Source organism: Punica granatum, chromosome 2 (assembly GCF_007655135.1).
Source record: "Punica granatum isolate Tunisia-2019 chromosome 2, ASM765513v2, whole genome shotgun sequence".
NCBI classification, from domain to species: domain Eukaryota; kingdom Viridiplantae; phylum Streptophyta; class Magnoliopsida; order Myrtales; family Lythraceae; genus Punica; species Punica granatum.
In genome coordinates this window covers 6,714,237-6,776,092 of record NC_045128.1, presented here as the reverse complement: position 1 = coordinate 6,776,092, position 61,856 = coordinate 6,714,237, and the positions used below count along the sequence as shown (strand labels likewise).

Genomic DNA, 61,856 nt, shown 5'->3' with positions numbered 1-61,856 from the left:
TATTGTGTAGATTGCGCTAAATATGATTTTACACAATAATGTCCTTGGAATAGTAAGTTCAATAGGCATCAAGTGTGACTTGATGGTGAGATCCTATAATTACTGAACATTATTCCTAAATGTCCCTAATCAAAGTATTATCGTTAATTAGGATAACGATAATACGGTTAGACTAGTGTGGGTGTTGATTGATGACCAAGTCTCACAGGTCATAGATATGAAGATATCAAGTCACACCACATGTATACATTAAAAGTAATGTGTATTGGACTGACCCGCTATGAGATTGCTACATGGGTTGTTACGCGACTGTCATTAGCATATCTCAAAATGACTATAGTGTAATGATCCTTTGACTTGAGGTCACCATGGATTCCTACATGTAATGTCATATACTTTGATACTGTTAAATGCCACCGTAACAGGCTAGTTATAAAGACAGTTATTGGGTATACCACAGAGCATGGAGAGGAACGTGAGTGACTAAGATAGGATTTGTCCCTCCTACATAACGGGAGCGATATCTCACAGCCACTTGGTGGTTAAGTATAAAAGTGTATGCATACCCAAATGAGTCGATATAGCGATATCGAACTCATTTGTTCTGATAGACTTACCTGGTAAACCAAGAAAGAGATATATTAAGCCATACAAGGATGTCATCGACCATGCCTTGGGCTCAATAGAGATATAGAGGACAATGGGATTATATTACACGGTAACGTAAGTCACAAGGTTCGTCGAGAAATTGACTTTCAGATTACTTGAGTAACAGAGATGCATTGCTAGATACCGCTCACTGTTTGTGATATTGAAATAGAGATTTCGATATTACTATCAACGTAATTGGGAACCTACAGGGTCACACACTACGACTAAATTGACGAGATATTTTGAAATAATAAAATTGTCTAATAGAGATTAGATGATTTATGGTGCGACTGATTAATCGGATATTTAATGAGATTAAATTTGTCGATTAATAAGACTCGATTTATTAGATAAAATGGATCCAATTAATGCACGATCTATGTGAGGACACATGGCAATTTGGGATTCTTAATTCCCTTGTCCCACATCGGCTAGAATTGAATTTCTTCCTCCCCTGTTGCTTATAAAAAGGGGGGGGGGGGGCAGAATACATATAAATATATACATTGATACATGATATATATATATATACGATGTATGCATATGTGCGTGCATACAAGTATATATATATATATATATATAATTTGGGTTGAATTGTTGAACTCAAATTAGGTCCATTAGTCTAAAAATTTCGGGTGTCGCATCGGTGTTTCTTTCGAGTGTTGGTCGCTAGCACCGCCGATCTCGAAAACTCGTCGACAAAGTGGGTGTGGATACCGGTAGAGGCGTCACGCGTGGGACGCTCGGTCGACAATTTTAAATATTCCAGGTACGCTTTTATTTACTCTTATTCTTCTAGTAGGTCTTGGAATTAGTTTCACGGGTATGAAATTTTGAATTTATGTTCCTTTTTCGCTTCCGTTGGCCCCGTGAAACTAGCAATTGGTATCAGAGCCTAGCTAGTTAGAATCTGAGTAGATAATAGCATAAAATATGATTTTATGCTTGGTACTGGTGTGATTATGATTGATATTTGCGGTGCATGACTGTTAGACATGGACTATGTCCTAGTTGTGTTAGTATAATAGTTATACGTGTGGACTATTATGTGATGGTTACATAATAGTGTATGGTGAGATCGATTAAATGTTAATAAAATCCCTCAAAATATTAAGTCCATATCCTTCCACCGTGTAACGCTCGTCAATACCAAGATCAATGAGTGCGTAGACCTTGCCCTCGCAGGATGCCCTTATCTATCCTAGTAAGACGTTGTGTTTACCAGTGGGTCGGACTTAACTGAGCAAGCCTAATAGGATTAGGAGTTCAGAGGCATGTAGTTGGGCATCGATCTATAAGATAGATTTGAATAAGGAGTTTTTCACTCAACTAATCAAGAGTTGCATGTGATGCAATTGGGAAAGTGAGTTCCCTACCTAAATAGCCAGTTTTGGGTGAATCAACCCTCGCTGACTCAGAGCTTGGTGAGATATGGATCTTGAACTACTATGAGAATGATATTCTCTGAATCAATGTTCATGGTCATTGATTTGATATAAATAGTGGGAACAATATTTAATAAAGTCCTCATTAAATATTGTAGTGTCATAATACTTATTTTGCATATTTCTGTGGTAGTTACCATGGCGGGGAGCACTTCTAGCATTTTCTGTTTGCGATCCGTCCTTGATAAGGACAAACTGTCAGGGAATAATTTCCTTGGTTGGTATCGAAACTTGAGAATTGTTCTCACCCAAGAAAAGAAGCTATATGTCTTAGAGCAACCTCTTCTTGCACCACCACCTGACGATGCCCCCCAAGCTGAGAAAGATGCTTATAGTAAGCATCATGATGATGCCGTAAACGTCGGATGTCTCATGTTAGTCACCATGGACTCGGAGCTTCAGAAGCAACACGAGAACATGAAGGCGTACGATATGATCGTGCATCTCAGGCAGCTCTATCAAGAGTAGGCCCGACATGAGAGATTCGAGATCTCTAAAGCACTTTTTCAGGCAAGGTTGACTGAGGGTAGCCTGGTGGGTCTTCATGTACTCAAGATGATTGGGTACGTCGAGACTCTGGGAAGACTGGGATTTCCTCTGGGTCAAGAGTTGGCCGCAGATTTAGTCCTACAATCGCTGCCCAACAGTTATAGTCAGTTCATCATGAGCTATAATATGAATGACTACAATAAACCATTGCCTGAACTGCTTAACATGTTGAGAACAGCTGAGCATGATATCAGCAAGGGGACGTCCGTTCTAATGGTCCAAGGGACCAAAAGAAAGGGCAAGGGCAAGAGTAAAGGCAAGAGGGCTAAAGATGCATCCAAGTATGACTTGGGTGCGTTGAAACCTAAAGCCAAGGTGGCGAAGAATGATTACTGCTTCCATTGTGGCAACACTGGACATTGGAAGCGGAATTGTAAGGTATACCTAGAGGAGTTGAAGAAGAAGAAGGGAAGTGAGACTTCCACTTCAGGTATCCATGTTATAGAGATCAATGTATCTACTACTTCTACATCTTGGGTATTAGATACCGGGTGTGGTGCTCATATTTGTGGAAATATGTAGGACCTAAAGGACAGTAGATCGTTGGCAAAGGGCGAGATGGACCTACAAGTTGGAAATGGAGCAAGAGTTGCTACATTCACTATAGGGACTTATCACCTAGTTTTGCCTACTGGGCTAGTATTAGATCTTAACGACTGTTATTATGTACCTGCTATTAGTAGAAACATAATATATGTTTCTTGTTTGGATAAGAAGGGATTTTGTTTCACTATCAAGAACAAGTGTTGTTCTATGTACATGAATGATGTATATTATGGCAGTGCACATTTAAGTAATGGTCTGTATGTTCTTGATCTAGATACGCCTATTTATAATGTGGAAACCAAACGGCTCAAATCTAATGATTCGAACCTGACTTACCTCTGGCATTGTCGTTTAGGCCATATTAGCGAGAATCGCATCTCTAGACTTCATAAGGATGGATTACTGGACTCGTTTGATTTAGAATCGATCGAGACATGCGAACCTTGCTTAATGGGGAAAATGACTAAGGCCCCTTTTACCGGAAAAGGTGAGCGAGCTAGTGATCATCTGGCTCTCATACATACCGATGTATGTGGACCAGTGAACAAGCTTGCTAGAGGTGGGTATCTCTATTTCATTACATTTACTGATGATTTCAGTAGATTTGGATATGTGTATTTGATGAAATACAAATCTGAATCCTTTGAAAAGTTCAAAGAATTTAAGAATGAAGTGGAGAATCAGTTGGGTAAGAGCATTAAAGTTCTTCGATCAGATCGAGGAGGTGAATATTTGAGCTATGAGTTCGCTGACTATCTTAAACAGTGTGAGATTTTATCTCAACTGACTCTACCTGGAACACCACAGTGAAATGGTGTAGCTGAAAGGAGGAATCAAACTTTATTAGATATGGTTCGATCTTTGATGAGTCATGCAAACTTACATGACTCCTTCTGGGGATATGCTCTACAGACAGCTGCTCTCATATTAAACAATGCTCCGTTGAAATCAGTTGAAAGGACACAATATGAGATGTGGTATGGGAAGCGTCTCAAGATGTCTTTTTTAAAGATATGGGGTTGCGAAGCTTATGTGAAGAGGTTGTCTTCGGATAAGCTTGGCCCTAAATCGGACAAATGTTACTTTGTGGGGTATCCTAAGGAAACTCGAGGATACTATTTCTATAATCCCATCGAGGGCAAAGTGTTTGTTGCTCGAACTGCGGTATTCCTTGAGAAAGAGTTTCTCTCCAAAGGAACTAGTGGGAGGAAATTAGAACTTGGGGAAGTTCTACCACAAAATGACATTGACCAATCGACAGGTGAGGTTGCAGAGCAAGTACCACAAGGTGTTGTGGCACAATCTTCTGCACATGTAACACAGGAGTCTCGCAGGTCCAGTAGGATACGTCATGAGCCCGAGAGATATGGATTTCTTGTGACTCAAAACAATGACGTATTGCTCATAGATGATGATGAGCTTACAACCTATGCGGAAGCCGTAATAGGCCCTGACTCTGAGAAATGGCTGGTGGCCATGAGATCTGAGATGGAGTCCATGTACACTAACCAAGTATGGGCTTTGGTTGATCCACCTGAAGGGGCAAAACCCATTGGGTGTAAGTGGGTCTTCAAGAAGAAGACTGACATGGACGGTAATGTGATTACCTTTAAGGGCCGACTTGTGGCAAAAGGTTTCAGACAAGTTCATGGTATTGATTATGACGAAACCTTTTCCCCGGTGGCTATGCTTAAATCCATCAGGATCTTGCTTGCAATTGCAGCTTATTATGATTATGAAATCTGGCAAATGGATGTCAAAACTGCTTTCCTGAACGGAAGCTCCTCGAGGATGTGTTTATGACACAACCTGAGGGTTTTGTCGATCCACATTGTACCGGAAAGGTTTGTAAGCTACAACGGTCTATTTTTGGACTGAAGCAAGCTTCTAGAAGTTGGAATCTTCGTTTTGATGATGCAATCAAAGAGTTTGGTTTCATTAAGAATGAAGATGAACCCTGTGTTTACAAGAAAGTTAGTGGGAGCATAGTGATCTTCCTGGTGTTGTATGTAGACGACATACTTCTAATCGGGAATAACATTCCTTCCCTACAGTCTGTGAAAACTTGGTTGGGAAGGTGTTTCTCTATGAAGGACTTAGGCGAAACTACCTACGTACTAGGTATCAAGATCTATAGAGATAGATCCAAGAGATTGCTTGGCCTAAGTCAGAGTGCATACATAGATAAAGTGCTTCGGCGCTTTAGCATGCAGGATTCTAAGAAAGGGTCGCTGCCTATATTACATGGCATAAGCCTTTCGAAGGCTCAGAGTCCTTCTACTCGAGAGGAGAGGGACCGCATGAATAGGATCTCATATGCGTCAACTATTGGATCCATCATGTATGCTATGTTATGCACTCGATCAGATATCTCATATGCTTTGAGTATGACGAGTCGATACCAATCAGATCCAGGTGAGAGACACTGGATCGCAGTAAAGAACATCCTTAAGTACTTACGAATGACTAAGGAGATGTTTTTGGTATATGGAGGCGAAGAAGAGCTCGTTGTAAGAGGTTACACCGATGCTAGCTTCCAGACCGATAAGGACGACAGTAGATCGCAGTCAGGGTATGTGTTCTGCCTAAATGGAGGTGCTGTAAGTTGGAAGAGTTCCAAGCAGGAGACAGTAGTCGATTCTACCACAGAGGCCGAGTATATTACTGCCTCTAATGCCGCAAAAGAGGCCGTTTGGATCAAGAAGTTCGTGACAGAACTTGCTGCGGTTCCTAGCATCGCAAACCCAGTGGATCTCTATTGTGACAACAATGGAGCCATTGCGCAGGCTAAGGAACCTAGGTCTCACCAGCGATCCAAACATATACTCAGGCGCATCCATCTCATTCGCGAGATCATCGACATAGAAGATGTGAAGATATGCAGAATATCAACAGATGAGAATCTCGCAGATCCACTTACGAAACCTTTTGTGCAGCGCAAGCACGAGGCTCACACTAGATCTATTGGCATTAGACAGATGCCAGATTGGCTCTAGTGCAAGTGGGAGATTGTTGGGAATTGGTGTATACCCTCGAGACAATCTATCATCAGTTCTGTAATATGACATGTATTTCATTATATTACGAGGCATTTCTGTTATTGTGTAGATTGCGCTAAATATGATTTTACACAATAACGTCTTTGGAATAGTAGGTTCAATATGCATCAAGTGTGACTTGATTGTGAGATCCTATAATTACTGAACATTATTCCTAAATGTCCCTAGTCAAAGTATTATCGTTAATTAGGACAACGATAATACGGTTAGACTAGTGTGGGTGTTGATTGATGACCAAGTCTCACAGGTCATGGATATGAAGATATCAAGTCACACCACATGTATACATTAAGAGTAATGTGTATTGGACTGACCCGTTATGAGATTGCTACATGGGTTGTTACGTGACTGTCATTAGCATATCTCAAAGTGACTATAGTGTAATGATCCTTTGACTTGAGGTCACCATGGATTCCTACATGTAATGTCATATACTTTGATACTGTTAAATGCCACCGTAACAGGCTGGTTATAAAGACAGTTATTGGGTATACCACAGAGCATGGAGAGGAATGTAAGTGACCAAGATAGGATTTGTCCCTCCTACATAACGGGAGCGATATCTCACAGCCACTTGGTGGTTAAGTCTAAAAGTGTATGCATACCCAAATGAGTCGATATCAAATGAGTCGATATAGCGATATCGAACTCATTTGTTCTGATAGACTTACCTGGTAAACCAAGAAAGAGATATATTGAGCCATACAAGGATGTCATCGACCATGCCTTGGGCTCAATAGAGATATAGAGGACAATGAGATTATATTACACGGTAACGTAAGTCACAAGGTTCGTCGAGAAATTGACTTTTCGATTATTTGAGTAACAGCGATGCATTGCTAGATGCCGCTCACTGTTTGTGATATTGAAATAGAGATTTCGATATTACTGTCAACGTAATTGGGAACCTACAGGGTCACACACTACGACTAAATTGACGAGATATTTTGAAATAATAAAATTGTCTAATAGAGATTAGATGATTTATGGTGCGACCGATTAATCGGATATTTAATGAGATTAAATTTGTTGATTAATAAGACTCGATTTATTAGATAAAATGGATCCAATTAATGCACGATCTATGTGAGGACACATGGCAATTTGGGATTCTTAATTCCCTTGTCCCACATCGGCTAGAATTGAATTTCTTCCTCCCCCTGTTGCTTATAAAAAGGGGGGCAGAATACATATAAATATATACATTGATACATGATATATATATATATATATATATACACGGGTGTATGCATATGTGCGTGCATATAAGTATATATATATATAGATATATATATATAATTTGGGTTGAATTGTTGAACTCAAATTAGGCTATTAGTCTAAAAATTTCGGGTGTCGCATCGGTGTTTCTTTCGAGTGTTGGTCGCTAGTTCCGCCAATCTCGAAAACTCGTCGACAAAGTGGGTGTGGATACCGGTAGAGGCGTCACGCGTGGGACGCTCGGTCGACAATTTTAAATATTCCAGGTACGCTTTTATTTACTCTTATTTTTCTAGTAGGTCTTGAAATTAGTTTCACGGGTATAAAGTTTTGAATTTCTGTTCATTTTTCGCTTCCATTGGCCCCGTGAAACTAGCAAAAAATTGATACTTTTCGAGACTATCTACGTATAGAGTTAGTTATCATATTTATTAATGCGGTAGAAAACGAATAATTTTATGTTATTTGGGCGTTTTTGTAATTTTTAGGGAATAGTTTTTTCCTTCGTTATAATTTTGTTTCCTTCGTTATAATTTCGTTTAAGCCTATTTAAGCGTTGTAAGCCCTAGGACTAAACACAGTATTTGTTTTATGAATAAAATTTCGAAAGAATATTTTCTCTATTTTCCTAATTTCGGCATTGATTGAATCAAAAGAATTTGATGCATATTCCCTGGTATTCGTAGGATCAACAGGTTTTAGAAGATTGTTTTTTGACATTCGTGTGCGAATCAACATATCACAATCGTTTTTTAGTTTTGCTGCGTCAGTTGGTATCAGAGCCGCATTCGTTCTTGGATCAACGATGCTGCCCCGAAGAACGGTTAATCAAAGTCATGCTGTGGAGTATGACGAATTGGATCAGAGGATCGAAGACATATCATATGATGAAGCCAATCCAGTTTTCGATAAATATCCAGAGGAAGATCAAGAAGAAGTTACTGAATTTGTATTTGATAATCAAGGAAAACCAACGTTCGTTATCAACAAATCTGTATTAAAGAATATTAGAGGTGATAAACTTTTTCATTATTGTGCTCAGATTGATGATATTCTAGATCAAGAAATTTCCAATGTAAAGAAAGATGCATGGATGCTTACGACACCGATTTCAGAGGTTATTCAGCTGCCAAAGTTGGTCGAAGTGCACGTGACTCGATCAAGAAAGCAAAGATTCAGTGAAAGTGTTTATTGGCTAAGAGGTGTACGGAATTTTATGTACGAAGAATTAAGAGAAAGAGTTCGCAAAGAGAAGAAGGCATTCAAGTGGCAAGTGAGAAAACAGCAGAAGCGTATTAATCTCTCTATTCGTGAAGATTAATGTGATAGTTCGGATGATGACGATTCGAGGGCGAATTCTCTCCATTCATAGGAGAATGATGCGGCAGACAACGGGCAATTTTATGTTATTTGGACGTTTTTGTAATTTTTAGGGAATAGTTTATTTTAGAGAATAATTTATTTTACGGAATAGTTATTTCCTTCGTTATAATTTCGTTTAAGCCTATTTAAGCATTGTAAGCCCTTCGGCTAAACACAGTAGTTTTTGGATGAATAAAATTTCGAGAGAATATTCTCTATTTTCCAAATTCGGCTTTGATTGAATTAATGAATTTGATGCATATTCCTTGGTATTCGTAAAATCAACATGTTATAGAAGATTATTTTCTGGCATTCGTGTGCGAATCAATAGATTACAATTATTCTTTAGTTTCACTGCGTCATTTATTCTCACAATCCATATTTTCAATATTATGGGGGATCATGAAAATATTAAGAATCAAATTTTAGTATCTATATGCCCTAATAAATATTGTAATCATCAATGAAGTTTTTTTCCCCCCTAATCCGGGGTGTTCGAGCTTCGCCTGACTAATCCCCGGGATTCCGTGAACCCGCAGAGGCACATTGATTGGGTAATCACGCCAAAAGAGCTCCGGAAATTTCGAGGGGTTTCGAATGTGAGATCGAGTGGATACATGAGCTCCCCCTAACAACTAGGCCAAATCTTGTGGAGTTTCATCAATGAAGTTGCCAATAGTTAATTTGTACATTTTCAGAGGAAACGAGGTTAATGCATAGTGACACAAGATTATGGCTTAAAATTAAGAGATTTTGGGTTCAATTTTTATATATATGTCATTTTATTTCGTTTTATTTGTTTACCTTATATTAAACTCATTAGTCTCCTTTATTAAAAAAAAAATTCATTTTCAGACGCTGGGTTCCATCCACAAGTTCTGATTTTTTAGTTGCATCGTGAACAAAAGTCAAAAGGGGAGAATATAATTTGATTTTTAAAAAAAATATAGTATTCATTTTTCTTTTTTTGGAGACGGAATATATAGTTATCAGGCAAATGATAAGGACCTAGGTTTTACCACTAATGATAAGGTTTTATCATAAAAATAATAACACTCATATTCCAGCGGATGCGACGGACCACACATCTGCGTGTTACATCCGTGCACTAAAGAAAATGGTCACATCTGTGCCCTCATATAGGACATGTATGGACGTGATTGGCTCTAGTCTATACTTCAATTCAAAGCACGCGTTTGAATTTGTGGACTATATCGAACGTTATCTTTGTCTTTGATTTGTTGGGAGAGACTCTTTTTTGGGTGCAGGGAATCTGCCCACAGCTTTTGATTATTGTCATGACTCATTGTTGCTGCTGTGCAGTGTATTTCCCTCCACTTTTTGTTTTTGTTTTTGTTTTTGTTTTTTTTTTTTGAGATTATCCTATGTTCATAATCATCAACAATTTTGTACTGAAATTTTTGTAGCTCTAGGACATATTTCTCTAAGATGATGTCTACTACAAGAAGTCTGGCCGGACGGAAAATTCAGTCTCCAAGTAGAAAACGAAAGTAAGACAAAAAAATCCATCAAATTTCATAAAAAAAATTATATGGTGCAGAAATATGCGGGTATAGTGATATTGCATGCATCTATCGGGGGACTTGATGCTATTCTCTTACATACAGATGCATGTATTTCTGTTTGTGTCATATCTATTATATATATTTTTGTCAAATATTGCTGACATGACAAGTCAATATGGCTCAAAAAATTTTAAACCATATCGTATTTTCTAATATTTCACCTTATTATAAACTCATTAATTTTTTATTCTACTTTCAGAAATTAAATTCGATGCATGATGAACAAGAGAACCACCACTCCACTCTTTATTTATTTATTTTATGAATACTCCACTCTTTGTTGTTGGTAACCTCTGTCTCTACTTCAAGTATATTAATTTGCACCAACATAAAAAGAAAATGTAAGTTAATTAATTCTAAACCTCAGCGGATTAGTCTAGTGGTAAGGAGGAGCACAAGTATTCACCCGATTTCAAATTCAAATCCCCTTGAGGTCACCTGCTAAGGCTTGCCATATTTATCCGTTCCGTGTGTCGCATGGGGTGTATGGGACCCGAAGGATTAGTTGGGCGAAAACTAAACACCCCTGGTTATTAAAAAAAAACAGTTAATCAATCCCAAAATTTGAATTTATAGAAACGCGGGAATTCTAGCTTAGAAAAGAAAATTATAGAAATTGAAAAAAATGAAAGAGTAATTTGTCTTACTTAGTTTGGGCCGAATTACAATGTCCCTCAGGTTTTATTTTTAGTATCAATCAACTTTAAATCATATTTGGTAGGAAGGATGGAGTGGAATGGAATGGAAAGAGAAGGAATCAATGTCTCATTCCACTCCATTTCATTCTATAGTTGCGCTTGTAATTTTGTAAAACCTAAAATGATCATTCCATTAATCCACCGAAAAAAAATGATCGTTTCATTGGAATGACCATTTGAATTAAAAACTGGACGGAATGAGCATTTCTTCAAAAAAGTTAAGAAGTGTTCATTCTACCATTTCAACATATTTACGCAACAAAATGAAAAAGGTGAAGATGTATGTTTTACTTTTTAGAATAAATATCTTGTTAATTCGGCGTAAGGTTATGCATATTCCATCACCAGTTTCATATATTAACCGAAAAATTACCAGTTTCTTCCATATTTATAATATTTCATTCCATAAAACTCATTTCATTCCCCTGTACTAAAAGGGCCTTATGTTTTCGATTTTACCATATTCACCTAAAGTTACATATTTTTCCAAACACCCTCGACTTGCCCTCTTTGGCATTGTTCCCATTGAAGCATCATTTTTTGTCAATCACCCGTTCACGTTTCCAGGTTTGATCAATTACCTCACCTTACAGGATATATATGTCCCAGTTATATATTTCTATCAGCAACTTTATGCCAAAATATATACTGAGGAAGTTCTCAAATTACGATTGATACACTTGAATGGAAAGGAATGGAATGAATGTCTCATCCTTTCACTCTATTTGATCTTTATAATGAGTTGGAAAGAGTATTCTACTTTGATAGTCTTTTTTCTCCAATTTGATGGAATGATCATTCCTTCATAAAACTTAAATAATGCTCATTCCATCATTCCAATTAATTTTCATACAAATATCGTATATTTTCTTCAAACTCCTATATCTAAATAAATAGGGGTTTTTACTTAAAATGGCTCATGGTTTGTTCGTTTTGTCAAATATATCCTATGTTTTTTTTGTCAAATCTATCCCATGGTTTACTTTTTGCATCAAATCTATCACGGCGTTATCTTTTCCGTCGACATCTAACGGTCTTGCTGATGTGGCACGTGGAGAGATAATGGGCCACACTTACCACGTGGGCGCCACGTCAGCATGGTCGTTAGATGTCGACGGAAAAGATAACGCCGGGATAGATTTGATGCAAAAAGTAAACTATGGGATAGATTTGACCAAAAAAAGCATATGATAGATTTGACAAAATGGACAAACCATGGACCATTTTAGGTAAATACTCCAAATAAATACATATAGTGATATTTTAGCAAACAAGTTCATGTTCTTAATTGTACTTCTTCACATACTCAATTTCAATATGAAAAAAAGTTGAGTATGTCTCGTATTCAGTGGAGAACCCGAAGACCGGACGCGGTAATGAGATCGGAACAAAAAAGGAATGGGCGAGATCTCAAATTCTTCTGAGATTATATTTCCTATTTTGTCGGGATTTCGGTGTATTTCTTATATCTTTAAATGGGGAAATTATCTTTAGGGGATTTAGAGATAATTGTAGAATATTTGTAGAATATTTTAAAGGGTAATATTGTAGAACTAATTTAGGATATCTTTGAGATATTAGGAAGGTATTGTATCTATTTAAAGGGGAGAGGGTCTTATATCAAGACAACACATTGTGTGAGAATCACGGGTAATCTTCTTAGGAGTTCTCAGGTTTGCTCTCTTGAAGTCTCTAGGGTTCATAGAGTGAGAGAGTGGTGAGAGTCGAGAGGATTGTGAGGCTCTTTTCGGTTTGGCTCTTGTAAGGGGGGCTAGGAAACACGAGTGTGATCTCGAGGTTGTAATCTCCGATTTATCAATCTAGTGGAATCTATTGCTTTGTCCGTGGACGTTTCCCTCACTCAGAGGGCTTTACCACGTATATCCCGGTATTCTTTGTTCATACTTCTCGGTTAAATTTATCGAATTTAGCATCTTGTCGCAACAAGTTGATATCAGAGCGAGGTCTTGAAGAAGACAAAGATGTCGGGAGTTAAGTTCGAGGTGGAGAAGTTTGACTGATCAAACGACTTCGGGATATGAAAGATCAAGATGAAGGCTTTGCTAGTGCAACATGGCCTTGAGGGGTATTAGGAAGAGAGAAGAAGTTGCCCGCGGACTTATCACCGGCGGAGAGGAAGACGATGATGTCGAAGGCTCTAAGCGCTATCCAATTGAGCCTATTGCATAGAGTTCTACGAGAGGTATGTGACCAAGACTCAGCACCGAAAGTGTTGGAGAAATTGGAATCGTTATATCAGCAGAAGTCCCTGACGAGCATGTTGTACTTGAAGCAACGATTCTACCAGTTGAAGATGAGTTCGGGGACCTCCATAGATGATCACGTGGACCTCTTTAATCAGATCATGATGGATCTCGCAAACACAGAGGTCAAGATTGAAGATGAGGATCCGGCTCTATTGTTGTCATGTTCTCTTCCGAAAGCATATAAGAGTTTCGTGGATACCATGCTATATGATAGGACAAGCATCAACTTAGAAGATTTCAAGGCATCGTTGAACTCGAAGGAATTACAGAAGGAGGTGATGGAGCACCATTGAGGCAATGGTGAAGGCTTAGTAGCAAGGGGCAGATCGAGCAAGAATGGGTCTAGTGGCAGGAGCAAGTCAAGGGGTATAAAGCCAATTTACTGGAATTGCAATGAGGAAGGCCATCTCAAGAAGGATTGTCCAAGGCGAAGAGGCAAGCAAGGCGAGCTCTCAGGGAATGCGATAGTAGCGAAGGAAAGGTACGAGGATGGAGATATTCTGACAACAATGGGTGTCGGGAATGCATGTGCCAAAATTTTCACTAAATCTGACATGTCATGTATCGTGTGGATTCTTGATTTGGAATGCACTTTCTATGTTTGCCATGATAGAGGATTATTTTCTACTTATAGATCCATAGAAGGTGGGAAAGTTCGTATGGCTAATGGTGACATTTGTGATGTTGTCGGGATGGGTGAACGAGATCGAAACTAAAAAGGAAGGGGCAAGATCTCAAATTCTTCTGAGATTATATTTCCTATTTTGTAGGCATTTCGTTAGATTCTTGACACATCAATTAGGTCACTCAGTTTGCATAGACACATTATTTTAGTGCTTGAGTTTATAAATTTGCATCAAGTTTTGATCCCCTGTCACATCAGATAAGTCCTTTTTTTTTACTGAATATACATTAAGAGATTCTTTTTGAAACATCAATTAGGTTCTTCCGTTAAGACAGTGTTAAATTAGGACCATATTACATCATTTAGGTCCTTGATTTTCTTTTTTTCTTTTTCTTTTTTCATTTTTTTCATTTTAAGTAGAAATTAAAGGGGGGGAAAAAAAGTAGGGGACCTCCGATCGGAGGCTTCCCCGTCGAGCTGCCCTAGATGAGGTCGCCGGAGGGTCTTGGACCCACCGGTCGACCTCTCCTAGTGCGCAGGTCGCATGGGGAGCCCCCATCGGAGCTCCCCCCTCTTTGCTTTCTCTCTTTTTCAGTTCCCATTCTATTCCATTCCTTACTTCTCTCTTGTACGATTCTACCTAGAGCTACAGCAAAAGTCCCTTTTTTTCTCACTCTCTCTGTTTCCCTTTATTCCCGTTTCAACTACACCAACCGTCAAAACAAAAAGGAAATTCACACTACATACCTGAAATCGGTCAACAATCGAACCAGATGGCAAAGTCGAGCTCTTCCTCTCTCATTCCAATCTCTCTCTCTCTCTCTCTCTCTGTGCTTCAGACAAAATGGCCACGTAACCTCTTTCCTCCCTTTTCTTTTCGACAACCTAGCCACAACAGTATAAAATAAAGGAAAAGAAATATGAGGAAGGCGGTGGAAATGTAAGGAGGAAAAGGAAATATGTTATGGGGGACTTAAGCCTATGAAACATTTAATAAGCCCAATTCATATACATATATATTTCTAATATAATGCAAGAGCATATATATTTATGTATATATGTTTGTCTGAATGTGAAAAATAGGTGTTCACAATAAAGGAATCAGAAAATGGAAAATTCGAGTAGTCAGGTTGATGGTTAGGACTTGTCCGGGGTTGAAATGATCAGATTGCTTAACTATATCCCTTACATTCAAGTTAGATTTCATTTTTTCCCCCCAGAAATGAAGCAGTAAGGGAAGTAGAAGAGCAAAGATCAACTGGTGCTAAAGCGCTGAACCATCACACTCGAAAAAAGGTGAATAGACTCGGCATTAGCCTTAGCCTAGAAATGAAATAACTTGAAGGAGATTCAGTTTTAAAATTGGTATTCGTAAGCACTGGTGGTTCTGGCTCGGGATTTTGGATATCCGGGCCTGGATGATATCATCAAATGGCTCGTGAGGTCTGGCCATGGAACCAGGTCAGACTCACTGAAGCGGGGATCAGGAAGCTCTGCATGACCCCTAAGCAAATTTCTCTTCAGCAGCCCAACTGGCTAGAGCTCAAGGCTCCGATTAAGATTTGTGGTTAGGCGTTCCTTTGCCCGTCATTTGCTACTCTCCGTTTTGTCCGGTTTGATTTTTGCCGCAGTGTAGAATCATTTCCTCATAATCAATCAAACTGCCAGGCATATTTCTGTGTCTTCGAGATTTTCCTCATTCTGGAAACTCTATCATAATTTGGAAGGTCCCATGGGCCATGACGACCTCATTTGATGTCTCGGCATTTTGAACTTCTTGTTCGTGATTTCAGGTGATATTCATGGGCAGTACGCCTACTTGCTGAGGCTTTTTGAGTTGGGTGGCTTTCCTCCTAAGACCAACTACTTGTTCTTACGAAACCATATCGGATATGGGAAACAGAGTTTGGCGACTATATGCCTCTTGTTTGCCTACAAGATTAAGCACCCAGATAACTTCTTTCTTCTGCGAGGGGATCACGAGTGTGCTCCCATTAATCTGGTATGTGGGTTCTCTGATGAATGTAAATGGCGGTTCAATGCAACGCTTTGGGAAATCTTTATCAACTGTTTCAATTGCTTACCCATCGCGGCTCGTTTTGATGACAAGATACTCTGCATCCACGAAGGACTCTCTCCCTATCTCAGCAACTTAGACCAAATAAGAAATATTCCCACCCGGCTGCTGTGCCCGACACGGGCTTGCTCTGTGATTTGCTCTGGTCAGACCCGGACAGCAATATGGAGCGTTGGGGCAAGAATGATGGAGGAGTCTCCTACACCTTCGGTGCCAATACGGTTTCACAATTCTTAGTAAAGTGTGATCTGGAACTTGTTGGTCGTGCTCATCAGGTATACCTTGTGATCTTACCACTCTTTTGCTTGGTCATCTAAATTATCGACGATGCTCAGGCAATTTGTTTTTTCAGGTAATAGAAGACGGATTTGGATTCTTTGCAACTCGTGACCATATTTTCTGCACCTAACTACTGTGGCCAGTTCAAAAATGTCGGTGCAATCATGAATGTTGATGAGACCTTGCTGTTACTCCTTCCAGATTCTCAACCGAGTCATTAGCTGACACTCAGGGAATCTCTACAGTGATTTGAAATAGTGATGAAGTTGTCCAAGAGAATGGCAATGGCTAAACACATTGAACGCAATCACAGGCTCGGGTAAAATAAATTCAGACAGTGGACAGATGTGTGAAAACAACTGTAATTGCTCAAAGTGATTAATGATTTGGTATTATGTATCTAGTTAACTAGCAACAAATGGACAATTCCCCAGTAGTTCGAGCTAGTAGCATGTCGAAGGCAGCCTCGGTGCGAGAACAACCTCTAGTGGCGTTGCTTTTGGCATGGTTAGCCCCGGGCTTACTGTCATGTCTACCTTCAAATCCAATAATGTTCCCAGCTCAAACCCGTGAAGTAGTCTAGCAAGCGCCAGGTGCAAAACTTGCATTGCAAATGACACTCCCGGGCACATCCTCCTTCCTGAACCAAACGGGATATATTCGAAATCCCGGCCTTTGACATCCAAGCTCTCATGGGTCGTCATGAACCTTGCCAGATTTACGAGTGAAAGAACTCAGAGATCATGATTTGAGTGGTTCTCTCACGTGTAATTATAACTGGAAGGTTATCGTCTATTCAAAGTGAGCCTTAGACAAGAAAACCAGCATGAAAATTACTATATATAAGCTGTTGGAAAGCATCAGACAAACCTCTCAGGCCGAAACTCGGATGGATCTGACCAGATTCTCGGGTCACGGTGCATCTTCCACATGTTAACAAGGAGGCAGGTGCCTGCCGGAACATGGAAGCCGCCAATTGTGCAATCTTCCATGGCTTCCCGTGGTACGGAGAGTGGGACCGCCGGGTAGAGACGGAGCGTCTCCTTGACAACGGCATTCAGGTAGACTAGATTCGGGATGTCTGATTCATCCACTTGGCGGTTCCGTCCAACATGAAGTTCGAGCTCATCTTGGACCTTCTTTAAGGCCTCACGGTTGTTCAGGAGCAGGGAGATTGCCCATGTGAGAGTCACAACTGTGGTGTCGTTGGCCCCTAACATTAGACTCTGCCACAGGCAATTTAAGGATTAGGACTTCCCATTTTTCGGAAAGCTATAAAGGTCCTGTTCAAAGTCCAAGACAGTGCCATATCTCGAGGAACATCATAAGGTTAGGGCAATGGGGGCACCGGCCAACTGCCGTGGCGCTGTCCTCTTGCCAGGCGGATTCCACATGAATCATCAATCAGAAATATTAGTGTTTAAGACTTAATTTCACCTACCAAGCAATTAGCCTTGATGATAGTGTCAATCTCATGGGCGGGCAGTTTAGTTTCATCCAAGGAAGAGAGCAGGACATCCATGAAGTCTCGTCCAGTCTCGTCGATCTTGGCTGTGTCCCTCTTGCGTCGATGCCGATGTTCGTTGACCCAGTTCCCAAGCACCCAGTCTAGCTCCTTCGCCGTCTTCTTCATCTTACCTATCCAGACGCAGTAGTCATAAACTTAATGTTACGGCAAATTCGACTCACCATAAACTGAAAATACTCATCACGCACTTAACTGGTTGAACCGTTTATCATATCCAACCATCCAAGAGATGGAATGGCATCGGAGTACACGAACTGCCCCACCAGCTGAGAGAAGTCCGCCAAAGCCTTTTGGCCTCGTCGCAACTCCTCATCACCGCCTCCAGTGCTCCGGTACCTTTTACCTGCAATAGTCCATACTCCGATGTTCATTGTCAGGTCCTCGATCCTCTCCTTCATCTCCACCTGGACTGGGCAATGCCCGTTCTTCACCCACAGCTTGTACAAGTCCCTGAGGAAGAGATTGATTTCGGTCTCCCGGACAGGGCGGAGCTGCTCAAGCCGGTGGTTCGATAGGAGTTCAACTACTGCGAGCTTCCTCATGTCCCTCCAGTAAGGGCCATAAGGAGCGAAACCCAACATGGCGTGGTCATAGGCCATTAACTTGACAGCCAAGGATCGGGGACGCGTCGCAAAGACCCTGTCGTTTGTGGTGAAACAATCCTTGACCAATTCCCAGGAACTAATCACCAAGTTCTGGTGTGCCCCGAGTCGGATTGAGAAGGCAGGACCATAGCAATCCGCCATGGCTCCGAACACCCGGTGGAGGAGGGCATCTGATCCAAGTAGAGGGAGGTGACCCAGCAAAGGCCATGACCCTGACGGTTCCGGGAGTTTCTTTCCGCCGCCGTTGTATCTGATTCGGTTCTGTCGTCTGGTAATTTTCCTGGAGGTATGGATATAGATGACGATGATGATGGTCAGAAGAATGGCACAAAGAGCACTATTCGTCAAAGTGGGAAAGATAGCCATTGTTGTTGAAGCTCCTAAGGTAGGAAAATAAAAGAGCAGTTTTATAAAATATTGTATTTCGACTTTGAAGGACCACGGCAATTTTGGAGCTTTTCGTATGTACGTATCGTATGGTGGATCATCTGTGCCACTTGGCGTCCATATGCATCTGATTTATAAGATATTGTATTTCGACTTTGAAGGACCACTTTCGATATTGGAAAGATGGTTTGTAATTTTCTCACAATCCATATTTTCAATATTATGGGGAGTCATCAAGATATTAAGAATCAAATTTTAGTATCTATATGCCCTAATAAATATTGTAATCATCAATGAAGTTTTTTTTTCCCCTAATCCGGGGTGTTCGAGCTTCGCCTGACTAATTCCCGGGATTCCGTGAACCCGCAGAGGCACACTGATTGGGTAATCACGCCAAAAGCGCTCCGGAAATTTCGAGGGGTTTCGAATGTGAGATCGAGTGGATACATGAGCTCCCCCTAACAACTAGGCCAAATCTTGTGGAGTTTCATCAATGAAGTTGCCAATAGTTAATTTGTACATTTTCAGAGGAAACGAGGTTAATGCATAGTGACACAAGATTATGGCTTAAAATTAAGAGATTTTGAGTTCAATTTTTATATATATGTCATTTTATTTCGTTTTATTTGTTTACCTTATATTAAACTCATTAGTCTCCTTTATTAAAAAAAAATTCATTTTCAGACGCTGGGTTCCACAAGTTCTGATTTTTTAGTTGCATCGTGAACAAAAGTCAAAAGGGGAGAATATAATTTGATTTAAAAAAAAATTATAGTATTCATTTTTCGTTTTTTGGAGACGGAATATATAGTTATCAGGCAAATGATAAGGACCTAGGTTTTTCCACTAATGATAAGGTTTTATCATAAAAATAATAACCCTCATATTCCAGCGGATGCGACGGACCACACATCTGCTTGTTACATCCGTGCACTAAGGAAAATGGTCACATCTGTGCCCTCATATAGGATATGTATGGACGTGATTGGCTCTAGTCTATACTTTCAATTCAAAGCACGCGTTTGAATTTGTGGACTATATCGAACGTTATCTTTGTCTTTGATTTGTTGGGAGAGACTTTTTTGGGTGCAGGGAATCTGCCCATAGCTTTTGATTATTGTCATGACTCATTGTTGCTGCTGTGCAGTGTATTTCCCTCCACTTTTTGTTTTTGTTTTTGTTTTTTTTTTTTTGAGATTATCCTATGTTCATAATCATCAACAATTTTGTACTGAAATTTTTGTAGCTCTAGGACATATTTCTCTAAGATGATGTATACTACAAGAAGTCTGGCCGGACGGAAAATTCCGTCTCCAAGTAGGTAAAACCGTCCCTAGTCAGAAAATTGGACGGTTATGTAGGATGGATTTTGAATCCGTTAAAAAAAAATTTATCATCTGAAAAGTTCTTGGGTCGGATTGTGTTTAAACTTTAAACTCAATCCTGATCATGCCGACCGGTTTTTGTAAAAAAAAATCAACCGTACTGCTCGGTTAGATGCTTATTTATTGGAAACTACCAGCCGTTAGTTCCCACGACTATATAATAATTTGCCTGGAATTGTATAATCACAAATTGTGTGTCAATTTTGGTTTAAAAAGTATTAAGACTTTGTGCCTGCGCTATTTGCGGTGCTAGACTTACTTTTCGATTTTTTCAATATTTTAGATTCTTTAAAAATAATAACCTAACTATTAATAATGATATAATTAAAATGCTCAATAATTTAATAAAAAAATTTATGAATTAAGAAAAAAAAGAAAGAAGAAAGAAAGAAAGAAGTAAGTTGACGTGAAAAGGTGATGAGGGAGGACTGGAGGGTTGGGGTGGCAATTCGTGTCGTGTCGTGTTTATACGTGTCGTGTCTAAACGGGTTCGTGTCATCGAAGTCATAACCCGTACACGACACGATTATTAAACAAGTTAGGTTTTAGAAACCCATACACGACACGTTTATATCCGTGTCAACCCGTTTAGATACGTTTAAACCCATTTATTGAAACATGTCATAATAGGTACACGTATATACGACACGATTATAAACGTTATCAGTACACGTTAAACCAACTTGTTTATCCGATCAACTCAGTTACTCGGATACATTAACACGACATGTTTATCCAATTAACTCACTTATTCGAACACGTTAACACGACATGTGTTGGATTGGATGAAAGAAACAAAATGAAATTAGGTTAGGGGTTTAGGAAGTTAGGATTACATGAGGATATTTTGGTAAATCCAAATACATAAATGAGTTAACGGGTTACATGATTATAGTAACACGATAAAACATGTTTAAATAAACAGGTTTAATCGTGTATAATCGGATTACACGGGTTCAACCCGATAAGACACGCTTATTAATCGTGTTTAAACGAGTTGGACCCGTTTAGACCGATTATCAAAAATGTCCAACCCAAATCCATTTAACTCTGTGTCGTGTTATCGTGTCGTGCGAAATATTGCCAGTCCTACTGGAGGGTAGCGGGAAGAGAGAGGGGGGGCAGCAGGGTTGGATGGTTATTTGGTGTTTAATTAGCATTATAATTTCAATTTAATGGTCTGTCACGACCCGAAACTTATAGCAGAGTTTCCCCTCTATTCCTTAATATCCATTATCATATACACAACTCATATACGTATAATCTATTTCCCTAATTCTCAACACATTAAACCACCCCAACAAGCTCTATATAAACATATAATGACCTAACTAATTCAGATATATGCATAAAACTCTCAAAGATTTCTCAGTTGCAACCATCTTGTAACACAGACTGAACGAAAAGCTTTCATATATATATATATAGCATACTTCTACAACACATTCAACTTTTAAACTAACTCGGCATGCTCTATATGAATATATAATGAGTCTAACGGATTCTAATGTACATATATGCTCTCCATAGTGTGTTCAGCTACAACCATACCACTAAACCAACTAACAAAAGTTTCAGGTCGTAACAGGATTGTAACCTTTACGAACACTTACTACCTATACTATGGGTGGGCCTACTTGCCAAAATCCTTTGCGCTGATCCCCGTTATCCAAAGCCCTCCTGTGCGGCTAGTCTAGCTCCTGGCTCATCTGGAAAAATGTATGCAGGGGGTGAGCTGCAACTCAGTGAGTACTATATTCCAAGGTAGAATGAGCTAATATGTTACATCACAATTCACGACAATCAATCATACATATATATATATATATACATATTTCACCGTGATATAGCATCCAATACCAAGATCATCCTTTCACACAACTCATAGGGCAACCAAATCCAAACAACAGTAATATAGCCATAGGGTTGCATTTCCTCGCAACAGAGTTATGACGGTACCGTGACCCCGCACACCTCATTCATATCATCCTCAACTCCCAATATCCATGTCTCATGAGCGGGGGCCGCCCATTAACCTCTGGCGGTAAGAGTTGACCTTCATTTATATTCCGCCGGTCCAGCGGCCGATCATGCCCCTACTTATATTCCGCCGGGTCCAGCGGCCGATCAGGCCCCTATTTGTATTCCGCCGGGTCCAGTGGCCGATCAAGTCCCTATTTATATTCCGCCGGGTCCAGCGGCCGATCAAGCCCCTATTTATATTCCGCCGGGTTCGACGGCCGATCAGGCCCCTTTTATAATCCGCCAGGTCCAGCGATCCCATGGCTATAGTCCAACCATCACAAGCATACTAAGCATACACATCAACTATGTTCCGCAATCATTCAACCACCATCACTTCTATAACCATACATACATATATATATATATATATTATCATTTTACGATGGAAGAAAGTACTCACAAACACCCCTGAAATGACCACTTAATGAATCGAGCCTTTCGGAGGTATAATCTCAGTCTCCCTAGCCCCTATCCAGTTCAAGCACAAAGGTTAGATAATATACTAGATAAGGGTGAAAATATGCATCAATTCACCTCTTGTGCTATTTCCTGAATGTAGCTATAATATAAGATGTTTATAATTTACAAATGCTTCTTCCCTATCTCTTTTGATTTCTACCTAACTCTTTAAATAGAGAACAATGCAAAATGCTATACACATGTATCTCTCAAATTATATCAACTTAGGATTCATCACAATATATATCAAATGGATGACCAATTTGATCAGCCAAATTCAGGAAGAGTGCAAGGAATTCTAAGTACTTCTTTGGTTCCGAAATACAAATAAATAAGAGCTTATTCAATCAATCCATCACATGATATCATTATAATGCATGATAAATTTTCAATTCAGTTCCCTTCTCTAGTCCATGGTCAGCTCACAGAGTAAAATGTATGCATATATATACCTATGCACACACACTTGTCTACATCTATATATGTGTATATATACTTTCAGAAGGGCATAGCTATGTGCCTTAGAAACCCACCAATTTAACCCAGGGTTTTGCCCCCTGCCCCACAACCGAATTTTTCAACCCATATAAGTGACCATACTCATCCCAAAACAACATAAGACTAACTCCAAACATATATCCAACTCAACTTATATTATTTAGGAGAAGCTACCAATCTCAACAACTAAAATTCTCAATCTAACCTAACTGAAATGGATGCAAGAAGAGCCACAACTATATACAACATAGTGAATATGGATGTTTAAATCATAGATAATCAACTTAATAATCAATACTCCAAACTTAGTCTTCTTCTCCAAGGATTTTTCTCAACTCAGCTAACTCCTCTCTCTCTCTCTCTCTCTCTTCTGGTTCATTTTCGTTTTTCTTGGGCTAGGGATAGAGCAAGGAGAAGTGTGGTTTAAATAAGGAAGAAAAGCAGAAAAAGAAAGTGGTCAAAGATGGTCAAAGGCGGTGGAAATAAATTGGCTGCTGAAAAGGAGGCCACTTAGCCCATTCCACACTCATCTCTATCTGATTTCTCACCTTTTTCGTTTTTTTTATTATTATTATTATTTTTTCTTTCATATAGATAATGATCCAGCCACAAGTTGTGGTATATTAAATACATTTAAAGATCCAGCCAAAAAAAATAAGGGTATATTATATACATGTATGTTATGTAACCATGCATGTGCATATGGATATGTATATGAGCATATATGCATGTTTGGTGGACACTAGCCTCACAATCTCCCCCACTAATGAAAATTTCGTCCCCGAAATTATTTACCTGATATCGGGAAAAGGTATGGATAGTTGACTCTCATAGAATCCTCGGGTTCCCAAGTGGCTTCTTCTATCGAATGACTCTTCCACAACACCTTTACTAATGGAATTCTCTTGGTTCGAAGGACCTGCTCCTTTCTATCTAAAATCTCCACTGGCTCTTCCTCATATGTCAAGTCTTCATTTAGCTCCACCGGTTGATAACTCAGAACATGGGATGGGTCTGGTATATACTTACGCAACATTGACACATGAAACACGTTATGAATACGGGATAGTTCAGGAGGTAGAGCCAACCGGTATGCCACCTTCCCAATGCGCTCGAGAACCTCGTATGGCCCGATATATCTAGGACTAAGCTTCCCTTTCTTGCCAAATCTCATAATACCCTTCCACGGTGATACCTTTAAGAAAACTCGATCCCCTTGCTGAAACTCGAGGTCCTTTCTTCGTTTATCGGCATAATTCTTTTGTCGCCCTTGAGCGGTCTTTAATCTCTCTCTGATAATCTTGACCTTTTCAGCTGTTAGGTCGACTATTTCCGGTCCAGTTAATTGCCTCTCTCCAACTTCGTTCCAACACAATGGTGTTCGACAAGCCCGACCATAAAGCGACTCATATGGTGCCATTCCAATACTAGATTGATAGCTGTTATTATACGCGAATTCCATCAAAGGAAGGTAGTCATCCCAGCTGCCTTGAAATTCTATAACACACGCTCTTAACATATCCTCCAATGTTTGAATGGTCCTTTCGCTTTGCCCGTCTGATTCAGGATGAAAATCAGTGGTCAAATTCAACTTCGTGCCTAGAGCCGTAACAAAACTATTCCAGTACTTGGAAGTAAAATAGGAACCTCTGTCTGATACTATGGATGCCGGCACACCGTGCAACCTCACAATCTCCTTAATGAACAATTGTGCCAACTGATCTGCACCAAATGTCGTTTTAGCTGGTAGGAAGTGAGCGGATTTAGTCAGCCTATCAACTATCACCCATATAGAATCATGCCCCCTTCGGGTTCGTGGAAGTCCAGAGACAAAATCCATGGTGATCTTTTCCCATTTCCATTCAGGTACCGGAAGAGGTTGTAATAACCCGGATGGGTGTTGATGCTCTGCTTTAACCTGTTGACATACTAGACACTTGGCAACAAATTCAGCTATCTCCTTTTTCATGTTATACCACCAGTAGCTTCTCTTCAAATTATAATACATCTTAGTGCTTCCGGGGTGCATTGCATAAGGTGAGCTATGAGCCTGTGCAAGAATCTCTCTCTTCAACTCAGCATCATTAGGTACACAAATTCGACTCCCAAACATAAGTGTGTCATCCTCTTTCAAAAGAAATTCAAACTTCTTGCCTTCCTTTACTCTGCCTTCCTTAATCTTGTTTTTCATCTCTACTAAAAATGGATCTACTTGTTGCGCTTCCCGAATTCGATCAACTAGCACTGGTTTCATATCATAAATAGCCATCAATATTCCAGAACTGGTCGCCTCTAATTTAACTTCTAATGACCTCAACTCATTAATAAGTGTGTCATAAACACTCCACATACCTGCTAATCTTGCTGATGATTTCCGACTCAGTGCATCTGCCACCACATTTGCCTTTCCTGGATGATAGTTGATCGTGCAATCATAATCTTTGATTAGTTCCATCCATCTCCTCTGTCTCAAGTTGAGTTCTTTTTGAGTGAACAAATATTTCAAACTCTTGTGATCTGTATAAATCTCACACTTTGCTCCATATAAATAATGTCTCCAAAGTTTGAGGGCGAATACTACAGCTGCCAATTCAAGATCATGCGTCGGGTAATTCTTCTCATGATTCCTTAATTGCCGAGATGCATAAGCCACCACTCTGCCATTTTGCATTAATACGCAGCCTAAGCCTTGATGGGATGCATCACTATATATCACAAACCCCTCATCAGTGGACGGAATAACAAGCACTGGGGCAGTGGTCAACCTCTTCTTCAACTCCTGGAAACTTTGCTCACACTCATCTGTCCATTCAAACTTCACACTTTTCCGCGTTAACCGAGTCAGGGGAGCAGCAATAAGGGAGAATCCTTCCACAAATCTTCGATAATAACTAGCTAATCCTAGGAAACTCCTCACCTCTGTTACACTTGTAGGACGATTCCAATTCAAGATAGCTTCAATCTTCGTCGGATCCACTGATACGCCATCACTTGAAATCACATGCCCGAGGAATCCCACTCGGTCTAACCAAAACTCACATTTGCTAAACTTGGCATAAAGTTTTCTTTTTCTCAAAATCTGCAACACTACACGAAGATGTTCTTCATGCTCATTCCGGTTCCTCGAGTATACCAATATATCATCGATGAAAACCACCACAAACTGATCAAGATATAGCTGGAAGACTCTATTCATTAAATCCATAAAAGCTGCTGGAGCATTTGTTAACCCGAAAGGTATCACAAGGAATTCATAATGTCCATACCGAGTGCGAAAAGCAGTCTTGGGCACATCAGAGTCCTTGATCTTCAGCTGGTGGTATCCCGATCTAAGATCGATCTTCGAGAAGACGGTAGCACCTCGGAGCTGATCAAACAAGTCATCTATCCTAGGTAAAGGATATTTATTGCGCACCGTTACCCGATTCAGCTGTCGGTAATCTATACACAATCTAAGTGAGCCATCCTTCTTCTTCACAAACAAAACGGGAGCACCCCAAGGAGATACACTAGGCCTGATAAATCATTTTTCTAATAATTCTTGCAGCTGAATTTTCAATTCCTTGAGTTCTGACGGGGCCATACGATACGATGCACGGGAAATCAGCGCAGTACCGGGCTCTAGCTCGACAGTAAACTCAATCTCTCTATCAGGGGGAAGACCAGGTAAATCATCAGGAAAAACCTCTGGAAACTCGCAGACTACTGAAATTTCACTAAGTTTTGGTGAGTTGACCTCGGTAGCAACCACATGTGCCAAATATCCTTCACACCCCCTTTTCAAAAGTTTCGTCGCCTCGAGAAATGATATAACATTGAATGGAGTACCCAACTGATCTCCATGAAGCTTAAATTCAGGCTCATTTGGTATTCTAAAGATAACCTCCTTCTTGTAGCACTCCACCGAAGCATGATGAGAAGCAAGCCAATCCATCCCGAGGATAACATCAAAATCCCAAATGTTTAAGGGTATTAAATCTACTAGCATCTCCTTATCCCCTAAGTGTAGCCTACAACTGCGATACACCTCCCCAACTACCACACTTTCCCCAGTCGGTGTAGCTATGGACATACGACTATCTAATAACTCTCGTGGTCTATTAGAATGCATGGCATATGACAATGAGATATATGAATGAGTGGACCCTGGGTCTATAAGTACATGAGCAGGTTTATTAAAGAGATTTAACGTACCCGTCACTACAGTTGGAGTGGCATCAGCATCCCGCTTCGTTAAGGTGAATACTCTACCCTGCGTCATTGGTCTATTGGCCTGGCCTGCTGAGCTCACCATCGATCCACCCCCTCGGCCTTGAACACTCTTATTGCTACTCATCTGCCCACGGCCTCTTATCGCCGTTGGCCTATTGCCCACACTAGCACTACTAGACGCTGCTACTATAGGCTGCCTACAATTCCTCTGTACATGTCCCTTCATGCCACATCTAAAACATGTAACCCCTTCACTCCTTAATTGTGGGCAATTGTTTCTTAAGTGATCACGACGTCCACAATGAAAGCAACTCCCGGACTGCGCTTGACAAACTTCGGAATGAAATCGACCACAATTCTGACAATTTTGATGCCTCGGGAGATTAGTTCCACCATAACTTCCACCACTCTGACTCCTCATGCCCTTACCTTCATGAGACCATTGCGGAAGCTGCTGATAAGTTGATTTCCCTCTATTGAAGCCTTGAATGAAACCGCCTCTTTTTGGGGGTCGGAAGGAACCCTCTACAAGTGAGCTACTAGGCCGAGTTCTACTTTGCTCCCTCTGATGAAATTCCTCTCGTAAGTCCTCCTCAGCGATAATGGCTTTATTATACAGGTCTGCAAATAATGGGATCTCCAGAACGGAAACGCGCGACCTAATATTGAGGTTCAATCCATCCAAGAACCTACTGCATTTGGAAGCTTCATCACTTACCAATGTCGGGGCAAAACGCGACAACTTGGTGAATTTTACTTCATATTCAGCTACGCTGAGGTCCCCTTGCTTCAAATTCAAAAATTCCCTCTCCTTGGCGCGCCGAAACGAGGCTGGAAAGTACTTGTTATAAAATGCTTGCGTAAACTCAGCCCAAGTGATAACGTGCGAGGAGTTCGGGTCCAGTCGTCTTTGAGTAGCCTCCCACCAGTACTGAGCATCCCCTTCTAGCATGAATGTTGCAAGTGCCACACGTTGGTTGTCTGAAACCTCCATGATTGCAAAAATTCTTTCCATTCCAGCTATCTAATTCTCCGCTTCTATAGGATCAGCACTTCCCGAAAAACTAGATGGACCATATTTCCTAAACCTTTCATACGGCGTCAATTGTTGCTCCATGTGAGATGTAGATGCACTCGGCTGTGCTGCTTGCCTCTGGAAGAAGGCCGTTTGTTGCTCAATTAGCTGCGCTTGCTGCTCAACTAAACGAGTCATGGCTGCTAATGTCTGGTGGATTGGTGGATCTTGATCCCTAGGAGCTGCAGCAGCTTCTTGAGGAGCTTGAGACACTTGCTCCTCTGTCATCGGCTCAGGTGTACTCAGATCAGCTAAATTCTCAGCTGTACGGTATCTACGTCGACCCCGCCTTGCACGTTTGGGTCCCATTGCAAATATTCCTAAACAGAACACAAGTTAACCAAGCATTTAACAACACAATGATAAGGTATATCCCATCTTGGGGGCGCAACTAATCAAAAAGAACAGGGATCAGGCGCACTACGTCTACAGAATCCTATAACCTAGGCTCTGATACCAAAAATGTCACGACCCGAAACTTATAGCAGAGTTTCCCCTCTATTCCTTAATATCCATTATCATATACACAACTCATATACGTATAATCTATTTCCCTAATTCTCAACACATTAAACCACCCCAACAAGCTCTATATAAACATATAATGACCTAACTAATTCAGATATATGCATAAAACTCTCAAAGATTTCTCAGTTGCAACCATCTTGTAACACAGACTGAACGAAAAGCTTTCATATATATATATATATAGCATACTTCTACAACACATTCAACTTTTAAACTAACTCGGCATGCTCTACATGAATATATAATGAGTCTAACGGATTCTAATGTACATATATGCTCTCCATAGTGTGTTCAGCTACAACCATACCACTAAACCAACTAACAAAAGTTTCAGGTCGTAACAGGATTGTAACCTTTACGAACACTTACTACCTATACTATGGGTGGGCCTACTTGCCAAAATCCTTTGCGCTGATCCCCGTTATCCAAAGCCCTCCTGTGCGGCTAGTCTAGCTCCTGGCTCATCTGGAAAAATGTATGCAGGGGGTGAGCTGCAACTCAGTGAGTACTATATTCCAAGGTAGAATGAGCTAATATGTTACATCACAATTCACGACAATCAATCATACATATATATATATACATATTTCACCGTGATATAGCATCCAATACCAAGATCATCCTTTCACACAACTCATAGGGCAACCAAATCCAAACAACAGTAATATAGCCATAGGGTTGCATTTCCTCGCAACAGAGTTATGACGGTACCGTGACCCCGCACACCTCATTCATATCATCCTCAACTCCCAATATCCAGCGATCCCATGGCTATAGTCCAACCATCACAAGCATACTAAGCATACACATCAACTATGTTCCGCAATCATTCAGCCACCATCACTTCTATAACCATACATATATATATATATATATTTATTATCATTTTACGATGGAAGAAAGTACTCACAAACACCCCTGAAATGACCACTTAACGAATCGAGCCTTCCGGAGGTATAATCTCAGTCTCCCCAGTGCTAGTTCCACGGGGCGCAACGGAAGCGAAAAGGAACAGAAATTCAAAATTTCATACCCGTGAAACTAATTCCAAGACCTACTAGAAGAGTAAGAGTAAATAAAAGCGTACCTGGAATATTTAAAGTTGTCGACCGAGCGTCCCACACGTGACGCCTCTACTGGTATCCACACCGACTTTGTCGACGAGTTTTCGAGATCGGCGGTGCTAGCGACCAACACTCGAAAGAAACACCCCGATGCGACACCCGAAATTTATTAGACTAGTAGGATTAATTCAAATTGAACAATTCAACTTGAATTTCCTTACACTTATACACGTACACCCATATACATGTATATATATCTCTTATATCTAAACATGCATGCTGCCCCTTTTATAAGCAATATGGGGAAGACAAATTCAAAGCCCCACCGATGTGGGATTAAGGAGAATCAAGGCTCCAAGTGACATGTGTAAGTCTAGGTGACATCATTTAATTAGTCCATGTGTATAGCTAAGTGTTATCATACAATTGGCCCATGTTTCTTTCTATAATTGGCTCCAAGTGGTTCCATAAAAATAACCACTTAGCACACCATTAAATCTAATAAATCGGGTCTAATTAATCGGCAAATTTAATCTCATTAAATATCCGATTAATCGGTCGCACCATAAATCATCTAATCTTTATTAGACAATTTTGTTGTTTCAAAATATCTCGTCAAGTTAGTCGTAGTGTGTGACCCTGTAGGTTCCCAATTACGTTGATAGTAATATCGAAATCTCTATTTTAATATTACAAACAGTGAGCGGCATCTAGCAATGCATCACTGTTACTCAAGTAATCGGAAAGTCAATTTCTCGACGAACCTCGTGACCTATATTACCGTGTAATATAATCCATTGTCCCCTATATCTCTATTGAGCCCAAGGCATGGTCGATGACATCCTTGTATGGCTCAATATTTCTCTTTCTTGGTTTACCGGTTAAGTCTATCAGAGCAAATGAGCTCGATATCATTATATCGACTCATTTGGGTATGCATACACTTTTAGACTTAACCACCAAGTGGCCGTGAGATATCGCTCCCGTTTCGTAGGAGGGACAAATCCTATCTTGGTCACTCACATTCTTTTCCATGCTTTGTGGCATACCCAATAACTATCTTTATAACCAACCAGTTACGGTGGCGTTTGACAGTATCAAAATATACGACATTACACGTAGGAATCCATGGTGACCTCAAGTCAAAGGACCATTACACTATAGTCACTTTGAGATATGCTAATGACAGTCACGTAACAACCCATGTAGCAATCTCATGGCGGGTCAGTCCAATACACATTACTCTTAATGTATACATGTGGTGTGATTTGATATCTCCATATCCATGACCTATGAGATTTGGTCATCAATCAACACTCACACTAGTCTAACCGTATTACCGTTGTCCTAATTAACGATAATACTTTGACTATGGACATTTAGGAATAATGTTCAGTAATTATAGGATCTCACAATCAAGTCACACTTGATGCCTATTGAACCTACTATTCCAAGGACATTATTGTGTAAAATCATATTTAGCGCAATCTACACAATAACAGATATGCCTCGTAATATAATGAAATAGATATCATATTACAGAACTGATTATAGATTGCCTCTAGGGCATACACCAATTCCCAACAATCTCCCACTTGCACTAGAGCCAATCTGGCATCTGTCTAATGCCAATAGATCTAGTGTGAGCCTCGTGCTTGCGCTGCACAAGAGGCTTCGTAAGTGGATCTGCGAGATTCTCATCTGTTGGTATTCTGCATATCTTCACATCTCCTCTGTCGATGATCTCGCGAATGAGATGGAAGCGTCTGAGTATATGTTTGGATCGCTGGTGAGACCTGGGTTCCTTAGCTTGCGCAATGGCTCCATTGTTGTCACAATAGAGATCCACTGGGTCTACGATGCTAGGAACCACAGCAAGTTCTGTCACGAACTTCTTGATCCAAACGGCCTCTTTTGCAGCGTTAGAGGCAGCAATATACTCGGCCTCTGTGGTAGAATCGGCTACTGTCTCCTGTTTGGAACTCTTCCAACTCACAGCACCTCCATTCAGGCAGAACACATACCCTGACTGCGATCTACTGTCGTCCTTATCGGTCTGGAAACTAGCATCGGTGTAACCTCTTACAACGAGCTCTTCTTCGCCTCCATATACCAAAAACATCTCCTTAGTCCTTCGTAAGTACTTAAGGATGTTCTTTACTGCAATCCAGTGTCTTTCACCTGGATCTGATTGGTATCGACTCGCCATACTCAAAGCATACGACATACATGATGGATCCAATAGCTGACGCATATGGAATCCTATTCATGCGGTCCCTCTCCTCTCGAGTAGAAGGACACTGAGCCTTCGAAAGGCTTATGCCATGTAACATAGGCAACGACCCTTTCTTAGAATCCTGCATGCTAAATCGCCGAAGCACTTTATCTATGTATGCACTCTGACTTAGGCCAAGCAGTCTCTTGGATCTATCTCTATAGATCCTAATACCTAGCACGTAGGTAGCTTCGCCTAAGTCCTTCATAGAGAAACACCTTCCCAACCAAGTCTTCACAGACTGTAGGGAAGGAATGTCATTTCCAATCAGAAGTATGTCGTCTACATACAACACCAGGAAGATTACTACGCTCCCACTAACCTTCTTGTAAACACAGGGTTCATCTTCATTCTTGATGAAACCAAACTCTTTGATTGCATCATCAAAACGAAGATTCCAGCTCCTAGAAGCTTGCTTCAGTCCATAAATAGACCGTTGTAGCTTACAAACCTTTCCGGCACAATGTGGATCGACAAAACCCTCAGGTTGTGTCATAAACACATCCTCGAGGAGCTTCCCGTTCAGGAAAGCAGTTTTGACATCCATTTGCCAAATCTCATAATCATAATAAGCTGCAATTGCAAGCAAGATCCTGATGGATTTAAGCATATCTACCGGGGAAAAGGTTTCGTCATAGTCAACACCATGAACTTGTCTGAAACCTTTTGCCACAAGTCGGCCCTTAAAGGTAATCACATTACCGTCCATGTCAATCTTCTTCTTGAAGACCCACTTACACCCAATGGGTTTTGCCCCTTCAGGTGGATCAACCAAAGTCCATACTTGGTTAGTGTACATGGACTCCATCTCAGATCTCATGGCCTCCAGCCATTTCTCAGAGTCAGGGCCTATTACGGCTTCCGCATAGGTTGTAGGCTCATCATTATCTATGAGCAATACGTCATTGTCTTGAGTCACGAGAAATCCATATCTCTCGGGCTCATGACGTATCCTACTAGACCAACGAGGCTCCCGTGTCACCTGTGTAGAAGATTGTGCCACAACAACTTGTGGTACTTGTTCTGCAACATCGCCCGTCGATTGGTCAATGTCATTTTGTGGTAGAACTTCCCCAAGTTCTAATTTCCTCCCACTAGTTCCTTTGAAGAGAAACTCTTTCTCAAGGAATACCGCAGTTCGAGCGACAAACACTTTGCCCTCGATGGGATTATAGAAATAGTATCCTCGAGTTTCCTTAGGATACCCCACAAAGTAACATTTGTCCGATTTAGGGCCAAGCTTATCCGAAGACAATCTCTTCACATAAGCTTCGCAACCCCATATTTTTAGAAAAGACATCTTGGGACGCTTCCCATACCACATCTCATATGGTGTCCTTTCAACTGATTTCGACGGAACATTGTTTAATATGAGAGCAGCTGTCTGTAGAGCATATCCCCAGAAGGAGTCAGGTAAGTTTGCATGACTCATCAAAGATCGAACCATATCTAATAAAGTTCGATTCCTCCTCTCAGCTACACCATTCCATTGTGGTGTTCCAGGTGGAGTCAGTTGAGATAAAATCCCACACTGTTTAAGATAGTCAGCGAACTCATAGCTCAAATATTCACCTCCTCGATCTGATCGAAGAACTTTAATGCTCTTACCCAACTGATTCTCCACTTCATTCTTAAATTCTTTGAACTTTTCAAAGGATTCAGATTTGTGTTTCATCAAAAACACATATCCAAATCTACTGAAATCATCAGTAAATGTAATAAAGTAGAGATACCCACCTCTAGCAAGCTTGTTCACTGGTCCACATACATCGGTATGTATGAGAGCCAAAAGATCACTAGCTCGCTCACCTTTTCCGGTAAAAGGGGCCTTAGTCATTTTCCCCATTAAGCAAGGTTCGCATGTCTCGATCGATTCTAAATCAAACGAGTCCAGTAATCCATCCTTATGGAGTCTAGAGATGCGATTCTCGCTAATATGGCCTAAACGACAATGCCAGAGGTAAGTCGGGTTCGAATCATTAGATTTGAGCCGTTTGGTTTTCACATTATAAATAGGCGTATCTAGATCAAGAACATACAGACCATTACTTAAATGTGCACTGCCATAATATACATCATTCATGTACATAGAACAACACTTGTTCTTGATAGTGAAACAAAATCCCTTCTTGTCCAAACAAGAAACAGATATTATGTTTCTACTAATAGCAGGTACATAATAACAGTCGTTAAGATCTAATACAAGCCCAGTAGGCAAAACTAGGTGATAAGTCCCTACAGTTAATGTAGCAACTCTTGCTCCATTTCCAACTCGTAGGTCCACCTCGCCCTTTGTCAACGATCTACTGTCCTTTAGGTCCTGCATATTTCCACAAATATGAGCACCACATCCGGTATCTAATACCCAAGATGTAGAAGTAGTAGATACATTAATCTCTATAACATGGATACCTGAAGTGGAAGTCTCACTTCCCTTCTTCTTCTTCAACTCTTCTAGGTATATCTTACAATTCCGCTTCCAATGTCCAGTGTTGCCACAATGGAAGCAGTAATCATTCTTCGCCACCTTGGCTTTAGGCTTCAACGCACCCAAGTCAAAATTGGATGCACCTTTAGCCTTCTTGCCTTTACTCTTGCTCTTGCCCTTTCTTTTGGTCCCTTGGACCATTAGAACGGACGTCCCCTTGCTGATATCATGCTCAGTTGTTCTCAACATGCTAAGCAGTTCAGGCAATGGTTTATTGTAGTCATTCATATTATAGCTCATAATGAACTGACTATAACTGCTGGGCAGCGACTGTAGGACTAAATCTGTGGCCAACTCTTGACCAAGAGGAAATCCCAGTCTTCCCAGAGTCTCAACGTACCCAATCATCTTGAGTACATGAAGACCCACCGGGCTACCCTCAATCAACCTTGCCTGAAAAAGTGCTTTAGAGATCTCGAATCTCTCATGTCGGGCCTGCTCTTGATAGAGCTGCCTGAGATGCACGATCATATCGTACGCCTTCATGTTCTCGTGTTGCTTCTGAAGCTCCGAGTCCATGGTGACTAACATGAGACATCCAACGTTTACGGCATCATCATGATGCTTACTATAAGCATCTTTCTCAGCTTGGGGGGCATCGTCAGGCGGTGGCGCAAGAAGAGGTTGCTCTAAGACATATAGTTTCTTTTCTTGGGTGAGAACAATTCTCAAGTTTCGATACCAACCAAGGAAATTATTCCCTGACAGTTTGTCCTTATCAAGGACGGATCGCAAACAGAAAGTACTAGAAGTGCTCCCTGCCATGGTAACTACCATAGAAATATACAAAATAAGTATTATGACACAACAATATTTAATGAGGACTTTATAAATATTGCTCCCACTATTTATATCAAATCAATGACCCTCAACATTGATTCAGAGAATATCATTCTCATAGTAGCTCAAGATCCATATCTCACCAAGCTCTGAGTCAGCAAGGGCTGATTCACCCAGAACTGGCTATTTAGGTAGGGAACTCACTTTCCCAATTGCATCACATGCAACTCTTGATTAGTTGGGTGAATAACTCCTTATTCAAATCTATCTTATAGATCGATGCCCAACTACATGCCTCTGAACTCCTAATCCTATTAGGCTTGCTCAGTTAAGTCCGACCCACTGGTAAACACAACGTCTTACTAGGATAGATAAGGGCATCCTGCGAAGGCAAGGTCTACACACTCATCGATCTTGGTCTTGACGAGCGTTACACGGTGGAAGGATATGGACTTAATATTTTGAGGGATTTGATTAACATTTAATCGATCTCACTATACACTATTATGTAACTATTACATAATAGTCCACACGTATAACTATTATACTAACACAACTAGGACATAGTCCATGTCTAACAGTCATGCACCGCAAATATCAAACATAATCATACCAGTACCAAGCATAAAATCATATTTTATGCTATTATCTACTCAGATTCTAACTAGCTAGGCTCTGATACCAATTGCTAGTTCCACGGGGCGCAACGGAAGCGAAAAGGAACAGAAATTCAAAATTTCATACCCGTGAAACTAATTCCAAGACCTACTAGAAGAGTAAGAGTAAATAAAAGCGTACCTGGAATATTTAAAGTTGTCGACCGAGCGTCCCACACGTGACGCCTCTACTGGTATCCACACCGACTTTGTCGACGAGTTTTCGAGATCGGCGGTGCTAGCGACCAACACTCGAAAGAAACACCCCGATGCGACACCCGAAATTTATTAGACTAGTAGGATTAATTCAAATTGAACAATTCAACTTGAATTTCCTTACACTTATACACGTACACCCATATACATGTATATATATCTCTTATATCTAAACATGCATGCTGCCCCTTTTATAAGCAATATGGGGAAGACAAATTCAAAGCCCCACCGATGTGGGATTAAGGAGAATCAAGGCTCCAAGTGACATGTGTAAGTCTAGGTGACATCATTTAATTAGTCCATGTGTATAGCTAAGTGTTATCATACAATTGGCCCATGTTTCTTTCTATAATTGGCTCCAAGTGGTTCCATAAAAATAACCACTTAGCACACCATTAAATCTAATAAATCGGGTCTAATTAATCGGCAAATTTAATCTCATTAAATATCCGATTAATCGGTCGCACCATAAATCATCTAATCTTTATTAGACAATTTTGTTGTTTCAAAATATCTCGTCAAGTTAGTCGTAGTGTGTGACCCTGTAGGTTCCCAATTACGTTGATAGTAATATCGAAATCTCTATTTTAATATTACAAACAGTGAGCGGCATCTAGCAATGCATCACTGTTACTCAAGTAATCGGAAAGTCAATTTCTCGACGAACCTCGTGACCTATATTACCGTGTAATATAATCCATTGTCCCCTATATCTCTATTGAGCCCAAGGCATGGTCGATGACATCCTTGTATGGCTCAATATTTCTCTTTCTTGGTTTACCGGTTAAGTCTATCAGAGCAAATGAGCTCGATATCATTATATCGACTCATTTGGGTATGCATACACTTTTAGACTTAACCACCAAGTGGCCGTGAGATATCGCTCCCGTTTCGTAGGAGGGACAAATCCTATATTGGTCACTCACATTCTTTTCCATGCTTTGTGGCATACCCAATAACTATCTTTATAACCAACCAGTTACGGTGGCGTTTGACAGTATCAAAATATACGACATTACACGTAGGAATCCATGGTGACCTCAAGTCAAAGGACCATTACACTATAGTCACTTTGAGATATGCTAATGACAGTCACGTAACAACCCATGTAGCAATCTCATGGCGGGTCAGTCCAATACACATTACTCTTAATGTATACATGTGGTGTGATTTGATATCTCCATATCCATGACCTATGAGATTTGGTCATCAATCAACACTCACACTAGTCTAACCGTATTACCGTTGTCCTAATTAACGATAATACTTTGACTATGGACATTTAGGAATAATGTTCAGTAATTATAGGATCTCACAATCAAGTCACACTTGATGCCTATTGAACCTACTATTCCAAGGACATTATTGTGTAAAATCATATTTAGCGCAATCTACACAATAACAGATATGCCTCGTAATATAATGAAATAGATATCATATTACAGAACTGATTATAGATTGCCTCTAGGGCATACACCAATTCCCAACAATCTCCCACTTGCACTAGAGCCAATCTGGCATCTGTCTAATGCCAATAGATCTAGTGTGAGCCTCGTGCTTGCGCTGCACAAGAGGCTTCGTAAGTGGATCTGCGAGATTCTCATCTGTTGGTATTCTGCATATCTTCACATCTCCTCTGTCGATGATCTCGCGAATGAGATGGAAGCGTCTGAGTATATGTTTGGATCGCTGGTGAGACCTGGGTTCCTTAGCTTGCGCAATGGCTCCATTGTTGTCACAATAGAGATCCACTGGGTCTACGATGCTAGGAACCACAGCAAGTTCTGTCACGAACTTCTTGATCCAAACGGCCTCTTTTGCAGCGTTAGAGGCAGCAATATACTCGGCCTCTGTGGTAGAATCGGCTACTGTCTCCTGTTTGGAACTCTTCCAACTCACAGCACCTCCATTCAGGCAGAACACATACCCTGACTCTGGTTCATTTTCGTTTTTCTTGGGCTAGGGATAGAGCAAGGAGAAGTGTGGTTTAAATAAGGAAGAAAAGCAGAAAAAGAAAGTGGTCAAAGATGGTCAAAGGCGGTGGAAATAAATTGGCTGCTGAAAAGGAGGCCACTTAGCCCATTCCACACTCATCTCTATCTGATTTCTCACCTTTTTCGTTATTATTATTATTATTATTATTATTTTTTCTTTCATATAGATAATGATCCAGCCACAAGTTGTGGTATATTAAATACATTTAAAGATCCAGCCAAAAAAAATAAGGGTATATTATATACATGTATGTTATGTAACCATGCATGTGCATATGGATATGTATATGAGCATATATGCATGTTTGGTGGACACTAGCCTCACATGGTCTATAATAATCGAAGTTTATGCAATAAGGGTATTTTGAGGATTTGACTGTGAGACGAAAGTAGAACGTTTAACTTTATATAATAGTATAAACTAGATGTATTGCCTGCGCATTATGTGTAGGTTCCGAAGAAAATGATTCGTTACAACATCGGTTATATTTTGGTTTCAGATCTCCTTAAGGGGGATTACCTTACCCCTTTGTTTTCTCTTCCAGGATTCTCATCAGATCCAAAAAGGTCTTGCTCTTGATAAAAAAGAAATCAAATTTATTAAAATTATGAAAAAAAATTATGACATATTTTAGGAAAACGCTTGTTATGGTTGATTCATGGGGAAAGAGGCGGGACCGGGACATAGAGAAAAGCGGGTCAAGAAAAATGATTAAGTGGTGGTTGTTTTGTTAAATTGCGGATCATATCTTAATCAAAGGGTGATTATTAATTAAATATTTTATAGTAGTAAGGAACGAAAAATTAGAAAACGAAAGTAAGACAAAAAAATCCATCAAATTTCATAAAAAAATTTCTATGGTGCAGAAATATGCGGGTATAGTGATATTGCATACATCTATCGGGGGACTTGATGTTATTCTCTTACATACAGATGCATGTATTTCTGTTTGTGTCATATCTATTATATATATTTTTTTCAAATATTGCTGACATGACAAGTCAATATGGCTCAAAAAATTTTAAACCATATCGTATTTTCTAATATTTCACCTTATTATAAACTCATTAATTTTTTATTCTACTTTCAGAAATTAAATTCGATGCATGATGAACAAGAGAACCACCACTCACCACCAACACGGTGGTCTAGTGGTTAAGCATCAAGCGTTCCACTTGAACATCACGAGTTCGAACCTCACTGAGGACGTAGAGCTCGCCACTATGTGGGTGTATTATGGGATGGCGGTGGCCGGCCCATAATGCTTGATCCAGTGGGCTTGACTTAATTCACTAGTGTGTTGGTGGGGCTGCGGTGACCAAGTTGGGCTAAAAGTCTCAGCGAGCTATGGCGAAAGGAACATTCCGTGGCGGTTAGGTTCCCTTAGTTGGGGCAGCCACAACGGGCTAATAACCCGACCTAGCCTTTTATTCAGCAAAAAAAAAAGAGAACCACCACTCCACTTTTTATTTTTATTTTTTTATGAATACTCCACTCTTTGTTGTCGGTAACCTCTGTCTCTACTTCAAGTAAATTAATTTGCACCAACATAAAAAGAAAATGTAAGTTAATTAATTCTAAACCTCAGCATATTAGTCTAGTGGTAAGGAGGAGCGCAAATATTCACTTGATTTTAAATTCAAATCCTCTTGAGGTCACCTGCTAAGGCTTGCCATATTTATCCGTTCCGTGTGTCGCATGGGGTACATGTGACCCGAAGGATTAGTTGGGCGAAAACTAAGCACCCCTGGTTATTAAAAAAAAAGTTAACCAATCCTAAAATTTGAATTTACATAGAAACGCGGGAATTCTAGCTTAGAAAAGAAAATTATAGAAATTGAAAAAAATGAAAGAGTAATATGTCTTACTTAGTTTGGGCCGAGTTACAATGTCCCTCAGGTTTTATTTTTAGTATCAATCAACTTTAAATCATATTTGGTAGGAAGGATGGAGTGGAATGGAATGGAAAAAGAAGGAATCAATATGTCTCATTCCACTCCATTTCATTCTATAGTTGCGCTTGTAATTTTGTAAAACCTAAAATGATCATTCCATTAATCCACCGAAAAAAAATGATCGTTTCATTGGAATGACCATTTGAATTAAAAACTGGACGGAATGAGCATTTCTTCAAAAAAGTTAAGAAGTGTTCATTCTACCATTTCAACATATTTACGCAACAAAATGAAAAAGATGAAGATGTATGTTTTACTTTTTAGAATAAATATCTTGTTAATTCGGCGTAAGGTATGCATATTCCATCACCTGTTTCATCTATTAACCGAAAAATTACCAATTTCTTCCGTATTTATAATATTTCATTCCATAAAACTCATTTCATTCCCCTGTACTAAAAGGGCCTTATGTTTTCGATTTTACCATATTCACCTAAAGTTATATATTTTTCCAAACACCCTCGACTTGCCCTCTTCGGCATTGTTCCCATTGAAGCATCATTTTTTGTCAATCACCCGTTCACGTTTCCAGGTTTGATCAATTACCTCACCTTACAGGATATATATGTCCCAGTTATATATTTCTATCAGCAACTTTATGCCAAAATATATACTGAGGAAGTTCTCAAATTACGATTGATACACTTGAATGGAAAGGAATGGAATGAATGTCTCATCCTTTCACTCTATTTGATCTTTATAATGAGTTGGAAAGAGTATTCTACTTTGATAGTCTTTTTTCTCCAACTTGATGGAATGATCATTCCTTCATAAAACTTAAATAATGCTCATTCCTTCTTTCCAATTAATTTTCATACAAATAGCGTATATTTTCTTCAAACTCCTGTATCTAAATAAATACATATAGTGATATTTTAGCAAACAAGTTCATGTTCTTAATTGTACTTCTTCACATACTCAATTTCAATATGAAAAAATGTTGAGTATGTCTCGTATTCAGTGGAGAACCCGAAGACCGGACGCGGTAACGAGATCGGAACAAAAAAGGAATGGGCGAGATCTCAAATTCTTCTGAGATTATATTTCCTATTTTGTCGGGATTTCGGTGTATTTCTTATATCTTTAAATGGGGAATTATCTATAGGGGATTTAGAGATAATTCTAGAATATATGTAGAATATTTTAAAGGGTAATATTGTAGAACTAATTTAGGATATCTTTGAGATATTGGGAAGGTATTGTATCTATTTAAAGGGGAGAGGGTTTTGTATCAAGACAACACGTAGTGAGAGAATCACAGGTAATCTTCTTGGGAGTTCTCGGGTTTACTCTCTTGAAGTCTCTAGGGTTCATAGAGTGAGAGAGTGGTGAGAGTCCAGAAGATTGTGAGGCTCTTTTCGGGTTGGCTCTTGTAAGGGGGGCTAGGAAACACGAGTGCGATCTCGAAGTTGTAATCTCCGATTTATCAATCTAGTGGAATCTATTGCTTTGTCCGTGGACGTTTCCCTCACTCGGAGGGCTTTACCACGTATATCCTAGTATTCTTTGTTCGTACTTCTCGGTTAAATTTCTTGAATTCAGCATCTTGTCGCAACAAATTGATATTAGAGCAAGGTCTTGAAGAACACAAAGATGTCGGGAGTTAAGTTCGAGGTGGAGAAGTTTAACTGATCAAACGACTTCGAGATATGAAAGATCAAGATGAAGGCTTTGCTGGTTCAACATGGCCTTGAGGGGCATTAGAAAGAGAGAAGAAGTTGCCCGCGGACTTATCATCGGCGGAGAAGAAGACGATGATGTCGAAGGCTCTAAGCGCTATCCAATTGAGCTTATTGCATAGAGTTCTACGAGAGGTATGCGACCAAGACTCAGCACCGAAAGTGTTGGAGAAGTTGGAATCGTTATATCAGCAGAAGTCCCTGACGAGCATGTTGTACTTGAAGCAGCGATTCTACCAATTGAAGATGAGTTCGGGGACCTCCATAGATGATCACGTGGACTTCTTTAATTAGATCATGATGGATCTCGCAAACACAAAGGGCAAGATTGAAGACGAGGATCGGGCTCTATTGTTGTCATGTTCTCTTCCGAAAGCATATAAGAGTTTCGTGGATACCATGCTATATGATAGGACAAGCATCAACTTAGAAGATTTCAAGGCATCGTTGAACTCAAAGGAATTACAGAAGGAGGGTGATGGAGCACCATGGAGGCAACGGTGAAGGCTTAGTAGCAAGGGGCAGTTCGAGCGAGAAGGGGTCTCGTGGCAGGAGCAAGTCAAGGGGTATAAAGCCAATTTACTGGAATTGCAATGAGGAAGGCCATCTCAAGAAGGATTGTCCAAGGTGAAGAGGCAAGCAAGGCGAGCTCTTAGGGAATGCGATAGTAGCGAAGGAAAGGTACGAGGATGGAGATATTCTGACAACAATGGGTGTCGGGAATGCATGTGCCAAAATTTTCACTAAATCTGACATGTCATGTATCGTGTGGATTCTTGATTTGGAATGCACTTTCTATGTTTGCCATGATAGAGGATTATTTTCTACTTATCGATCCATAGAAGGTGGGAAAGTCCGTATGGCTAACGGTGACATGTGTGATATTGTCGGGATGGGTGAAGTGCGGATCAAGTTGCATACTAGTAGTGAGATGTTGTTGGCGGATGTTAGGCATGTCTTGGGGTTAAAGAAAAATTTGATCATGTTGGGTACACTTGAGAAGCTTGGCTATAAGTACAAGTACCAAGGTGGAGTCATAAGAATCTCAAAGGGCGCTCTCGTGGTGATGAAGGGTTTGTATGTCCTGCAAGGAATGGCTTCAACAATAGCGGTCGAGTGTCTGGCTCCTAAAGAAAAATACTTTTAGTCACTTAAGGATGGCGATAACTTGCTCAAGACTGATAAGATGGAAAAGCCATGTTGCACATGCGTGTTAAGACCTTGAAATTCCCTATAAGTAATGTGACTTTTGATGTTCCTGCTTTGGTTAAGCAGATTGAGAACACATGCCAATGACAGGTGGAAAAGCCTGGGAAGAACGTGGAGCTTAGGTCGAAAGCTCCGATAACTCAGCCTAGCGTAGAAGTTATTTAGGGAAAATATGAATGTAGGCCGAAATCTCCACTATGGAGTAGCTTGCAAGCAAGAGACGAGCAGAGTGAGCAGTTGAGACCGCGGGAACGTTGTGAGCTTGCGGAGTTGGTGGTCTCATGTGATGCTGAAATCGGGAATACGACTTGTCAAATGGTCAACTACAGAGTGTGCATCATAGTGAAGCTGAAGAAGCTCGGCACCTCAGAGGAGTCCAAGGGTGGCTTGGACTTAAGTGATCGCACAAGATGAGGTGGAGCCTATGAAGGGCTGTGATAGAGCAGGTTGAGTGTAAATCGATGTGGACTTGGTGGAATATGAGCCAAGGTGGAGATTTGTTAAGTATGTCTTGTATTCAGTGGAGAACCCGAAGACCGGAAGTAGTAACGAGATTGGAACTAAAAAGGAAAGGGCAAGATCTCAAATTCTTCTGAAATTATATTTCCTATTTTGTTGGCATTTCATTAGATTCTTGACACATCAATTAGGCCACTCAGTTTGCATAGACACATTATTTTAGTGCTTGAGTTTATAAATTTGCATCAAGTTTTGATCCTCAGTCACATCAAATAAGTCTTTTTTTTTACCGAAAATACATTAAGAGATTCTTTTTAATACATCAATTAGGTCCTTCCGTTATGACGGTGTTAAATGAGGACCATATTACATCATTTAAGTCCTTGATTTTCTTTTTTCATTTTTTTCATTTTTAGTAGAAATTAAGGGGGAAAAAAAGTAGGGGACCTCCGATCAGAGGCTCCCCCATCAAGCTCCCCTAGATGAGGTCGCCGGAGGGTCTTGGACCCACTGGTCGACCTCGCCTAGTGCGCAGGTCGCATGGGGAGCCCCCATCGGAGCTCCCCCCTCTTTGCTCTCTTTCTTTTTCAGTTCCCATTCTACTCCATTCCTTACTTCTCTCTTGTACGATTCTACCTAGAGCTACGGCAAAAGTTCCTTTTTTTCTCACTCTCTTTGTTTCCCTTTATTCCCGTTTCAACTACACCAACCGTCAAAACAAAAAGGAAATTCACACTACATACCTGAAATCGGTCAACAATCAAACCAGATGGCAAAGTCGAGCTCTTCCTCTCTCATTCCAATCTCTCTCTCTCTCTTTCTCTCTCTCTGTGCTTCAGACAAAATGGCCACGTAACCTCTTTCCTCTCTTTTCTTTTTGACAACCCAGCCACAACAGTATAAAATAAAGGAAAAGAAATATGAGGAAGGCGGTGGAAATGTACGGAGGAAAAGGAAATATGTTATGGGGGACTTAAGCCTATGAAACATTTAATAAGCCCAATTCATATACATATATATTTCTAATATAATGCAAGAGCATATATATTTATGTATAGATGTTTGTCTGAATGTGAAAAATAGGTGTTCACAATAAAGGAATCAGAAAATGGAAAATTCGAGTAGTCAGTTTGATGGTTAGGACTTGTCCGGGGTTGAAATGGTCAGATTGCTTAACTACATCCCTTACATTCAAGTTAGATTTCATTTTTTTGCCCCCAGATATGAAGCAGTAAGGGAAGTAGAAGAGCAGAGATCAACTGGTGCTAAAGCGTTGAACCATCATACTCGAAAAAAGGTGAATAGACTAGGCATTAGCCTTGGCTTAGAAATGAAATAACTTGAAGGAGATTCAGTTTTAAAATTGGTATCCGTAAGCATTGGTGGTTCTGGCTCAGGATTTCGGATATCCAGGCCTGGATGATATCATCAAACGGCTCGTGAAGGTCAGGCCATGGAACCAGGTCAGACTCACTGAAGCGGGGATCAGGAAGCTCTGCATGACCTCAAAGCAAATTTCTCTTCAGCAGCCCAACTTGCTAGAGCTCAAGGCTCCGATTAAGATTTGTGGTTAGGCGTTCCTTTGCCTGTCATTTGCTAGTCTCCGTTTTGTCCGGTTTGATTTTTGCCGCAGTGTAGAATCATTTCCTCATAATCAATCAAACTGCCAGGCATATTTCTGTGTCTTCGAGTTTTTCCTCATTCTGGAAACTCTATCATAATTTGGAAGGTCCCATGGGCCATGACGACCTCATTTGATGTCTTGGCATTTTGAATTTCTTGTTCGTGATTTGAGGTGATATTCATGGGCACTACGCCGACTTGCTGAGGCTTTTTGAGTTGGGTGGCTTTCCTCCTAAGACCAACTACTTGTTTTTACGAAACCATATCGGCTATGGGAAACAGAGTTTGGCGACTATATGCCTCTTGCTTGCCTACAAGATTAAGTACCCGGATAACTTCTTTCTTCTGCGAGGGAATCACAAGTGTGCTCCCATTAATCGGGTATATGGGTTCTCTGATGAATGTAAATGGCGGTTCAATGCAACTCTTTGGAAAATCTTCATCAACTGTTTCAATTGCTTACCCATCGCGGCTCGTTTTGATGACAAGATACTCAGCATCCACAAAGGACTCTCTTCCGATCTCAGCAACTTAGACCAAACAAGAAATATTCCCACCCGACTGCTGTGCCCGACACGAGCTTGCTCTGTGATTTGCTCTGGTCAGACCCGGACAGCAATATGAAGCGTTGGGGCACGAATGATGGAGGAGTATCCTACACCTTCGGTTCCAATACGGTTTCACAATTCTTAGTAAAGCGTGATCTGGAACTTGTTTGTCTTGCTCATCAGGTATACCTTGTGATCTTTTGTCTTCGGAATTCTTAAACCACTCTTTTGCTTGGTCATCTAAATTATCGACGATGGTCAGGCAATTTGTTTTTTCAGGTAGTAGAAGATGGATTTGGATTCTTTGCAGATGGCAACTCGTGACCATATTTTCTGCACCTAACTACTGTGGCCAGTTCAAAAATGTCGGTGCAATCATGAATGTCGATGAGACCTTGCTGTTACTCCTTCCAGATTCTCAACCGAGTCATTGGCTGACACTCAGCGAATCTCTACAGTGATTTGAAATAGTGATGAAGTTGTCCAAGAGAATGGCAATGGCTAAACACATTGAACGCAATCACAGGCTCAGGTAAAATAAATTCAGACAGTGGACCGATGTGTGAAAACAACTGTAATTGCTCAAAGTGAATAATGATTTGGTATTATGTATCTAGTTAACTAGCAACAAATGGACAATTCCCCAGTAGTTCGAGCTAGTAGCAAGTCGAGGGCAGCCTAGGTGTGAGAACAACCTCCAGTGGCGTTGCTTTTGGCATGGTTAGCCCCGGGCTTTCTGTCATGTCTACCTTCAAATCCAATAATGTTCCCAGCTCAAACCCATGAAGCAGTCTAGCAAGCGCCAGGTGCAAAACTTGCAATGCAAATGACACTCCCGGGCACATCCTCCTTCCTGAACCAAATGGGATATATTCGAAATCCCGGCCTTTGACATCCAAGCTCTCATGGGTCGTCATGAACCTTGCCAGATTTACGAGTGAAAGAAATCACATATCATGATTTGAGTGGTTCTCTCACGTGTAATTATAACTGGGAGGTTATCGTCTATTCAAAGTGAACCTTGGACGACAAAACCTGCATGAAAATTACTATATATAAGTTGTTGGAAAGCATCAGACAAACCTCTCAGGTCGAAACTCGGATGGATCTGACCAGATTCTCGGGTCACGGTGCATCTTCCACATGTTAACAAGGAGGCAGGTGCCTGCCGGAACATGGAACCCACCAATTGTGCAATCTTCCATGGCTTCCCGTGGTACGGAGAGTGGGCCTGCCGGATAGAGACGGAGCGTTTCCTTGACAACGGCATTCAGGTAGACTAGATTCGGGATGTCTGATTCATCCACTTGGCGGTTCCATCCAACATGGAGTTCGAGCTCATCTTGGACCTTTTTTAAGGCCTCACGGTTGTTCAGGAGCAGGGAGATTGCCCATGTGAGAGTCACAACTGTGGTGTCGTTGGCCCCTGATATTAGACTTTGCCACAAGCAATTTAAGGATTAGGACTTCCCATGTTTCAGAAAGCTATTCCGGTCCTGTTAAAAGTCCAAGACAGTGCCATATCTCGAGGAACATCATAAGGTTAGGGCAATGGGGGCACCGGCCAACTGCCGTGGCGCTGTCCTCTTGCCAGGCGGATTCCACATGAATCATCAATCAGAAATATTGTGTTTAAGACTTAATTTCACCTACCAAGCAATTAGCCTTGATGATAGTGTCAATCTCATGGGCAGGCAGTTTAGTTTCATCCAAGGAAGAGAGCAGGACATCCATGAAGTCTCGTCCAGCCTCGTCGATCTTGGCTGTGTCCCTCTTGCGTCGATGCCGATGTTCGTTGACCCAGTTCCCAAGCACCCAGTCTAGCTCCTTCGCCGTCTTCTTCATCTTACCTATCCAGACGCAGTAGTCATAAACTTAATGTTACGGCAAATTCGACTCACCATAAACTGAAAATACTCATCACGCACTTAACTGGTTGAACCGTTTATCACATCCAACCATCCAAGAGACGGAATGGCATCGGAGTACATGAACTGCCCCACCAGCTGAAAGAAGTCTGCCAAAGCCTTTTGGCCTCGTCGCAACTCCTCATCACTGCCTCCAGTGCTCCGGTACCTTTTACCTGCAATAGTCCATACTCCGATGTTCATTGTCAGGTCCCCGATCCTCTCCTTCATCTCCACCTGGACTGGGCAATGCCCGTTCTTCACCCACAGCTTGTACAAGTCCCTGAGGAAGAGATTGATTTCGGTCTCCCAGACGGGGCGGAGCTGCTCAAGCCGGTGGTTCGATAGGAGCTCGACTACAGCGAGCTTCCTCATGTCCCTCCAGTAAGTACCATAAGGAGCAAACCCCAACATGGCGTGGTCATAGCCCATTAATTTGACAGCCAAGGATCGGGGACGCGTAGCAAAGGCCCTGTCGTTCGTGGTGAAACACTCCTTGACTAATTCCCAGGAACTAATCACCAAGGTCTGGCGTGCCCCAAGCTGGATTGAGAAAGCGGGACCATAGCAATCCGCCATGGCTCCGAACACCCGGTGGAGGAGGGCATCTGATCCAAGTAGAGAGAGGTGACCCAACAAAGGCCATGACCCTGACGGTTCCGGGAGTTTCTTTCCGCCGCCATCGTATCTGATTCGATTCCATCGTCTGGTAATTTTCCTGGAGGTATGGATATAGATGACGATGATGATGGTCAGAAGAATGGCACAAAGAGCACTATTCGTTAAAGTGGGAAAGATGGCCATTGTTGTTGAAGCTCCTAAGGTAGGAAAAGAAAAAGAGCTGTCCTGAAGCCTGACGGTTTAAGAGGTCCCGAGAAAGTTGGATGGAAGGGTTCGTTACACGGTGGTAGTTGTTCCTCCAGTTAACGTCCTAGGGCCCACTCTGTATACGCGGACTTGGAATTGTGTATTCTCTTTATAAAAGGTTGGCTCAATCCGTTTGGTTTTAGGATCAGTTTTTAAAATTTTAATTTTAATTTTAACTCTACTCACTACAGAACAAAAGTCAACAACACAATTATTATTATTTTTTTAAAATTTTTTTAATCATTTAATTCAATTTTTTAATATTAAATTCTCTCAACCATTCATTACTTTTTCACATTTTTTCTCATAATTCAACTATATAATCATTATAATCCAATTAAAATTAAAACTCAACTCTACTTAACTCTAAAACCAAACACACGATTCTTCATCCATAATTATCCACCCCCTTTTTAAAAAAAAAATTTCTATGTAGCATTTTTTTCCCAATTACAAAGGAAACCGTCATGTACTAGGGGCTGAATTGTAATCAATTTAGAATTTTTGGGCCATTTTGTAAAAAATGATTGTTAGGGGTGGCAGTTGACAGTTAACCTGCGGAGTATATCTGTAACTTTGGAAAGGAAATGAAGGCATCGAAGTTGATTGGGGATGTCATCTCTCTCTGAATTCTCTTCCTCACTCCTCTCTCTTTCCTCTCTTTCTCTTCTGTTTCTCTCCGTTACCATCAAATTCTTGAATTGATCCACACAACAAACCCATCCTAATACAATGGAATAAATATGTTAATAACTAATAAAGGGTACGAATAGTCTCACAATTACTAATGACATAGTATTTTAGATATTCTTCCTCGCTCGGCCACGGCAATTTTGGAGCTTTTCGTATATACGCACTGTATGGTGGATCATCTGCACCACGTGACATCCGTATGCATCTAATTTATAAGATATTTTATTTCGACTTTGAAGGACCACGTTCGATATTGGAAAGATGGTTTGTAATTTTCTACATAAAATTTTTGAAATCCAACAAAGAGAAGAAACCAAATTCGATCAGCTTATGTACGTAGCTAGCTAAAAATTTATATTTTCGAGACCATATACGTATAGAGTTAGTTATCATATTTATTCTCACAATCCATATTTCAATATTCCGGGAGATCATCAAAATATTAAGAATCAAATTACAGTATCTATATGCCCTAATAAATATTTTAATCATCAATGAAGTTTTTTTTTTAACACTAATATGGAGTTTTCGAGCTTCGCCTGACTAATCCATGGGATTCCGTGAACTTGCAACAACGCACGGTAGCTCCAAGGGATTTCGAACCCGAAATTGGGTGGATACGTGCGCTTATCCTTAATAACTACGTCAAATCCCTTGGAGTTTCATCAATGTAGTTGCCAATAGTTAATATGTCTATTCTCAGAGGAAAAGAGGTAGCATAGTGACACAAGATTCTGACCTAAAATTACGAGATTTTTGGTTCAATTTTTATCAATGAGATATATATATATATATATATATATCATTTTATTTTGTTTTATTTTCTACCTTATATTAAACTCATGAACCACCTTTATAATGAAAAAAAAAACCATTTTCAGACGCTGGGTTCCATCCGCAAGTTCTGATTTTTGAGTTGCATCGTGAACAAAAGTCAAAAATGGAGAATATAATTTGATTTAAAAAAATTATAGTAGTTTTTTTCTTTTTTCTTTTTTTTTTTGGAGACGGAATATATGGTTATCAGACAAATGATAAGTACCTAGGTTCAATCTCGAAATGAATGTGCAATAAGCAAACTGTACTTCAAGTTACAAATTTTATAGGGTGCTAAAATTACTAAAAACACTTTGTGGTCAAGTCAATCCAATGCTGATCTCTCTCTATCCATGCATTATGTTTTGCATTCAATATCATTCACCAATTTACGGGTGAAATTGGATAATATAGTAAACTTCTAACTGTCCTACAATCGCAGCAATGCTAAAACCTTAATAATCACTAACTGTAACTCATAAAAATAATAACACTCATGTTCCAGCGGGTGTGACGGACCACACATCTGTGTGTTACATCCATGCACTAAAGAAAATTGGCGCAATATATAATATGCTAAGGTCAAGTCTTAGTAAATTGTGACATCCCTGCACTCATATAGTGTTAGGAAGGGTGTGCTCGGCCAAACAACAATGCAACGATTAATCCTCTTCCCTTACTAGTGTAATCGAAACAGGAACCAATCAAATCAACCAACAAGCAATAAAGAAAAAGAACACCAAGAATTTTACATGAAAAACCCCGATGTGGGGAAAAACCACGGGACCAACTCCGAATCAACGATCCACTATCAATAAGGATTACATAATGTTTTTCATCAAGGATAAATCCTTGGATCACCAAACTCAAGAGACACTTTCTTGGATCACCCAAACCCGAAATTCGTCATCCACAAGGGTGGTTTACAAAACCAGCGACAACAGCACCAAGAGAGCTCGAATACGAATTCTGACCGTTCAGAACTTAGCCCCACGTGTCGTGAAGTTGTTGCCAAATTTTCGTATCAATCGGAGTTTGTTTGCCTTCCGATCGAGGTTTGATCTCATACTGCACGCTGCCCTCTGTAATCCGAATTTTAGCTCTGTTCTTCTGCTTTCTGCTGATCTGCTGCCCTAACCGCCACAGCTGTTTTGCTGAAAAATTAACCCTACAAAGTTGGGTTCTTGGACCTATTAAAACCCGATAAAATCCCAACACGATTTGAGCCCAAACTTTCTCCAAATTGGAGGGATACCCAACATATAGGACATGTATGGACGAGATTGACTCTAGTCTATACTTCAATTCAAAGCACGCGTTTGAATTTGTGGACTATATCGAAAGTTATCTTCGTCTTTGCTTTGTTGGGAGAAACTCTTTTTTGGGTACAAGGAATCTGCCCACAGCTTTTGATTATTGTCATGACTCATTGTTGCTGCCGTGCTGTGCATATGAGAGGTGATATTGGAGTTATGGAGGAGTGGATTAAATTATGCGAGATTACGATACCGTCAAAACTCTGTTCAAGGAAATATAATCCTATGGTTATGTTTTTTGATTGTGTTATGTATTGTCTCTCTAAAATTATTTGATATTGGAAAGCATACTCTTATGGTATGAATTTCATAGGGTATCTTGTCTGTTTCAAGTGGTATTGAATATTAGTAAAATGGTTGGAAGAGTTGTGTATATTTGCTAGTGGAACTTTTGTTGGGTTAGTATGTTGGATATGACTAATAAGTGTCAATGTGTGTGTGTATATATATATATATGTATATGTATATTTACACACTGGTGATATGGAGGAATTATTGGTGAACTCTGATGTGCTGCTATTTATACATGCATATATATTGTTTGGTTCAAGACAAATATTTATTTAATTCATCATTTTACCTCGGAATATTGTGCTCACTAAGATGCAGCTCACACTCTGCATATTATTTTTCAAATAAGTTAGAGGTTGCGCGGGAGAATCATTTTGATATGGGGGTTCAGCATGGAAGATAGTTAGCTAGAACTTTATGTTTTACAAGTATTAGAGCTATGAGTACTTATAATAAGTTACTACCCGAAAGATTTTGTTTATCTACTTGTGGGATGTTGTAAGAAATATGCTAACATTTATCCTTTTAGAGATCTATGATTTTCTATATATATTTATGGCTTTTCATTAAAGAAATATTAGAATTTACTTAGAATTAATATTCAATTTGAAAAGTTTAGAATTTTAGGAAAAATGTTGCTAAAATTTCGGGTCGTGACAGTTAATTAATTCTAAACCTCAGGGGATTGGTCTAGTGGTAAGGAGGAGCGCAAGTATCCATCCGATTTCGAATTCAAATCTCCTTGAGGCCATCTACTATGACTTGTCATATTTATCCATTACGTGCATCACTTGGGGTGCACAGGACTTGATTAGTTGGGAGAAGACTAAGCACCTGGGGTTACTTAAAAAAAAAAAGTTAATCAATTCTAAAATTTGAATTTACACAGAAGCGCAGGAATTCTAGCTTAGAAAAAAAATTATAGAAATTCAAAAAATTGAAAGAGTAATATGTCTTACTTAGTTTGGGCCGATTACAATATCCCTCAGGTTTTATTTTTAGTATCAATCAACTTTAAATCATATTTGGTAGGAAGGATGGAGTGAAATGGAATGGAAGGAGAAGGAATCAATATGTCTCATTCCACTCCATTTTATTCTATAGTTGCACTTTTAATTTTGTAAAACTTAAAATGATCATTCCATTGGTCCACCGAAAAAAAAAATGATCGCTTCATTGGAATGACCATTTGAATTAAAAACTGGAGGGAATGAGCATTTCATCGAAAAAGTTATGAAGTGTTCATTCCACCAATTCAACAAATTTGCGCAACAAAACGAAAAAGATGAAGATTTATATTTTACTTTTTAGAATAAATATCTTGTTAAATGGGCGTAAGATTATGTATATTCCATCACCTATCATATATTAACCGAAAAATTACCAGTTTCTTCCATATTTATTATATTTTATTTCGTAAAACTCATTTCATTCCACTGTACTAGAGGAGCCTTATGTTTTCGATTTTACCATATTCACCTAAAGTCATATATTTTTCCAAACACCCTCGACTTGCCCTCTTTGGCATTGTTCCCATTGAAGCATCATTTTTTGTCAATCATCCGTTCACTTTTCCATCAATTACCTCACTTTACAAGATATATATATCCCAGCAATCTATTTCTATCAGCAATGTTATGACAAAATCTATACTGAGGAAGTTCTCAAATCTATGGAAAGGAATGGAATGAGTGAAAGGAATTTCTTATCCTTTCACTCCATTTGATCTTTATAATGAGTTGGAAAGAGTATTCTACCTTGATAGTCTTTTTTCTCCAACTTAATGGAATGATCATTCCTTCATAAAACTTAAATAATGCTCATTCCATCATTCCAATTAATTTTTATACAAATGTCGTATATTTTCTTCAAACTCATGTATCTCAATAAATACATTTAGTGATATTTTAGCAAACAAGTTTATGTTCTTAATTGTACTTCTTTACATACTCAATTTCGATATGAAAAAATGTTGAGTATGTCTCATATTCAATGGAGAACCCAAAGAAAAGCGGTAATGAGATTGGAATGAAAAAGGGAGGGGCGCGAGATCTCAGATTCTTCTGAGATTATATTTCCTATTTTATAGGGATTTCGTTGTGTTGTTTAGATCTTTAAATGGGGGAATTTACAGTAGGGGATTTAGAGATAATTCTATAATATCTTTAGAATATTTCAAGGAGGAAATATTCTAGAATTATTTTTGGATATCTTTGAGATATTGGGAAGGTATTGTATCTATTTGAAGGAGAGAGAGTCTTGTATCAAGACAACACGTTGAGCGGAATTCACGGGTATTCTTCTTGAGAGTTCTCGGATTTACTTTCTTGGAGTCTCTAGGGTTCCTAGAGTTTGAGAGTGGTGAGAGTTGAGAAGATTATGAGGCTCTTCTCGGATTGGATCTTGTAACGAGGGATGGAAAACATGAGTGTGATTTTAAGGTTGTAATCTCCAGTTTATCGATCTAGTGGAATCTCCTACTTTGTCAGTGGACGTTTCCCTCACTCGGAGGGCTTTACTACGTATATTCAAGTGGTCCTTGTTCTTACTTCTCGATTAAATTCCTTGAATTCAACATCTTGTCTCAACAAATAGGTATCAGAGCGAGGTCTCGAAGAGGACGAAGATGTCAGGAGCTAAGTTCAAGGTGTAGAAGCTTGACGGACCGAACAACTTCGAGATATGAAAGATCAAGATGAAGGTTTTGCTGGTGCAGCACGGCCTTGAAAGAGAATTAGAATGAGAGAAGAAGTTGTCCGCCGACTTATCACTGGCAAAGAGGAAGATTGTGATGTCGAAGACTCTAAGCACCATCCAGTTGAGCCTATCGAATAAAGTTCTATGGGAGATATGCAATCAAGACTCGACGGCAAAAGTGTGGGAGAAATTGGAATCTCTATATCATGAGAAGTCCATGATGAGCATGTTGTACTTAAAGCAGCGATTCTAACTGTTAAAGATGAGTCCGGGGACCTCTGTAAGTGATCATGTGGACCTCTTTAATCAAATCATGATGGATCTCGCAAATGCAGAGATCGAGATTGAAGACGAGTATCAGGCTCTATTGTTGTCATGTTCTCTTCCGAAAGCATATAAGAGTTTCATGGATACCATGCTATATGGTAGGACAAGCATCAACTTAGAAGATTTCAAGGCATCGTTGAACTCGAAAGATTTACAGAAGGAGGTGATGGAGCACCATGGAGGCAACGATGAAGGCCTAGTAGCAAGGGGCAAATCGAGCGAGAAAGGGTCTCGTGGCATGAGCAAGTCAAGGGGTATAAAGCCGATTTGCTGGAATTGCAACAGGGAAGGCCATCTCAAGAAGGATTGTCCAAAGGTGAAGAGGCAAGCAAGACGAGCTCTCAGGAATTACGGTAGTAGCAGAGGAAAGGTACGAGGATGGAGATATTCCTACAACAACAGGTGTCGGGAATAGAGGTGCCAAATTTTTTACTACATCTGGCACGTCAGGTATCACGTGGATTTTTTATTTGGAATACACTTTCCATGTTTACCATTATAGAGAATTATTTTCTACTTATCGATCCATAGAAGATGGGAACGTTCGTATGGCTAATGGTGACATGTGTGATATTGTAGGGATGAGTGAAGTGCAGATCAAGTTGCATACTGGCAGTAAGATGTTATTGGCCGATGTTAGGCATGTCTTGGGGTTAAAGAAAATTTTGATCTCATTGGGTACACTTGACAAGCTTGGCTATAAGTATAGGTGCCAAGGTGGAGTCGTAAGAATCTCAAAGGGTGCTCTCGTAGTGATAATGGGACTGTTGCAGAATGGCATGTACGTTTTACAAGGAATGGCTTCAACAATAGTGGTCGAGTGTCTGGCTCCTGAAGAAAAGTACTTGGAGTCACTTAGGGATGGCAATGACTTGTTTGGGACTGGTAAGGTGGAAAAGCATAGGTTGCACATGAGTAGTAAGACCTTGAAATTCCTTATAAGTAATGTGACTTTTGATGTTCCTACTTTGGCCAAGCAGACCGAGAGCACATGCCGAGAACAGATGGACAAGCCTGGGAGGAAGGTGGAGTTTGGGTCGAAAACTCCGATAACTCAGCCTAGCATGGAGGTTATGCAGGTTAAATTTGAATGTAGGCCGAAATCTCCATTGTGGAATAGCTTGCAAGCAAGAAACATGCAGAGTGAGCAGTTGAGACTACTGGAACATTGTGGGCTTGCGGGGTTGGTGGTCTCATGTGATACTGAAGTCAGGAATACAACTTTTCGAAGGGTCAATTTCGGAGGGTGCATCATAGTGAAGCTAAAGAAGCTCGACACCTCGGAGGAGTACAAGGGTGGCTTGGACTTGAGCAATCGCATAGGATGAGGTGGAGCCCTTAAAGGATTGTGATAGAGTAGGTTGAGTCTAGATTGATGTGGACTTGGTGGAATACGAGACAAAGTTGAGATTTGTTGAGTAAGTCTCGTATTCATTGGAGAACCCAAAGACCGGAAGCGATAAGAAGATCGGACCTAAAAAGGAAGGGGCGAGATCTCAGATCCTTTTGAGATTATATTTCCTATTTTGTAGATATTTCATTGTATTTTTTAGATCTTTAAATGGGGGAATTTGCTATAGGGAATTTAGAGATAATTCTAGAATATATTTACAATATTTCAAGGGGGAAATATTCTAGAATTTTTTTTGGATATCTTTGAGATATTAAAAAGGTATTGTATCTATTTAAAGGAGAGGGGGTCTTGTATCAAGACAACACGTTGTGCGGGAATCACTAGTACTCTTCTTGGGAGTTCTCAGGTTTACTCTCTTGGGTCTCTAAGGTTCAAAGAGTAAGAGAGTGGTGAAAGTTAATAAGATTTTAAGGCACCTTTCAAATTGGATCTTGTAACAAGAGCTGGGAAACCCAAGTGTGATCTCGAAGTTGTAATCTCTAGTTTATCAATCTAGTGGAATCTCTTGCTTTGTCCATGGATGTTTCCCTCACTCAAAGGGTTTTATCACGTATGTCCCGGTGTTCTTTGTTTTTACTTCTCGGTTAAATTCCTCTAATTCGGCATCTTGTCACAACAACAAAAAAGGAGCATATATTCTCTCAATGTAATTATATTTCTCTTCATGAAACTCATTTCATTCCATTCCAATGTACCAAACGTGACTTCAGAGTTTCAGAGTGATTTAGTACATTTGGTGATACATATGTAAGAATGAAAATTATTGGAAGAACATCTTGGACATCAGCTTCCTCCTCAGTTTGCGTGTTAGAGATAAATGCATCAGAGCTGTTGTGTTGTTTTTCTTTTTGGTCAAATGTCAGTTTTGTTTGTTTCCTTAGTTGCTATTTTTAAGGATTCAGTTAGCATTTGTTTAGGAGTTTTTGTTTTTGCACGTTAAGTGCAGTTATGGTCATGTTGTATTTAAGCTTTCTACAGGAGTCTAGTGGTGCTAAGAAAATGAAGTTTTCTTCTCTCTCACAGTTATCCTTTGTTCTCCTCTCCCTCTATGTGTGTAAGTGATTTTGAGAAACACTAAGAGAGTGAGAGTTTGAGAGATTTAACAGTGGTATCAGAGCACCCTTGATCTTAAGGGACTTGTGTGGGTGAAAGACTTGTGAGGTTGATCGAGTGTTTTTGACTGCATCCATAGAAGTTCAAGGCAAGATGGAGGCAGGTTCGAGTGGATTCTCTGCAATGGCACCACCAATGTTCGATGGGGAGAATTATCAAGCATGGGCTGTTAAAATGACAGCTTTTATGGAAGGTTGTGATTTGTGGGAAGCGGTGGAAGAAGACTACGAGGTGGCTCTCCTTCCTAACAATCCAACCATGGCTCAGATCAAGCTGCACAAGGAGAAGAAGACCAGGAAGGCAAAGGCAAAATCATGTCTTTATGCTGCTGTGTCACCCACCGTTTTCACCAGAATCATGAGGCTTAAGTCAGCAAAATCTATTTGGGATTACTTGAAGGAAGAATATGAAAGAGATGAGAAGATTAGAGGTATGAAAGTGTTAAATTTGTTGAGAGAATTTGAAAGGCTTCAGATGAAAGAGAGAGAAACCGTGAAGGATTTTGCTGATAAGCTTGTGGAGATTGCTAACAAGATTAGAGTGCTAGGAACTGATATGAAGGATGATAGGCTAGTGCAAAAAATTTTGGTTTTTGTACCAGAAAGGTTCGAGGCAACTATTGCTTCATTGGAGAACACTAAGGAACTTTCAGACATCAAACTTGCTGAATTCTCAGTGCTTTGCAGGCTCAAGAGCAAAGAAGTATGATGAGAAGAAAAGGGATTGCTGAAGAAGGAATGGTTGAAGGAGCTTTGCAAGCCAAAATACAGCAAAGTTTTGGTGGAAAAGGAAAGAAGTTATATGGCAATGCTTCTGAAATTGTTGGAGCAGAAAGATCGAATAGCAACCAAGGGGGAAATCATCCTCCTTGTCAGCATTGTGGAAGGAGAAATCATCCACACTATAAGTGTTGGAGGAAGCCGGACATGAGATACAGGAAGTGTCAAAAGTTGGGGCATGCTTAGATCATCTGCAAGGAGGAGGAGACTCGGCAGCAAGGTGAGGCACAAACTGCAGTTGAAGAAGAGGTAGAACAACTCTTTGTTGCTTCTTGTTTTAGCTCAAGTGTTTCAGATGGTTGTTGGCTTGTTGATAGTGGCTGTACTAACCACATGACAAGTGATGAGAAGCTCTTTAGGGAGCTTGATAGATCAGTAACAGAAAGAGTAAGAATTGGGAATGGAGAGTATTTGGCAGTGAAGGGTAAAGGAACTGTCCAAATAGAGAGTTGTGTTGGTACAAAATTGATATATGAGGTTTTGTATGTTCCTAAAATTGCTCAAAGTTTGTTGAGTGTTGGTCAGCTTGTAGAGAAAGGATACGAGGTGATGTTTGAGGAGAAAAATTGTTTGATTTCTGATTCAAAGGGTCATAAGTTATTTGAAATTCCAATGAAGAATAAGTCTTTTTCTTTGGATCCACTGAAGATGAAGTCTAAGGTGGATGATGATCAATCTGTTAAAGGGAGAAGGTCCATTGCAGACAAAAGTCAGAGTTGCAAAGTTGCTATTTTAGAATCTGCAGGATGTGAAGAAGGCAAAGCCCATCTAAAAAGGATAGATAAAATGAAGGAGGAGTTGGCCTTTATAGAGCCCAAGACAAAACTCGTTCTTGATGGCTCTATGAACAAACAGGAGGAGAAAGTCTATGGACTGAAGAAGACTCCTAGAGCATGCAATGGTGTTCAGATTGTGGAAGAAGGAAGCACTGATGTGTTCGTGAACGATCAAGCAAACTGGAGAAGTGAAGCTAGTGCATTGCAGAACAAAAAACCAGTTTGCAGATATCTTCACCAAGTTCTTTCAAATTTGAATGTTTAAGTTTCTAAGGGAGAAGATTGGTTTGTGCAACAGCTACTGATCCAAGGAGGAGTGTTGGAGATAAATGCATCAGAGCTGTTGTGTTGTTTTTCTTTTTGGTCAAATGTCAGTTTTGTTTGTTTCCTTAGTTGCTATTTTTAAGGATTCAGTTAGCATTTGTTTAGGAGTTTTTGTTTTTGCACGTTAAGTGCAGTTATGGTCATGTTGTATTTAAGCTTTCTACAGGAGTCCAGTGGTGATAAGAAAATGAAGTTTTCTTCTCTCACAGTTATCCTTTGTTCTCCTCTCCCTCTATGTGTGTAAGTGATTTTGAGAAACACTAACAGAGTGAGAGTTTGAGAGATTTAACATTGCGGCTTGGACATCAGCTTTTATAAGTGGACCTATGTTCTCTGTAGCTATCAATGGAGGCCTGCATGGGTATTCTAAGGGACAAAAAGGATTGGGGCAAGTTGATCCACTCTCGCCATACCTTTTTGTAATGGCTATGCAGGTCTTATCTAAGCTTCCTAATACTACTGCTTCTGAAGGAAGGATTTTATATCATCCATATTGCTCCGAGGTGAGTTTGACTCACTTAGGATTTGCAGAATGCAGATGACCTTATTATTTTCCTTAACGGAGACCTTGATTCTGTTAAAGCTGTTATGGAAATCTTCGATTGCTTTTACAAGATTTCTGGGTTAAAACTAAATCCTGCAAAATCTGAAATATTCTGTGCTGGGATTGAAGAGGAGACTAAGAGGAAGATATTGAGGTTGGGTGGCTTTAAGAACAGCTCGCTTCTAGGGAGATACTTGGGTCTAACCCTTGTTGCTCGCAGATTATCTGATAAAGATTGTAAGCCACTTATAGACAAAATAACTAGTTGAATTGATGGATGGGCCGCTAAGAAGCTCTCATATGCTGGCAGGTTACAGCTCATTAAATCTGTTATTCCCTCCCTTTTGAACTTCTGGTGTAGTGCATTTGTGCTGCCATGAGACCAAAGCCAAAGGTGCCAAAGCCAGCTGGGAGCTGGTACGCTTACCTAAAAAAGAAGATGGCCTGGGGGTTCGAGATGTGGGAAATTGGAACAGGGCATGTGTGATGAGATACATATGGTGGTTGTTTCAGGAGGCTGGGTCACTCTGGATTGCCTGGATTAATGCCTATCTGCTGAAGGGCAAAAGCTTTTGGGCATTAGAACCATCCAGTAATAGCTCTTATGCATGGAGAAAGCTGCTCAAGCTTAGAGATAAAAGTGTATCCTCTCTTAAAGCATAAAGTAGGGGATGGGAAAAGCATTTTCTTTTGGTATGATAACTGGTGTTCGACAAGTCCACTGATTAATTGCCTGATGAGGAGTCCTACTGGTCTGCAACTAAAGGAGAAGGTGGCTGAGGTTTCGAAAAGGCATAGGAGAAGACGTGCATGGGCTAGACTTCCTGGAGGACCACAGTTGTTGATGAGTCTGTATACTCTCTCTTTAACTGAAGGAATTGAGGACAGAGCCTGCTGGGTGGCTGGAAACAAAAGAGGATGAGTTCTCATTGGCTAGTGCTTGGGATAGCTTGAGGAACAGGAGTGCTGAGGTGAGCTGGTATGGCCTCATCTGGTTTCAGCCTTGTATCCCCAGGCAATTCTTTCATTAGTTCGGTTAGCCTTCCATAATAAGCCAACTACTAAGGAAAAAGTTGCCACTTGTAGTACGGGCCTTGATGTAAAATGTGTGTTCTGTAACGAAGAAGCAGAGACAAGAGATCATCTATTTTTTACTTGCTCCTTCCACAAAAGGAGTTTGGGAGAGAGTTCTAAGTGCTGCAGGACAAACACAGAACTGTGGGGGATTGGCATGATGAAGTAAGATGGGCTGAAGAAAGGAAAATCAGTCTTGGTGGTATAATTGAAACGCTCTTGGCAAGCTTACTCGTATTGGATATGGAGGGCAAGAAATGAGAGAGTTTTCTGTGAAGCCGAGCCTTCTTCAGAAGGACTTTGGTCCTCCATAAGACTCTCTGTGAAAGGAAGACTATTGGGAGCTGCAAAAGTACGCAGGCAAGCCGAGTCTAGCAGACACAGTAGGCTCTTTGAGGAATGGGGCATTGGCTAGTAGCTCTTTTCCTGGTTTTTGGTAGGCATGTTTGCCTCTTTTTTTGTGGGTGTTTTTGAGTCTGTAACTGCGGGGCTTTAAAGTCTTGTATGAGGGGTTTCTCATTGAGGCCTCTTTCTGGAGCTCTAGTGGGCTCTTTTTAATTGGAGTATGCTGGTAAGTTTAATGAGAGCACCACTACTCTGAGCTATATATATATATATATATATATATATTGGAAGAAATAGAGGTCGCTAAAGATATAAGTCTTCATCCATTAATATGCAAGTAGCGCAAGTTGGACTTAATTATGATGGGCCAGCTTGGACTTGTTGGCCCAAGGTACAAGGGATTAAATTCAGCCTATAGAAGAATGATTAAGGGTAGGGCCGATTTGAGTTAGAATAGAACAAGCTACAAGCAACCAATGGATTTTGGGAAGTAGTGAAGATTGGGAATGTCAAATGTGTATCCATTGTGAGGAGGCGATTGTCGAAAGTAAAAAGGGCGAAT

General features: G+C 40.2%; 2 protein-coding genes and 2 pseudogenes across 2 annotated transcripts; 2 read left to right on the top strand and 2 right to left on the bottom strand.

Annotated features, from left to right (window-relative positions):
- The first annotated feature begins 15,437 nt into the window (after nucleotides 1-15,437).
- LOC116193583 lies at nucleotides 15,438-16,587 on the top strand (annotated as a pseudogene).
- A 52-nt stretch (nucleotides 16,588-16,639) lies between these two features.
- Nucleotides 16,640-18,984, bottom strand: LOC116196737 (xanthotoxin 5-hydroxylase CYP82C4-like). Its single transcript, XM_031526609.1, has 4 exons — nucleotides 18,084-18,984; nucleotides 17,804-18,000; nucleotides 17,233-17,588; nucleotides 16,640-17,070 (listed from the first exon to the last, which is right to left on the bottom strand). Exons 1-4 carry the CDS (start codon nucleotides 18,859-18,861, stop codon nucleotides 16,806-16,808), a joined length of 1,596 nt encoding a protein of 531 aa, XP_031382469.1. The 5' UTR covers nucleotides 18,862-18,984; the 3' UTR covers nucleotides 16,640-16,805.
- A 24,047-nt stretch (nucleotides 18,985-43,031) lies between these two features.
- On the top strand, nucleotides 43,032-46,539 carry LOC116198006 (annotated as a pseudogene).
- Nucleotides 46,540-46,570: 31 nt separating this feature from the next.
- LOC116198005 (xanthotoxin 5-hydroxylase CYP82C4-like) lies at nucleotides 46,571-48,766 on the bottom strand. Its single transcript, XM_031528303.1, has 4 exons — nucleotides 47,945-48,766; nucleotides 47,665-47,861; nucleotides 47,095-47,450; nucleotides 46,571-46,932 (listed from the first exon to the last, which is right to left on the bottom strand). The coding sequence occupies exons 1-4, from the start codon at nucleotides 48,720-48,722 to the stop codon at nucleotides 46,668-46,670; spliced, it is 1,596 nt and encodes a 531-aa protein (XP_031384163.1). The 5' UTR covers nucleotides 48,723-48,766; the 3' UTR covers nucleotides 46,571-46,667.
- Nucleotides 48,767-61,856: the final 13,090 nt, after the last annotated feature.

Excerpts from the sequence above, each read along its gene's own strand:
- LOC116196737 (XM_031526609.1), bottom strand. The coding sequence starts at position 18,861 with ATGGCTATCTTTCCCACTTTGACGAATAGTGCTCTTTGTGCCATTCTT. Across the intron at positions 17,589-17,803 it reads TCATCAAGGCTAATTGCTTG|AGTCTAATGTTAGGGGCCAA; the intron begins GTAGGTGAAATT and ends TGCCTGTGGCAG. Across the intron at positions 17,071-17,232 it reads TCCGAGTTTCGGCCTGAGAG|GTTCATGACGACCCATGAGA; the intron begins GTTTGTCTGATG and ends AAATCTGGCAAG.
- LOC116198005 (XM_031528303.1), bottom strand. The coding sequence starts at position 48,722 with ATGGCCATCTTTCCCACTTTAACGAATAGTGCTCTTTGTGCCATTCTT. Across the intron at positions 47,451-47,664 it reads TCATCAAGGCTAATTGCTTG|AGTCTAATATCAGGGGCCAA; the intron begins GTAGGTGAAATT and ends TGCTTGTGGCAA. Across the intron at positions 46,933-47,094 it reads TCCGAGTTTCGACCTGAGAG|GTTCATGACGACCCATGAGA; the intron begins GTTTGTCTGATG and ends AAATCTGGCAAG.